General features: G+C 33.6%; 1 protein-coding gene and 2 long non-coding RNA genes across 3 annotated transcripts; 1 reads left to right on the plus strand and 2 right to left on the minus strand.

Moving 5' to 3' along the window:
• Positions 1-10,257: 10,257 nt before the first annotated feature.
• LOC123543005 (ficolin-2-like) lies at positions 10,258-14,671 on the minus strand. Its single transcript, XM_045329063.2, has 5 exons — positions 14,587-14,671; positions 13,132-13,299; positions 12,224-12,372; positions 11,679-11,775; positions 10,258-10,406 (listed from the first exon to the last, which is right to left on the minus strand). The coding sequence occupies exons 1-5, from the start codon at positions 14,669-14,671 to the stop codon at positions 10,258-10,260; spliced, it is 648 nt and encodes a 215-aa protein (XP_045184998.2).
• A 10,728-nt stretch (positions 14,672-25,399) lies between these two features.
• Positions 25,400-37,772, plus strand: LOC128552783 (uncharacterized). Its single transcript, XR_008369165.1, has 14 exons — positions 25,400-25,484; positions 26,074-26,121; positions 26,701-26,780; positions 27,075-27,130; positions 27,899-28,025; positions 28,342-28,464; positions 29,043-29,211; positions 29,410-29,580; positions 29,764-29,928; positions 30,494-30,605; positions 30,901-31,011; positions 32,390-32,500; positions 33,163-33,273; positions 37,598-37,772. It is a non-coding gene; the product is annotated as an uncharacterized LOC128552783 (long non-coding RNA).
• On the minus strand, positions 34,067-37,441 carry LOC128552784 (uncharacterized). Its single transcript, XR_008369166.1, has 3 exons — positions 36,891-37,441; positions 35,275-35,416; positions 34,067-34,344 (listed from the first exon to the last, which is right to left on the minus strand). It is a non-coding gene; the product is annotated as an uncharacterized LOC128552784 (long non-coding RNA).
• Positions 37,773-71,357: the final 33,585 nt, after the last annotated feature.

A 71,357-nucleotide genomic window follows, 5' to 3' on the forward strand; every position in this document is an offset into this window, starting at 1 on the left:
CCACATTTTTTATACTGCTGATACAGTAAAACCTGTAAGACTAACCTTAGTGTAAAGGGCAAAATTAAAATCAAGCTGTACAATCATTACGTTCATCTATAGTTATACGGACACGTGTATTGTTTAAAAAAAGAAGGCATTTTGACGGACGGACGGAGGTACAGACAGATTAAAATGATAATTGACATCATTTTATGCAAATGCATCACTTGCCCCTAGGAATAGGTTTAAATCATTTTATTTATAAATATTTATCAAAAATATGTAGTCATGGTAGTAAGTTCGCCAGTTGCGGAATTGGAAATTTATTTTGTTTTTGTATCATAATCATGTCTGTGTAATGCAGTGATACTGGGCAGGCGTTACTAACAAAAGCGAGCAACACACTTAAAACACATTAACAAAATTTATTCAAAGAAATTTAAAGCAAGCAATAGTAAATAACTAAAACAAAGTTCTAATACTTGTACAATATTAACATTGAATAGAATATTCATCGATCCTGGTTTTGTAGCTTTGCTGAAGTTCCACAAAGTTTAATCCACATAAAACACTTTATATGAGAACTTCTATTATCTTTAGATATCCATGAGCACTCTTAAAATGCCTCCCGAAATATACTCAAAAATATTCCTTACGGATAAATTCAATTCAATACAACATACTTGTAACAATAATCCTGTGACAATGTAAACTATAACTAATAATTTCAATTAAAGAGTCTCTTTGTCCGAGTGGTTAAGGATGCAAACTTGCCCCTCACCGATCTGGGTTGAGACTTGCACGAGATGTTAAATTCTTTATGTGAGGAAGCCGTCCAGCTGTCTTACGGAAGGTGGTGGTTTTACCCAGGCGCCCGCTCGTGATGAAATAATGAAGGAGGGGCACATGGGGTCTTCCCCCACCATCAAAGCTTGAAATTCGCCATATGACATATAACTGTGTCGGTGCGACGTTAAACCCAACAAAATTGATTTCAGCTACAAAGATAACCAGATCAGAAAAGTGATTCGTTATATACAAAACCAAGCTATTCTGGAACATTATACAAATGTATCAACATTTCTAAAAGTATCTCTTGTTTAGTTTACGGTGCAGTAAAACCTATGCTAAATACCACATGAGAATAGAAACCATCTACTTATAAAAGAGAGTATCTTACCTCACATATAGTGTGAAAGCACCTTTGTTGAAAGTACACCTCTCAAAAAAGGAGGTACTTTCGGTCACAAAAATAGATGAAACTTCGTTGGGAAATTGGCTTTCACCGATTAAGCTTAGCAAATCAGCAGAATTCAATTATAACAATATAAGTTTTATTGTAACTGAGAGCGAGCACCTATTTAAGAAATGATACGTTGATGGAGCCTGTATTCGTTATATTAACTTTAAGATATATGTATTAATCACATAATGTGTTTTCCAGCCTGTCATTTTTAAACCGAAGGGACGCAAACATATTGTATAGAATTGACCTCTGGCCGTAAACATGATTTTCTCTCTTTTTTCTTCTTCAATTTGATGATTACAACTTAAATTAGTAATTATACGTAATTGGTCTAACATTATTTTGTAGTTATGCATTCTTTCTATCTATTCCCAATAAGATTAATCAGAACATCAAAAGTGTGCGTTTTCTAAGTATTTCATGGAATGGTTTGGATAATTTTATCTAAAATATCTATGCATGGAATAAATTTAAAGCTAGAGCTACCACTAAAGGAGATTAATACCCCAAGAAACCGCTTTCGTACAGGGAAAGTAAAACGTTTTGACTTTGACCATCAAAAGTGACACTGGACCTTGTGACTTGGATAGTGCACTCTACATGTGGTCTTGATGAGGTTAAGAAATGGCGCTAGTTCTATGAAAATTCTTCCAGTTGTTCAGAAGATATGGAGTGGACTAAAATAATTGATTTTTAACCTCTAAATGTGATCTTGATTTTTGATCTAAATATCTTGACTGTTCACTTTGTCCGTCGTCTGGATGAAGTAAACAATTGATGATACGTTATTAGATTTATGCTTATGGTTAAGAAAATATGGAGCTTTTTGATATATGACATCTGTGGCCTTGACCTTGGACTTTGTATTTTGAGTTATATACTCTACACAACGTCCAGATAATGTGAATTTTGACACTAGTTTTATGAACAACTTTCAAGCGGTTTGGAAGCTACGACCTTTATTGACCTTTGACCTCTATTGTTACATAAACTTTGGGTCTAATGAAATGGATTGTACGCTCTGCATGTCGTTCTGATGAGATAAACAATTGATTCTTGTTTTATGAAAATCTTTCCAGTAGTTAAGAAGACACTGAGTGGACATGAAGTCAAGCTGTTTGAAAATTGACCTTGAAGTGTAATCTTGATCTTAGACCTAGTGTTGTGTGCGTCGTCTTAGTGTGGTAAATAACTGATTTTATTTTTACGAAAATCCTCCAAAAAGATTTAAACAATATAGAGCGGAGATGAAGTCAAGCTATTTGACAATTGACCTCCAAGTGTAACATCGAACTTTGACCTACTGGCTTCGGTTTTGTACTGTGCCTGTCGTCTTAGTGTGGTATATAACTGATCTTATTTTACGAAAATCTTCCAAGAGATTTAGACAATATGGAAAAGACATAAAGTTCAACTATTTAACCATTGACCTCCGCTTAAAGAAGATATAGAGCGGACACGACGGACGGACGGACCATCGGACGGACATCCGTGATTCCAATATAGCTTTGTATATGGAGGTATATGGAGGTATAATAACTACAAAAATTGTACAGTAAAACATCTAGAACGTTTTGTATTACATCTTGAAAATTAATCTGAAAACAGCATGGGGAAGACCCATTTGTTAGTTAATTAGCAACATCATCAAACCATTTACATATTAAACAAGAGCTGTCATTATTAATGACAAATGCCCCCGAAGTGTGCCCAAGAATTCTACAGTTGTCTGTGCAAAATATACCAGAAAAGTTTAGGTATGATTCATTTTGTAACCTTGACTTTGACCTGAGAGACCCGGGTCATAAGCACGACAAACCCTCTCAATATGGTTAACATGTGTCAAAATATTTTCAGATACCTGGATAAATGGCAGATTTATGGATTAGACAAGAAATAGACAATGTTAAACTTTGACTTCTAAGCGTGACCTTGACCTTTGAGCTAGGATTCTTTGTCTTGCGCACGAACGCACGCACGCATGGACGGACGGACAGTGCCAGAAATTATAATTCAAAAGCAAGTGAATATAGAATTTCCCAAAAAGTTATATAATCATATATCAATAAGAAAAGTCGCTTTACATCCAACAATGTCAACTCAAATAGTAGGCAATTTAATTTGCTTTCATCTAACGTAAGTTAGTCGTTTATTAGGAAATTAACATGATTTACCAATAACCTACGTCATTCGAATATTGGGAAATATCCTTGCTTGAATCCTAGCCAACGTTAGGGCACGCTTGTCGAACACTAGGAAAGTGCAATAATATTGCTTTTCCAAAAGCCTATCCAACAATGGTATTCACCTGACCTTATGCGGACTAGGAATAACTTACCATGTGGCTCTAAGACTTACCTATCCTACGTCAGTAGCTAATTTGAAAATTAACCTTACTTTACTCCTACCTTTCGTCAGTAATTACACTGCATTACTTCTAGCCAACGACAGTAATAACATTACATTACTCCTAGCCTACGACAGTCGCATAATAGGTAATTAATATTACTTTGCCATAACCTAGGTCAGTTGCATCAAATATCTATATGTTAAAGCATTCAGAATGTATTTTTTTCACATACACCATATAAAAGCATCAAAATACCAAATTTTATCACATACAATACAAAAAAAAAAGAATACAGAAATATCTACATTGTCAGAAAATATACAGAAGATATCTGTGCTTTGAAAAACGACATATATAAGAAGAGCATAGACAAATATCAACTGATTTTCAATGTCAGCCAGAAAATACATTTACAAATACATGATATAAAAGCATTAAGAGTGTCTTTTTACAGGGTGTCCCCTAAAATAAAGTTCAGTATATTATATATTATACCTGCTAAAGAAATGAGTAATACGAAACATTTTTTGCAATTCAATTCATTAACTTAATTTAGTAAAAACATCATTTATGAAATCATTGATGACGTAATCAGTGACATCACATTTGTCCAAAATGGAGGTTTCGGATCAGAAACGATGAAAATCTCCAATAATTGAGAAAAAGTGCTAAGAGAAAACTAATATGATATAATATTAATTTCAACATGATTTGGCATCTGATGTTTGTATTTTAATACTAAATAGTTGTCTGAATCTTTTAGACAGAAACTCATTATCCTCATCATCATCGTCATCTTACAATCCATAGTTATCGTCTAATTCTAGAACTCAGCAACTGAATAGTCTCATTCCTCGGACTTATGACGTAATTAATGACATCACATTATGGATAACTCAGCAACTGAATGGTCTCATTCCTCAGACTTATAACGTAATCAGTGACATCACATTATGAGTAACTCAGCAACTGAATGGTCTCATTCCTCATTCCTCGGACTTATGACGTAAATCAATGACATCACATTATGAGTAACTCTGCAACTGAATGGTCTCATTCCTCGGACTTATGACGTAAATCAATGACATCACATTATGGGTAACTCAGCAACTGAATGGTCTCATTCCCCGGACTTATGACGTACTCAATGACATCACATTATAAGTAACTCAGCAACTGAATGATCTCATTCCTCGGACTTATGACGTACTCAATGACTTTAATACGTTCAAAATTGTCCAGGAATGTTTCAGCTCGGACATACACTGAATGTAGTTATTCAGAAAAATGGTTCACATGATCATACAATAACATTGTACAACCCGACTGTGTAAAATTCTGATGTGAAACATAGTTAGAATTCTAACTGCATGTACTTTGCATAGTAAAAGTTATATTATTTACATCATTTTCATATTTAATAAAAACATATTTATATCTATCAATAAAAGTACGTACATGTTGTTTGGGACACCCTGTATACTCCACATAGAATATTCATAAAATGTAATATTAAGCATAGCTGATAAACTCATATGTTTTAAGCGCATACAAAACATATACATTTTTCACCACTCTTGTGCATAAATTTATGTACAGTCACACCTGTAAATCGGACCAACTCAGAACACCGCCAGTCTACTAACTACCCTTGAAAGTCAAAACTTTTGTCTCCCTGTTCACCAGCAAAGGGTAGAATATACTCGTAAACCCGTGAAGAGAAGGGTCCGGCAAACAAAGTCACAAATCTGTTATATAGACTGATTTGACTGCAGTCAAAAAATATAAAATTATGTTCCGTACAGAATATAGATCTATGTTTACAATCAAAACTCTAACCTAAACAAAATTTTAAAGTGTATCCAAAACAATAGATATACAAAGTTTCGTCCTTATTAATTTCCAGGAAATACTTTATATTTCTGCTACGCAATATTGCATCTATTTCATCCAAACTGATTGAAATTATCATTAATCAAATTATCTTAACTTTGTTATTTGTCCGGGGGTGGTCGCATTGGTCCAAGACTGATTAATAAAACCTACACGAGAACATCGTGCTTACATAGAAACATTGCAATGAAATAACAAATACATTATTATCTAATACTCTAAGATGAAAAGTATCAATAAAAAGGTAAAAAATAGAGAAAAATGCCTTAATTCAGACCTGAAAATTTAACCCTTACCCTGCTAAATTTCTATACTGGACTTTCCCATCATTCAATTTATGCAATACCATATATCATACGAAGGGGTGTTTGCTGAAAAATTACTGACTGAACAGCGAACAGTGCAGACCATGATTAGCCTGCACGGATTTGCAGGCTGATCTTGGTCTGTACTTGTCGGAAAGGCAGAAATATTCACCGCCAGCAGGCTAAAGGTTAATAATCCACCTTATGGCATTTTATATATATATATATAAAATATTAGTACATTTTAATTTCACCGCGAATAGATCTTTTGTTGTTTTTTTTTTTTTTCTCGAAGTTAACAGGACGTATCCTAAGCCTAAGAGCTATGACTATTGCGCTATATAATGCACTATTTCGCTATTACACTTGATGTAGTATTTATCTTGTGTAAAAATAATATCAATTTTACAAGCGATAGACATGATACATTTACGATACGCACCTCCCGCATGAACATTAAATTCAATAATGAAAAACATATTATATAGCAATATCTGTGAAATATGAATTAATCAATAATATATCCGAAGCAGTAATTTTGGCAGTTGAATAAAATCATTGTTTGGAGTTCAGATGCGAAGAATATATATCAAGATAGATCTATATGGGTGCAGCCCGAGTGACGTAAACAACGCATCTGAAATACAAGAAATGAATTTTTTCAGAGAAAATCACTTGCTGAGATATATTATTTTGATTCTAACATGATATCAAGGATTGCTTTCTACATCCTTGACGACATCCACCAAACGCTGTAACTTAAAACAGATCTGGTGCGTCTGCGATATATTACAGACTCCGATATATACCGGATTCAATTTGAACGAAAAGTATCTTAAATATAAATATTTTGCAACCTTGGTGATACTAACAGTATATTATACATATTATTCACTAAATGCGAGCGGACAGCGGACATGCAAACCTTTGCGTATTTTTGCCGTGCGCTCTAACTGATAATCACTTCCGGGCATGCGCAGAACGGCTGCACCAGATCCGCCAAATATTTGTCATTTCTTGTGTCGTATTCGTATTCAACTATGACGTTTAACGTTCCGTCGTAATAACTGTGACGCACTTACTACGTTTTAAAAATTTACGTTCTAATATGACTAACAACGCTTTAGTCATCATAACGATATTATGTTGACGTCACGTCGACGTGATATTTAGCTCCAGTCACTCATCGAGAAATAGCGCTTTCAAATTTGATCAAATATTTTTCTTATACACATGTTTAAAACGAAATGTCACATAACATAACTGTCTTAATTAAGTCACAAACGCACGCACGCACGCACGCACCACACACACACGCACGCACGCACGCACGCACAGAGAGAGATTGGTTATTAGCTGTGCAGAATAATTCGCTATCATTTGCGCGCTAATGGAACTATTCTGCAAGACGTATTACCATTTCCGGTCTTGGCGTGTATAAACAAAGGAGCGTGACAACCTGCCATTCGGCGCCATGCATGCGCTAATAAACAAATATTTATAAACAAGAAGGAATTTACCTGAACTTTATAACGTCCGAATAAAGTATCAACTTATTCTGGTTAATATTTTTTTCTAAACAAAGGATACTGGAAACGTGTCGCTTTTTAGCAAAACCGGTCTACAATTTATTGTAAAATGTAAATAAAATATTATAAATATTTTTATGTAATGAAGATATGTTTTGGAGAGCTTTTCTTCACATTTTACAACAACTTGAGTGTTATTTAATGAATACATAGTGTATAACATTATTAATTGTTTGCAATTACTATATAAAAAATATCTGTCTAAATTTCGAAAATCTGTAATTTAGTCTCGAAGCGTAACTCTTGAATAAGGCTAATTGTTACAACACAAAGTTTAATATCTAAAATTATCATATCATAATAGGGCTCCTATGTACGGCACTTTGCATTCCTGTTTAGCCGAGTGTCATCAATAGATCGGGCAGATTATTCTAATGTATAAGAACCGTTTAATTTTTCAACCGTAAAATTTGCGTAAACAACTTATAAAAGATTGCAAAAAGTGTAAAATGTATTTCCAAATTTCATCAAATTTTGACAAACAAAATGCTTTTTAACTATTCAAAACAAATGGATTCCTTATCATGTATTGTATTAATTTATGCACCTGTCATCTTTTTATGTACGTCTTATTAACATACGGGATTTCTTCAATGATTCGTAACCGGCTAATCCTTTATGAAATAGACCAGTCCTTTCAACCTCACATTCAGTTCCAGGCAGACAGTATTTCCCGTTAAAATTCACTGCCGTACAGTAGTCATACCACCACGCACCGTGTTTCGATTCTGCACACCAATCATCATTATCTCTGTCATAGGTTGAGAATCGTTGACCATTATTGTAGGAAAAGGTGTAATAGGGTATTACATCTGAAACATAAAAAATAATGAAATTTGCTGGTTTTTATGGTGTCTAAGAGATCAGAGATTGACCAAAGAATATATTTTGCTATAATGTATTATGAATTTAATCAAGTTACTTTTTTGGTCTGACATAATGTCTGTTTTAGGCATACGTACATGTTTTCATACGCAAAATATTTTTTGCTTGATGAATATTAGAAATAATTATTAGAAATTATTTTCATTAGAAATAACATTAGTGAATTGATGTAAATTGTGGAATGATGAAGCAAAATGACATAAAAATACTGCCATACATGTAGATGTAGTACTTTTAAATTTTCTGATAGCATTTTGCTGTAGCAACTGAGCTGTGGCCTGCTTCACGGAGCATTCTTGTACATAAACTTGAACTTGTAGAACTAAGCAGTAAAATACTTTCACAAAGTATGTTTTATCTAGGCAAACCATAAGTTTATGTGTCTTTCAATGTCGACTTAAAATGAAGTTAGACTTATGGCGGCCCATTACACTTGTGAGAGGTTTAGCTATAATCTACATAGAAGAAAAAGTTCTGTTCGCGATAATATTTTCAAAATTGCGATTTTCCCATACACTCCTATTACGCAAACTTGCATGATATCCATTTTTAGCTCACCTGGTGAGTTTTTGTGATCGCTTGATGTCCGGCGTCCGTCGTCTGTCTGTCTGTCTGTCGTCTGTCAACATTTAGCTTGTGTATGCGATAGAGGCTGTAGTTTTCAACTGACCTCCATGAAGTTTTTGTCAGAATGATAAATTGATGAAATATAGGCCAAGTTTGAAAATGGGTCATCTGAGTTAAAAAAAACTAGGTCACTAGGTCAACTCAAAGAAAAACCTTGTGTATGCGATAGAGGATGTTTCTTTTCAATTGATCCTCATGACTTTTAGTCAAAATGATTGCCTTGATGAATTCTAGGTCAGATTTGAATATGTGTCAGCTGGGATCAAAAACTAGGTCACTAGGTCAAATCAAAGAAAAACCTTGTGTATGCAACAGGGGCTGCATTTTATACCGGATCTTCATGAAATTTGATCAGAATGTTTGTCCGGATGAAATCTAGGTTGAATTTGAATATGGTCATCTAGGATCGAAAACTAGGTCACCCGGTCAAATTAAAGGAAAACCTTGTGTACGCAATAGGGGCTGTATTTTACACTGCATATTCATAAAATTTAGTCAGAATGTATGCCTTGATGAATTCCAGGTCAAGTTAGAATATGGGTTATATGTGGTCAAAAACTAGGTCACAAGGTCACATCAAAGAAAAACATCGTGTATGCAATAGGGACTGGATTTTTCAATTGATCTTCATGTAATTTTGTCAGAATAATAGCCTTCAAAGTTGATGAAATCAAGGTAAAGTTTGCATATGGGTCATCTGGGGTCAAAAACTGGGTCGCTAGGACAAATCAAATAAAAACGTTTTGTATGTGATAGAGGTTGTATTTTTCAATCGAGGTTCATGAAATTTGATGAGAATGATTGCCTTGATCAAATCTAGGTCAAATTCGAATGTAGGTCATGTCGGCTCAAAAACTAGGTCACTAGGTCAAATTGAAGAAAATACTTGTTTACACTTAAGAGACCACATTTTTGGTCCAATCTTAATGAAAATTGGTCAGAATATTTGTGTCCATGAAATCACTAGGTCAAACCTGCTTACACTGTTATGGTGTGTTTCTCAGGTGAGCGACCTAGGACCATCTTGGCCCTTTTGTTTAAAACGTCAGTCGAGCAAAAAATCAAGTTTAATCAGCTTCTGCATTGTAGAAAAAAGATCTGAACGTGATATCTACCATACTGCCGTTTTGTTTCAATAGCATTTCAGTGATAACATGTTCTCCTTAAGTAATAGAAAACGTCCAAACATGAGGAGTGTAAACTACTTCAGACTTAATATAAAGGTCAATTTCCCTGGGAGAATATTAGTCTCGCCTCGGGTTCGAACACGGTACTGCCATGTTACATTTCAATTCTAACATTTTATTCTTTTAAACTGAACCTAATAACAACGAGCTTATGTTTAATATAGTTAAATTACTCTACCTGAAAAACTGTTTACTACGCTTGTTGTATTGACAGCGTATAACTTGTGCCCTCAAGCTTGAAGTCCATGTATTTTTCATAACCTTCCCCATTGTTATTCCTCGTCATTTCAAGCCGAATCTCGGTAGTACCTTGGCTAGCCAGTTCCTGGATATATTTCAATCCTGATAACGAGCAAGTTTCAAAGATTATTACAACATATTTACGTTAGCTATATTTTTGTATGCAAAAAAAAAACGTTGATTTTCATAAAAACAATATTTGTGTAATCATATCAAGCGCGGCCTCGTCTACGAGAATATACGCAGCATGTGACGTCATTCTCGAAAAAACAAAACATTGTCCAAAAAATATTTCAAAATTGGACACTTAAATTTAAAAGAAAAAAGAACATTAAATTAAAGGTAGGATGGTAAAGATCAAAACATAATCGACAATACTAGATCTACATGATTTTTGACTAGATTCAACAATATTTTAAATAAAAACTAGGAACTGAATTTTTATCGGAAAGCAAATTAGAAATGAAAGTGGGTTTTTTATCATTTATTTTGATTTTCGGATCTTCTTGAAAAGCAAATCACTGATTTTATAGCAAGCTTCTGTAAACATGTATAGGATTGAATGTTATTTGATGTGCTTTTATACGGGTATAAACCATACTGAGACTTCTTGAAAGTCACCAAAAAAATGCTAGCGCGATAAATAAATGTATTCAATATTGGTATATTAACTGTTTACTAAAATAAATAAATCCCAAGACTTTCAGAAAATCAAAATAATGTCATGATATCTATCTTTTCAACATCCTAATGAACATTTCCAAATTAAGACGAAATCGAACACGGAGGTCGGGAGAAAGGTGATAATGAGGGGTCGTTTCAAAATCCTTTATATTTGTAAATATATAACAAATGAGGCGTATCGTTTCTGTTAAATATTTATTAGTTAATCAACACAGCACACATGAGATCATGCAATGTGAAAATAACTAACGGAAAAAGATAGGTTCGATGTTACTGTAACAGTATAAATATGTTAAAATAACATTAAGATTTATAAGAAAAAATCATATATATATATATATATATATATATATATATAGGTATTTTCTACATGTTTATCACTAAAATAGATAACCATTCCCGATCAAAGAGATTAGTTCATTGGCAATTATATCTGGTTCATTCATGGTTAAAGGCAAAAACAGTAAAAATACTCGGCAACTTCCGTATGGTTACGTATTCTCAATGGACAATTCGGCAGCCTTCGGACATAAAGTAGCTCAACCGTCACATAACTTTCCTTAGACACCGAAAAATGCCGAATTCGTAAAAGGAAAATACTTTGTTTGCCGATTGCAGTTAAGGGTTGATTACCATAAAGTTGTAAAAAAATCACCGTAATAAAACAGGAGAATACGTGACAGTACTTACCCAGCCAAAATTCCCCATTTATGTCACCAAAACCATTTTCATATTCAGTGAAATTTCGATAGAATTCTATTGAACCATCAAACCGGTTTTGAATGATCTATGTAATAAAATTTGAATAATATTGATACTATTTACTTATTTAACATTTCTAAGCTGGTATTAAATACCTTAATAAAAACAGTAACACATTATCTTTAAATAAAACAAATACCAGTTGACTTACTCAGCTGCAATCAATTATTAACACACTGTGTCAAATAGCATGGCATCAAATAACATGTTTTTGACACATTGCAGTTGCCAGACAAAATGTTCGCTCTTTATGACGTTTACGTCACACAACAATTAATAATGAAAATGTCATTAAACAACGGGCAAGATGTGCAAGTTTGAACAAGGCAGGCACACCCCAGTCGCGTATGAACTTCCTAATAATATTATGGCATTACTTCATGTGCCGCAATTGTTTTAAACATCTAAGATTATCGGCACAGTCACATTTGCTAAAATACTATAATTTATTTACTTCACATAGAAAAACTTACCGTCCAGGCGCCTCCGTCTACTTCCATGTCACAGAAGACTGTCAACATGCCACGTGATTTCAACAATTGAATTTCGTACGTTCCACTGCCTGCGGCGGGGTCTCTGTCAGCAATGTCTTTACAATCTGTTATTTGTACTGCAGGAATCTCTTTAGTAAAGAAATCCAAAAATGATTTTCAAAAGGGAGTATGAAGAAAGCCATCTCTCAAAGATTCAATTGAGACACGTTGTGGCCACTGATTTTGAGGGAATCGTTAATATTATGTATTAATATCCATAAGCAATTAAGCTATATATTTTAATTCTGAGGCATGTAAATTAAAAACAAGAGCATAGCCTCTCTTTTACACAATTAGACATAATGTTCTTAGAGCAAAAGCAAATGAAATCACACGAAAAGTGTCATTTGTTGAAGACAGTTCAAAACCAGACAAGAAAACAGCAGAATAATGCGATCATGAAAATGTCTTATTTTGAAAAAGATCAAGAACTACTATGATATCAATTAACTAATTAATTGTACAAAACATTATTAGATCTGTAAATGTATATTTGTGTTTGTTTTAGGTCTACTTAGGCATTTAGGCATAGCATTAGTCTTCAGTTTGTTTTTTCCTGATACATTTTGTCTGTTTCCAAGGGCTAAAGTGTAATATCTACATATTGTTCGTTTTAGTAGATGGAGATTTTACTGTGAATTGTATAACGTCATTTTTATGATAGAATATTAATATAAAACTACTTTAAAGTTTAATTCTGTAATAGATATTTGTTCTCTAGGTCTCTCATATTTCTTTTAAGAAAGGTTTGCATGAATATTTATGTGTAAATATAACTTATTATATTTGTATTCATTCAGAATGAGGCTATAATAAACATATCTTGTCTTGTCTCATTCTATTCATACCTCTCTGTTCGCAAGTAGCCGTCTCCCACTTTTCATTCAGCTGACATTTGACGGACTTCTGCTCTGTGACAAAACCTTCATGACAATATACAGACGCGGTGTCGTTATACTTGTCAGATGCGTCAAGCTTTGCCCATCCGTTTGGTATATTAGGAAGTCCTACACACTCTGTAAATATGACATTGCATACATTTAAAATAGATATTCTCCTCATGCTATACATTGCCTATATTAGGCACACACTATAATAATGGCATTGCTAGCATTTAAAAATAGATATTCTCCTCATGTCATACATTGCTTCCATTACGCACAGGCTATATTAATGACATTGCGTACATATAAAGTAGATATTCTCCTCGTGTCATATATTGCTTCCATTACGCACAGGCTATATTAATGACATTGCGTACATATAAAGTAGATATTCTCCTCGTGTCATACATTGCTTCCATTACGCACAGGCTATATTAATGACATTGCGTACATATAAAGTAGATATTCTCCTCATGTCATATATTGCTTCCATTACGCAGAGGCTATATTAATGACATTCCGTACATATAAAAGTAGATATTCTCCTCATGTCATATATTGCTTCCATTACGCACAGGCTATATTAATGACATTGCGTACATATAAAATAGATATTCTCCTCATGTCATATATTGCTTCCATTACGCACACGCTATAATAATGACATCGCTAATATAAAAAATATCTAAAGCATCATGCAAAAAAAAATGTATATAGATATGTATATAAATCCTCTACATACGATAAAACGATACAGCTTTCTTTTAAAATAAATCCTCCATTTGCCTCAGAATTTAAATTACTTAAACAAAAACAATATTTTTCAAACGTCACAAAACAACATTACCGAAAATCTATTTGCTTTGCTACATCTTTTAAAATCATTGCCAACGCTGTGCTAAAGACCACCTTCCTTTGAACAGAGACTATCTGTCTTTAAAGACCATGTTTTATTTCCTATTCTTACACGACCCAATTTGTTGTCCTTATAAACAAACATACAAATCTGAGAAATATTTGGTCAGGTATGTACATAATGATACTTGACAGCGTGTTAGAATCGGGATAATGAATTTGAAACAGTGATTTGCTCTTAAATAAAATCATTGTTTAAATGCTTATAACACTCGGCTGTGTCCTCTTGATATAATTCCTTCGCATCTTAACTCCAAACAATGGTTTGATGCAACGACAAATCACTGTTTGGGATATGCTATTTCTTTATTTAAGGCATGTAGTGTATTTTAACCTATGAATAAAGACCACCTTCAAATAAAGACCCTGGGCCTCCGTGGCAAAGTGGCAAAGCCGACTTCAAATAACTTGCATCTCACCGATGTGGGTTCGAGCCTCACTCGGAGCATTGAATTATTCATTTGAGCCTCTATCATTCTATTTTCTGTTAATATAATGACTTACTGATGTCTATGCACAGAAATGTATCTTTGTAGTTAACGCATCTTTGTTTTTCTGAACACGTACTTTCACCACACTTGCCTGCCATATTCTGAAATACGCAATTTACAAAGTGAACTATGTATTCTAGAACATATATCTATTGTTCGTAAGTATTGGCCTGACACTCATGAATATTCCGTATATTTCCGCAAATTAATTCCCGATGTCCAAAGCTAAATAGCGATATGACTAATGCGTATGTATTCCTTTATAATTTAAACAATGTCGCATGTGCAAGTAGCTGTGCGGACAAAGCATTTAGCTGTCAGTCTCGGTGTTGTGGGTTCGAGTCCTGCATTGGACCATCTTTTCAAATTTTAGCTGCAAACTTATTACTATTAGTTCAAAACATTGCCACACTTATTTGATGAAACTTTATGGCCAATACACATGAAGTCAAGTTATCCTTGTCGAAAATGATGAATAAAAATCTTTAAAATAATCTTAGATAAAAGGCAAAGGTACTTGTCACCAGCGTTTCCAGAAAATAAATGCAAGAGAAAACAATTAGAATTCGTGAAATAGACGTTTTATTTCATGATTCACATTTATGAGCCATTTGTGGCGTCTAAACATCGACGTTCATTTGGCACGTCTACGTCATTTCCATATTTCAAATATCATTGTGTATTTCATATATTTCAACTGAAGAAGTTTATTGAAGCGAAACATGTTTTGACAAGACTGTGCTGGTTTATGGTATAACAATGAAATATGTTACGTAAATATTGTAAGAATAAAAGCAATATCGATAATATAACATTACATTGACTTTAAAGAAAAATGATCAGATGTGATTTTGAGCTCGTGGTAACGTGCGTGGCAGTTGGACAGCTTACCACTACACCACCGTGTCATTGGTTATTTGTATAATTTATTTCAGTAATAAAGATCTTTTTAAGATACAAATAAATAGTACTGCGTATACTAATGGAAACCCCAGAAAATATTGGCAAAGATTAATGAGCGCAAGGTCAATATTTACGGACAATACTAAGTGATTTATTTGGATTTTACTATTAAGTAAAAACCTAAAGGTTTGAGTGTCTTTTCCTTCGAAAAGCTTTCATATTTTTTCATGAAAGTGTGCTTATTTGGTGACGCCAACCAACTTATTCAACATAATAGATAGATACATAGATTTTCGAGTTGTTTTTTTAAATTTACTTCATATTCTTTCTCTTTTAATTCAAAATATTTCCTTTGCATTGTGTTTACATTTGATTTTTTCTGACAGACTTAGTTTACAATCTTGTTGAAAATTTTATTCGAATAACAAATGTTTTTAAGATGACTTAAATAATATTTCCTTCATAGTAAGAGTGAACAATTTAATACCTTTATTAATCAAGCTTTTCAAAAGGCAGTTTTTCATAGATAATTTAGTACATTCAGTATGCTTACTACACTATATTGTGAATTATATTCAACTATTGACAGGTCGTGGATATGATTTTGAAGAAAAATTGATTTCTGATTAAGAAATAGCAAAAAATAATAAAATAAATAAAAAGAAAAAATATATCAAAAGAAAAAATAACATCAAAGATATGGGTCTTTGGAACTTCAAAATTTTACAAATTAAACAATGAGTTTGATTTTCCCTTTTTCTCAGAACGTATGAAATTTTCTAATTTTTTTTTTTCAAGGAAAAAATCCAATTTCACTTTTTTCTTTTAAGCATACGGTTGAATCGTATTGCATGTACCTCAAAATAATATAATTTTATCACTTATATGGCATATATTTCATAGATAAGGTATCGTCAGAGTGTCCAATAAAGAGATATGACTGTTTAGAAATTTGTTCATCTTTTGTTTACTTTTTTAAAGAACATTGAATTATTACTCTTTAAAATTGCATCAATAAATATTCAACGAAATTCACAGAAGACCTTTTCTAAAAACAAGCGAATCAAACGTAAACATGGTTAACTTGAAATGAATGCTTAGCGTATTAACTTCCTAATAATATTATGGCATTACTTCATGTGACGCAATTGTTTTAAACATCTAAGATTAGCCTTGTCGTTATTTCCCTATATAATGAAATTTATTACTTCAAATGGAATGGAATGGCTACAAACCATTGATGTAATTTATGGTGAAATAAATTCATAAATATAACATATTTTACGTACGCATGGCCACTCTGTAATATCTGAGAAAATGGCACCGGCTTTGTCTTCAAAGGTCGCTTCTGGAGAATCCCCACTCACGTTATTCAGTTTGCAAGAACGCTCCTTTCTATGAAAGTCAAATGATTTACAAAGTTTGTAGTAGAAGCAATGTCTCGCGCAGTCGTGATGGACATCCACCTGTGTTTCAAGTATTCCGTGTCCAATTAATATTATATTAAGATTTTTCTTTTTTAACTGAAAAGTCTTACACGTGTCTTTCGTGCAATAATTACAGTCATAGAAAACTGCAAAACACATTAGAACAATCAGTTTTGGAAATATTCCTGACATTTTTGACATTCTGACGGCTGTTTCATTAAACGCAAATTTTCAGTCAATATTTTAACAGCGTTTCTCTATCCCGATATGACGAGTCCTTTTCTGTTATGCGATCATATTCTCACTGGAAAAGTATTTGAATTTTAAAACTCATCCCACTTGTGTATCGCCACACATAAAAACAGTCAATTTTCTAATTAAATATCATCTCTACGATGATATGCAATTAATATTGAATCGAATTCAGTAACTTGGAACATTTTATGGAATCTCATTAGGTCAATTGGAAATATTTATGTATTTCCTTACATCGCACGAATGTTAATTTCAGAAATTTATAAGAACTCTGACATATATAACATACACGTATCTATGAGTTTCCATACACTTTACACATAAATGAAACAAAACCTGAAAGGATAGTTCAAGCTATACACCTATGAATTTCGACTGAGCTATGATCAGAATTAAAATATTAATGTCACATAGAACTACAGCTCAGTGTAATTATACCTTTACTTATCCGTCTTGTGATGTACTGTAACAACTGTTCACAAATTTTAAATTTTTACCAGCAAAAGAGCGATGTCTTCCCTATGAGGTAATGAAAACAGTTCACTTCATTGAAAATTGTTAAAAACTATCTTTAATATGTAAATACACTGTAAAAAAATCTGATGCATTTAAACCAAGGTAAATTGTATACTTATAGGTTATTAACTTTGTATGTTGATATATGTACGAGTTCTGCAGCGGTAATATTGCGCGACTTTAGGAGCGCAATATTATCCGCGAAAGAACGAGTGCATTATCCACATAAAAATTTGATAACCTTTTAATTACATATCAACTATCAAATGATTAATTTATATCTAAATTATCGTTATGTAACGAAAGACAGGGAAAATTATTGGAAAATGATTTCGCCGAAAATGCAATAAACAAATCAAACTGACTCGCATTATTATTTTCCACGATAATGACGTCAACTTGGACGTCACGCAGTTCTTTCCATTACAACGTTAATAAAAAATTCCACGTCCGATATTAAAGCGTTCCATGTTATGATATGTAAAAATATTGCACAATCGCGGTCCATTGAAACCCAGTTGTAAAAATTTTAGTTATCTTGCCTCCTACAAGTTTCTTGCATTTCTATTGGTCAATAGACGTCACGTGGAGACAGGATATATTCCATATCCTGCTAGTACATTTCAGATATGAATTTAGATTTAAAAAAAAATAGCTGCCGCTTTGTTAATTTACAAAATATTAGATTATGGCATGTAAGTAAAGGGTAGTCGGCAAGATAAAATCATTACACAGCTTGTTGGTGACAGGATACGGGATATACGCTGTCTCGAAAATCCATATCAGGCTCGAGCTCCGCTCTCGTCTGATATGGATTTCCTCGACAGCGTATATCCCGTATCCTGTCACCAACAAGCAATGTAACTAACAGTATGTAATAAATGCGAATATAACTGTCCTGATTGTTCCAATATGGAAACAAACCAAAGCTGAAACTCGGTATTTCGAATTAACACGGATCGAGCATTTTACTTCGATATAAACGAAATTCGATATTTTGTCCGAGTGTTTTCTGGACGGGACGTGACGGAGTTTTGGAATAAGTGAGTTCGAGATATTGAATATAAACTGTACTATATCATGTCTAAAGTTTTCATTTTAAAGGCAGAGCATCAGCCTCAGTGCCAATATAATCTTTATTTCTTATTTTATCTTTCAAAATTATGACATTCCTTGAAACAAAAAGCCTATCAAAATAATACCAAAAATAGTTAAAAATATTCACTAAAATGTTGGTTTTTCACATTATTTTGCAGTCATACTTAATAAGTTAAACATATATACCAAAATGTGAGTATCGTGTAGATTCAGTAAGTACATTTGACATCTCTATGGTATTAATTATAGAGCGCATTATTAATGCCTTTACGTGCTAAAAATAAAATTTTGGGCTAAAATAAGCATCACGGTTAAATGCAGGGTTTGAAAATACATACTTAATGAACTGAGTTTATGTATGTAATTAGATAGATGTATTGCTGTTAGTTAACCTTGAAATTTTAGCTTCTCAAAACGTTGTATTTAATATTTTTCATGTTATATTATATTTATTTTGGATATCTATCCAAGGCACGGGCTGACTCTCATTGTGATTGCATAGCTGCAAATTTCAAAACGTGATAGGATTATATTGATATAAACACATTCCCATAAAACACAGTTTTTTTTACCTTGGAAAATTAAAGAGAATTCGTAATGTATTATAGAACATTTCACATTTTGTTTAATTGCAAAGCACACTCTCTGTTTTAGTTCAAATGCATATATACCCGCTTCTAGTTCTTTATTAAAATGACGTGTTGATATAAGAGTGTTTTATATTACCTATGATAAATGTTAAAATTCAAATATATGATTCGTCTTTTATATTGAATGTAATATTTCATCATTTTTATGAGCTATATTGTCACATTCAACAAAATGAGTGAATGCCATAACATTATCACAGAAAGTAAACAATGAAATATTCATTGCAACGTTCTGGTTGAAACATTGTTAGTACCTGTGAAATTAATCTAATTGGATAATGTATAAAACATTAATGAAAACCGATCCCATTATACATAGCATGTGTTTATATAATTTTACCGTAAAAATACCAGTGTACACCTTTTCTTTTTGTTAACTTGTGTGAGATTCTAACATGATCTGATTCATTTTCTTATTAACCAATGAAGGCTGAAAACAGTGAATTATTATACAACAATTCACTGTTCTGACGTCACAATTATTACGTTATAGCGTCAAACGGCATAGCAGCGCGCTGAAAAAGAAACCAATTGAAAACGGACAAATATTTAATAAATGCCGTTAAGGATATACTTTAAAGTCCTTGGTAACGTGTTAGAATCGAAATAATATATCTCATTTAGTGATTTGCTCTTGAATAAAATCATTGTTTGTGGATCAGATGCGTATTATCATATCACCCTGGCTACGACCTCGTGATATAATTCCTTCGCATCTGAACTCCAAACAATGATTTATTCAGCGACAAATCACTATATGAGATATATTATTTCTAATATATATGCATGTATATATTCTTCTTTACATAAAGGTTTGATACTTCCATATTCCAGTTTGTATATTAAGCCAGAATGTTTGATATTGTCGCAAGTCCAACCTTCTCCTCATGAACCGCTTGATGGATTTTCATCAAATATGGTCTGTAGCATCATTATAAAATCATATTCCAATGGGAAATTTTGTGTCCTTTTACAGGCCGCTTTAAACGACTTCTTTTCATAAATTGCAACACGGATCTTCATCAGACTTGGTCTGTAGCATCACTATAATGTCCTCTCTTAATTTTGTTCAAATAGGGACAGTAGGCTCCTTTCAGGAAAAACTGAAGCTAAAACTAAAAATAACTAAAAACGACATCTTCTCATTAACCGTTGCATGGAACGTCGTGATACAGATCAAAAACATCATTATTAGGTTCCCTCTAAAATTTATTCAGATGGGGGCGCTTGGTCTTTTTAAGGGGCCACTAAAGCTAGAAATAAAAATACATTTAAATGACTTCCTGCATGGTGGTTCTTCATTAAACTTGGAATTTATCAAACTTATAAATTCCTCTCCCAAATTTATTCAAACAGAAACAGTCGGCCACTTTAAGGGGCTTCTAATTCTAAAAATAGAAATGCCTACTTCTAAGAAAACACTTGATAGATCTTCATCAAACGTGGTCTGTATCATCATGATAAGGTCCTTTGTCTCTTTATAGAGGGCATTTGAGCTGCATAATAGAGACACCTTTAAACAACTTCTTCTCATAAACCACTTGATAGATCTTCATCATGATAAGGTCCAAACGTGGCCGGTAGTATTATCATAATGTCCTCCCCCAAGCTTGTTCAAATGAGAGAAATTGAACCATTTAGCGACAGCCAGAGCTGGAAATAGAAATGTCTTTAAATAACTTCTTCTCATGAATCGCTTGATTGGTTTTTATCAAACTTCGTCTGCAGCATCATTGTTAGGTCCTTTACCAACTTTGTTCAATAAGGGGCGATAGGCTCCTTTAAGGGGCTGCGAAGGCTAAAATAGAAATACTAGTACCTTTAATTGACTTCTTCTCATGTATCACTTGATAGATCTTCTTCATCAAACCTCGGCTGGAACATAAGTATATAGTTCTCAACCCAAGTAAATGGGAATACTTGGCCTCTTTAAGATGCCACTTAAAGCTAAAAAAAAAAAGGATATCTTAAAACAACTTCTTCTTGTCTGCCTCTTTTACGGGCCACTGGCTCCACTTATATGCCACTGGAGCTTAAAATAAAAAGAAATACATTCAAATAACTTTTTCAAATGAATCTCTTAATTGATTTTAATCGAACGTAGTCTGTAGCATAACTGAAAGTTTCTCCACTAACTTTGTTCAAAATTTGAAACTTGACCCCTGAAAGATGCAGCTACAGCTAAAAATAGAAGAAATAACTTCTTTTCATGAACTTCAATATTTTCTATGCAAGTTACAAAAGCATATTTAAATAGTCGCATGATCACTTAGCCTTTTAATTAAAACGAAATTCTACTGCATTCTATTCTATGTTTGACATTTAGCAATTAGATGCCTTTAACATATCCTCAGCTGATTTATATCTGGTGAATAAATCATAAATATCAAATAGTCTGATAAAATAAATAAATGATAGATTTGAAGGTACTAATGAATATTAAAAGCTTTGATGCAATTTCATTGAACAATTCTGTCGACATTTACATAAAATTCATATAATGTTATGATGACTATAATCAGTATCTCTCCATGATTCATTCGAAAGTTTTTAACCCGCAAAATGTTAGGCCGGTTAATAATTCAATTATTCTTATGTATTTTTTGTTTTAGTTGTTATAGTTTTCAGTCTCATTTAAGTATACCTCCGTTTATTTCATAGTATGTATATAAACAAAGTCATAGCATAACATCGACATATATTTATAGGTTATTTGATTTGTATCGAGGAATATGCATGAGTTCTGCAGTGGAAATGTTGTGCGACTTTAGGACCGCCATATTATTTCGCGGAAGAACGAGTTCATATCTCTCGATGCAAATCTCATATTCTTTATTACATACGCATCTACATTTAAAATCATTATATAAATGATACAAATCTGTTATTAAGCCTGAGTGAAATTGAAAATATCGTCGTTAAAGAACTTTTACATGCGACGACATACATGAAACTGACATTCCATTGAAAGTAAATGCAGTTTTTAAATGAGTATGTAATAATACACAATATAGAGTCTACGAAGTACTGTAAGTTTTGGGCTGTATGGGCGAAAAAAGCAATTATGACGAAAGTGTTAAAAAAAGAAATTTAGAATAGTGAAATATGTATTTAATCATTAAAAAGATTGTTCATAAATTTTTCCATTGTTACAAATCATTTTTTTAGTTTTAAGAAATTTCCATCCGACAATGATACATTTGTTTAAAATAACTTCAGCTAGAAATCCAAAAGCTAAAGCTAACTGAAAAAATGCCAGTTTAAGAAGTTTGAAATGAAAGGGTTTTTTAATAATAATCCAGATATTGATTTTATATTTTTGTGTTGGGCGGGAGGTGATCTGTGTTCTGGAAAATGGCTTTCCCTGTTTGATATGTGTCCTTGTTTTGGTATAAAAAGTATTATTTCGATGAACAATTTGATATGGGCTAATTGAAATATAGGAAATATTGAAATGAATGTTTTATCTATCCTGAGTTTATGAGTTATTGATATCTAGGTGACTTTTTCTAAACGTAGAACACACCTTGCAAGACCAGAAAAAGAAAGGAAACGCAATCAGATTTTAAAGGGAAACAATTCTTAATTTACCTGTTCCATACTAGTTATCCTTCTTACAATGACTGTTTACCTATGATAATTGTTAAACTACGAAAACAGCTAGTTTAAGGCCAGAACAGGGCAGCTTGAAAGTAGAGTAATTACGAGTTTTACAAACGCAAAAAAATACAGTAGGGGGTTAGCGCAATAATTGGCCGATTTGACTTCTGAAAAAAAACCAAGTGATCGAGTATTGCAGTAGCAATTATACAGAAATACGGCGGGCAGTTAACCTAACCAGTGTTCCTTGATTCTGTACCGGTACAAACCTGTTCTCCGCAAGTAACGTAACTGCCAACTTCCCCACATGAATCAGTGGTGGAGGACTAATGATTTCAGACACAATGTCGTTTATCAAATAGTCACGGAGAACATACGCCCCGCCCGGGGATCGAACTCACGACCCCGCGATCCGTAGACCAACGCTCTACCTACTGAGCTAAGCGGGCGGGCTAGCTTTTATGCTGAAGTTTAAAATAGGGGCTACGGACCACTGGCGCCAGACCAGAAAGAAAATGCCTCTTTACATGTTATACCCTACCCCTAGGGATTCTGTAAGAACCATGGACTCATGAACGGGAAAATATACTAACCCGTTTCAATCGTACATTTCTAAACGTAAACGCGCAGTTAGGTGAATGGGTACCTAGTATATTGAACAAGCGATAATTTATCTTCCATCGTGCACTAGTCACATTGTCTCAATGTTCCAAATTGCTGAGATTATCAACATATTTTATGCTTTCGTCAACGTTACAGTAAAAACTTGCGAGACCTTCCCTAATGAACATCCGGTCTAGAGGTCACGGCAGTGTGCACATGTTTGGCGAAATGTAAACAAACAAAAACAGAATTTTTAAAAATCACAATTTTACACTAAAACTCGAAATGATGAATGAAATTCATCTTGTATATGATCTTTAATTTGAAATCGTACATTGGTCTGCATCTGTTCTGATTATTTTATTCATTTTGCACATTTATGCTGCATTTTTCATATTTTAGCGAACACATGTAGTAAAATGACGATTTTCATACATTTTCACAACAACCAATCAGAATGGTTTTGTAATCTAGAATTTTTAAAAAGTCAAATAAAAATTGAATTTTTTGTATAGGTAAAGTAATTGTTTAAACATGAATTAGAGAAAGAGTTTTTGTCTTGCAGTTTTCTTAGCCGTGCCTTTAAAAGTTAGGCTCTTGGTCCTCTGACTTCAGACAAGTTGTTGAGTACATTGGTGTAATTATACCTTAGATTTACCTTAATTTTATGTTTTTTCTTTATTAATCTTTTATTTTTGCGCTAATGTTAGAGCCTTTCTCAGCGGGGAATTTATTTACATTGTGTTGTCTAACTTGTTGAAAATAGGGTAAGTGCGAGGTTGGCACTGTCTGTTCCAAGGCGGTGCCCCTATTTTCATTTGGTTTTCTGTCTGTCTTGTATTGTCTGTTGCGTATGTTTTCTTGTTTGTTGTATGCATTTTTTCCTCCTCCTTACTCCCGCTATTACCCCACCACTTCTTTTCCCCTTGCATTTGCGCTACTTTTTGCATCGCCCCTCCCCCTTTACTTTGAGTTAGTTTTCGTGGCTCTCCTTATCTAGGCTGACGGAATCCTAAGACGGGACCAGTATATGTGTTTGCCATTTAGCTTATCGTCTAGAAACAGGACATCAAATCTATATCTGTAACATTATAACCTGTCTTATACCGACATCAGTTGACACCAAATGATAATGTCAGATAAGAAATGTTGCCTGTTAGAGTAAGATAATATATAAAGAATTTCATTTATAAAAAACTGTACAAAAACTGTATTGCCTGTTTTAAGCATGTGACTCTCTGTTTATTGTGCGAGTTCATCGTGTGGGTGTCGTGAGGGACTACTTTTCGTGGATTTCGTGGTTGAGTCAATACACGAAATTTAATCCCAACGAAAAAGTAAAATTCCCATTCATTTCATGTTCAAAAGTTGAAATCCACGAATTCATATCCCCACAAAATTGCGGTTTTGACCAAAACCACGAAATTTCATCCCCACGAAATTAAATGATTTTACATTATTAAGGTAAGATCACTTCCAACGGTATTACTTTTTCATTATAATGGACCTAATAACAGAAAACAATTAAGATAGGTATAATTCAATTCAATATATGAAAAAGTTGTACTCAGTTCACCATTTTATTCTATTTGCGGATCTTTATATTTGGTGATACATGTAAATGTCATCCTAATTTCAGGTTGTGAAGCGGGACATATGTTTGTACCAAAGATCTGCGCAGTTTATGTATTAAATTAACCAACAGTGTCGCAAACCAGACATTTAGGTCAATGATATGCATTTAGTTTAAAGACTAGCGAATAAGCACGCTTCAAATTTCAGTTAAAGCTTATCTTTGGAAAGGTCAATTGCCAACACTGAAGTCGCAATCCTTGCAATGTCTTGTGGTGGAGGAATGGGTAAGTTATACTCGTTTATATCACTGTAAATTATATAATTGAATATTTCCTGTGACAAACAATATAGAAACAAGCAATCTTATTTAGTACGCTACATTTCAAATTACAGGTCGATGGTTTAATCATATAACAATTGTTAGATATTAATAAGTTTGGGAGAAAGGTTCGTTTGCAATGTCAATGTTTGATGAAAGGAAAAAAAATAAACTGCTCGTAGGAATAAAAAAAAAAAAACTTTTTAACATGTGCCGTGTAAAAACGCCAGCATCATTTAATAGCGGACAAAGATAATTACGAGTTCCAATCTGGCTGGACAGAAAAAGACAGAAGAACAATAATTGGTCAAACACACATCTATAATCCAAGATAACATATTTTCAAAAGACAAAATAGAAGTTCAAAATACCGCAAAACGTATTTCTGGAAAATATAAGGCAATATAAAATATTGTTTTTACTAAAAACAAATTCACTGCTTCTCTTTCCATGGTTCATTTTTAGATCAAACTAATTTGTCCGGTGTTCAACAATATCTCTATCATTATTGGAAGGTTGTTTAATGTTAACAGAAATATTTCTTTATTTTTCAGAAGTCACACTTTTGTTGTGTTTTCTTCTGACGTTGGCGGGATCTGCTGGTTTGTATATATTATTGTAAATTAGTGTGCCTTAATGCTGAATGGTACACGTTAACTTAATACTATGTTGATAGTAACATAATCTGGCTAGAGGAGACTCTATCTTTCATATAAAGAAGCCAGGATGTGTATACGCTTTATACCGATTTTGTCTTTATCAACATTAGTATTCGTTACAAACAAAGATCATGTCTTAATATATGACATATGTGCCAACATTTTGTTAAACAACATAGTTGTATATTTGAATATGAGGTGTGATTACAAGGGTTATTAAATGACTCTTTTTATACGTTAATTGTCGGTCCATCGGTTGTGCAATATAACTATATGACCGCTCCATATTCAACACATGTTTTCTGGACTAATAAGTCAAAACTTAAAAAATTAAAAGTATGAAAATTAACTTCTAATGTCATGTAATAAAACACTTATTGAATGGTCTTTGGGACCTCTGGCAATAATTTTGGAAATTGACCGGCAAGACGTACCATAAATGTATAATATTTTCATATAAACTTTTCAGTCATGTATTTTAACTGTTACTGTGAAGCTGTATTTGTAGTATATTATTTTCAGAATGTCTTGAATGCTATAGTTGTTCAAATGTTGTCAATTTGGATAGTTGTAACACAACAAAAGCATGTGGACTGGGTCAGGTAACTACCACAAGAGATTTTCTGTATATATATCCTTATGCAGTTGGTTTGTATTATTTTCGCGGTAACTGGTATAAAAAGAGTTAAAATTATATTCTAAATGGGATTTCACTTTGTTGTTTTGTTTTGTTTTGTTTTGTTTTGTTTTTGTTTTGTTTTGTTTTGTTTTTTTCGATTTTCCCACATAAAACTCTCACTTGCCTTTCTGAAACAGTTTTGCATTGATAAGTTTATACACATATATACCTCATAAGACGAACAATATGCTATTTTTGTTTTTAAACATTTTTTCAGTCGTGTTTCCACAATGTAACTCAACAGAACACAGTCTTGGTTGTGTTGAAAATAAGGTATGTGCTTACTTTTCCGTGTATCATTCTTAAGGGTATAATTAAAGTCATTACGTTACCGAACGGATACATCCGGAAGCATCATTGCTACGATAAAGGGATAAGCAATAAAAAGCAGAGCTGTTTAGTAGAGAAACTGAAATGTCTGATGATTAAAGCATTGTAATTTTAGTATTTAAAAATCCATATCTTAGTTATAACCTGTATTTGCATATATGTTAGAATAATAACTAAATTTGTTGAAACTGTTAAACCCGAAATGTATTGTGTTCTGCAACCCAAACTGCATATACTCGAGAGAAATTCGAGGAATGTAACTTTTTGATGTATTTCGTCTTTTATTTATGTTTTCCATTTTCAATTATTCAACATTAATTTTGCCTTGTTTTTAATGTTTTCAGGCAAAGAAGTCTATTATCTTCATCAAGTTTATTCATTATGCAATTTCGTTGTTTGAATTCTTGCAACGTCTTTTAATGTGCAATAATATTGTTACAGGCATTATAGTAAGATTAATTTAAACTTTTTTCAGAATATATCCGTCGTTATAGTTAAGTAACCTCCGCCCAAAAACTACTGTTGCTGTCACACACAATGAATCTACTTTTTCTGTACTTTTTTTTTTTTGTTAATCCTGATGATTTTTTAAATTACGGTATAAGGCCAGGCACTTGCCTAAATTGTACTTTTTCAACTGTTTATTCTTTGTTGAATAATTAATTAATTAATGGTACCATATTTTAACTTATAAATTAATGATTTAAACAGCGTTGTGATTCCCATGCCTCGGTTTCTAGCACTATAGTTGGACGAGATATTGGTGCTAGACAGACAAAATGCTTCGAATGTTGTTCAACTGATCACTGCAACACGGCTGTGTGTCAACATTTAGAACGTGAGTGCATGATAAACCTGCAGTCAGGATTTTCTGATTTGTAACTTTGATATCTTATTGTAAGTTATTGGTGTTAAACTAGCTTTTCAAGTTGATTTAAATCCTCAATATAACCTATACTGTGTTGGTGCGCCGTACAACCCAAATAAATAAATAAACTAAATCCTCAATACAAATTCAAGTAGTAAAAATGGGCAAATTGCATTGCAGCACTTTCAATGTCTATATTTAGTAACATATACTACGTAATACAGTTGATTATTCAAAATGCATGTTAACCTACACATTATTTCTTAACGATCTGCTTCCATTTCAGCCAAGGTATGTGTCGATGATAAATCTATGGACTGTGCAAGGCTTAACTCTTTGTTCAGCGTTTGTAGCGATATAAACCATGCAAGGAACGTGTGTCCCAGATTCTGTGGACTTTGTAATATTGGTATGTATCATATATAGAATACTTCAGAAGCTGAATGAATATTAAGAATTAATTTCGTATCGTAAGTCAAAATGGTTTAGCATATGTATATTGAAGCCCTTAACAAAAGGGCTGAAATAATAAACATACAATACTCTATGTCAGACAAGGCCTTTTGGGATAGAACTAATCAATGGTCGGATATGTCTGTGCCTAAATAATTAGATATGTCTGTGCCTATAAAAAATTATGAAATAGAAAAAGTGGAAATTCCACTGAAGTTTGTAAATCATATCTCCATAAAATTAAGGTGAAGAAAAAGTAATAAAAAAGAATTTTGAGAGGATATTTGGTTCAGTACTGAATGAACAAATTCAAAGCAATCAAATTATCAATAAGAATATATATAGTTTGAACTATTAACTTAAGAGGAGGCTGGGATTTGTTTTAATGCAGCCTGTGTACACATTATTTTGTATCAATTAATTTGATCCAGTGTACGCGTTTCAGAAACGAAACAACTGCTGTTCTGGTCATTTACTCATGTAAGGCAATCATAGCTAAGTGTCAGATCTACTGTAAAATGAGTATAATTTCAGTTGACGGAAACTGGACAACATGGTCGTCTTGAGTAAATGTGACGTTACCTGTGAAAATGGGCAACAGTCTCGGACAAGAACGTGTACACAACCGGCACAAAGAATGGTGGTCTAGACTGTGTTGGCGGAAGTACTGATGTGAAAGCTTGCCAAAAGCAACTTTGTCCTGGTACTGATATTAGATAACTTCAAATACTATTGTTTATACCCAAAGAAGCACGAAAAGTGAAAATGAACAGAGGGTTGACGTTAACATACCATTACAGAATATTATATAGATAATATATTTCTTTCATATAATCGAAGGAAATCGTTAAATTACATGAACATACATTAATAACAGATACAATTTTTTTTTTTTACATAGTACATGGCGGATGGAGTGACTGGTCACAATGGGGTGTGTGCTCGGTTACATGTGATATGGGCTTACAACGTCGCTCTCGAAACTGTTCTAATCCTCATCCAAGTCTCGCAGGCAACCATTGCTTTGGTGACAGTGTGGATCACAAACTCTGCATGCCTGCACCATGTGCAAGTGCGTTTAAAATAATTCCTTACTTCAGTTTTTGCACAATATTTTAAACCCGCACTTATCTAAAATTCAGTTGTTTAGAGACCTTATTTGATGAAAATAGTATTGCCTGCGATACATAAATCTCTGTTTTCAAATTGACCTGCGATTGTTAATATCAGTTTACAAAATATTTTGCATTTTAAGATGGTGGCTGGAGTGACTGGAGCTCATGGAGTACATGCAGTGCGACATGTGGAGGAGGAATTCGTTCTCAATCAAGATCTTGTTCGAACCCTCATCCATCGCCGTATGGGAAATATTGCTTAGGTTCTAATGACAGAGTGGAGTCATGTGCCAATAGGAATTGTGGTATATTTGAAACTGACACAATTAAAAATGTAAAATGTCGAATATTTTATTAATCAGATATTTTGAATTTCTTTTTTCTCAAATATTTCATTATGTCTTATTTTGATTTGTGTTTAGTGATCGAAGGCAAAATAATGATAATTTCTCAGTTGTTGACATTTAGTCTTAGCAATACTGGCGCAACTGGCAGTAAAAGTTTGATTTGTAACCATTAGGCTTTTATACAATCGTTACATATCTAGAATAATCAAATCATACTAGTATTCTATCTTTAATGTTTATATCTGTATACTGTACAGCCACATAATAAAAATTGTTTCTGGTGCAGCAGGTGTTTAAATGTCTGTGACTTCACATTAACAAGGCATACAGTTGGACTTATTCATAAATACTTTGGCGACACTGATCATGTTATGCTGCACAATGTCGTATTTATTATTAATTGCGACAGTCAATATCAAATGATATTACACCAAACATTAATAACATGTCAATGGTATAATTATATCTTCAAGCCTTTTTCTTTGAAGGAAAGACACAAACATAGTTATTTTTTTATTTACAGAAACGAAACACTGCTTGTCCAGTCCATTGGTACATGGTCAATGTTATTGAAGTTCTTCACGATTATCTATGTTCTTGCAACTATGGTTACGAAGGCCGTTACTGCAATATCTGTATGTAAAATGTATTACTTATATTTTTCAAAAAGTCCATCTGTATAAACTGATTACCCCGTATATAACGTGGATTTTATAGAATCTTTTTTGATTTGCATTTTCTTTTCATTTCATATGGTAGCGCATTCATTAGCCTCTACATGAAAAATATAAATGTGCAATGCCCAGATACGTTTTTTATATTCAATATATATACTTTCATGTGTTCTGTCCAGCTGATGTTTACAACTCGAATTATAATTACGAATTCTAAACCTTAGATATAGTAAATTGAATTTTCTTTGACATGCAGCGGTCAGCCATTGCCAACCCGATCCATGCATTAATGGCACATGTGTAGACCTGTTAAATGATTATTCTTGTACCTGTCATCACGGGTTCGAGGGGCGTCATTGTAACATTTGTAAGTATTTTTTTAAGTATTGCTTGAATTAAACTTGTTCTAACTTTGTTGTAAATTACTTCAGCCTGCGGCTCAGATACACTAAGTCAAATGTTTAGAATGAGCCCGTATGAACAATCGTAGTTATTTATACAATTACCTATAGCCAATTATAAATACAGCTTGAATAATTATCAAATTGCAAGAGTTCTACAGAGGGTGTTGATTCGACCATGTATGCGTTATGGTACAGATGACCTTACGAAACAAAGTGAATTTCTTTTATGTGTTGACATTTGATAGATTACACCATGTACACTTAATTTTGCATATAAAATATATCGTATACCCGTAAATTTGCAAATGCTGTCTACCGTGTCTCATTAACCTTACACATATCGTACCATATGCTCTTAACTTTGCATATATTATACCATATACTCGAAAATTTGCATATTCGAAACGATTTTTCCTGAACGTTGCATTTGTTGTGTCAAGGACTCTAATTTTAAATTAACCGTTGCCATTTCTCAATCGTTCTTGATTGTATATATATAATTATTTCGAGCAAAGATATAACATATGCGTGTTATTTCCGATCGTTCATCTTGTGTTTTAGTTTCGACAATATTGTTCTATTTGGAAATTACAGTATATAGCTAGTTACACAGTCATTTAGTATGGTTACTACTGGCTTGTCTCTAATATTTCTTAGAAGACAAGCCTGTACTGTTATATCATACGATAATATTTACATCCCTAGTAAGTAGTACCTTAAAATTTGTATTGTTTAATATAGGTAAACAGTGGACATTGTTTAAAGTACTTCCTAGTCAAATATGGTTCTTATCATTGCTATACATGTTTTATAGAGAAATCTTAAGTTTTAATGCATGCACTTACATTAACACAAAGAGTATACCATGTTAGCATAGTTTATGATGATTGTACTTTCTTATGTTAATAATGGTATAATATGCATATTTGTGTTATTTTATTTGTAGAGTTGATGCTAAACTGAAATATAAAATGTTGTTTGTATCTAAAATGATATACAATGTATATTCACGAATAATATTTACATAATATTTAAATGTTTACATGTAAATTTGCTGATATATGTCTACCTGTATATAAGTTATGCTCTTCAAGAATGGAGGAAATAAAATAATCTATCTATCAGAAGGTCTCTGACTGATACACATACACTATATCTTTATGCACAAGAGAAAAATATAAATGTTGTCAGTGCTTGAGTTCAAAATATGGTAAACGAATAAAATTGTTTGTCTTGAATCTTCTTCAAAATAGATTGCCAACTTCCTTTTAAGCAAAAGGCAGCATACATGTACATGGAAAAATAAAAACTTTTTAACTAGAATGTCACATTTGTTTGCAGCCAGTTCACCTTGCAAGACAAGCCCGTGCAAACATGGTCAATGTTTTGAAAGTAAAACTGGTTACATTTGTGTTTGTGAAGACGGTTTTGGTGGAAAACAATGTGATATATGTAAGTGTTCACAGATATAAAGGTCCGTTTTTCGGACCCCTAACAAAGCGAAAAATTTAACCTTATGTTTTTCTAAACAACATGAATTAATTGCTTTTAAGAGGAGATCGACATGTGACCAATATTTTGGAATCTGCTGGTAGTTAGGAACACTGTAAAAATGTATTAGTTTAATGTATACATCATTTTGCAACCTTCACCGCAAGTATGTTTCTTGGACGAAACACTGCTGCATGAAATGTAGCCGTATCAAAGCAAAATAATTACACAGAAATGCATCTCTATTTCCGGACCACCTGATTTAGTCAGTTATACATTTACAGAATAAAAAATCTACCTTAATATTTAAGGTCTGGTAATCACATACCTTAAATTGAGTATGAATGGCATTTATCATGCAGCCTTTATCGAATTCAGAACAGTCGGTAGTGATGTTTTTATTTGCATACGTTAATAGAACTTAAAGTACTTCGAACATTCTCTCCTGACCCACGTATCTTTCAAAAGGAAAGCAGAACACCACACTTCCACAAGATCAGCCAACAACTAGCTTATGCAGCTACTAAACGATTTATAACAGCGGATACAAAAACTTTTAAATAATTTGTTTAAACATTACCATCTCCAGTTCATATTTCAATTTTATATCAATTTTATTTCAGCTAATTATTACTGTTAGACAAATCCATGTATGCATGGAACGTGTATCTCTGGAAACTCAGATTACACATGTACCTGTAGTACCGGTTATGTTGGAAAGAACTGTGACATCAGTAAGTTGATACTTTGTATAATTCTGTTGTACTTTCCTATATATATTTATACTGGATCATTTCGGCAAATATTTCAATAAACACAAGGATACGTTTTATAAACTATAACTACCTTAAGCCACGATTAGCCTGTAGAAAATATCTTATTAGACAAAAATGTTGTTGCCATAAGTGGTTAGATAGACTTATAGTTGAATTAGAAACTGCTTATGGTTCAAATGTCCCTTTACATGTTGATGGTAACAAAACGTTATTTGCTCTTCTTTCCCATACTCCTGATGTAAACAGATGTAAAATGTTTTATGATTTTTCAACAACTGTTGACGAGAAATTAATTTATTTCTTTGAAGTATCGCGATAGCTACCTAGCTATCTCATGGCAGAAATATGCCACCGTAGAAATGTAATAACATCTGCAGAATCTCGATGAATATTCTGTACCAAAGCTGTCAGGGTTCCAGACGCTGTGAATGTTATAACACAGAAACACATACGTTATCCCTACATTTTAAGAAAGCGTGGATTTACGATTTGTGCATAAGTCTGTCCGTGTAGGTAGGTTTGGGTTAATTTAAAGCATTTGCCACTGTTAAAAGTGTTCACGCTCTTAGACCCAGTGTTGTTATATTTTCTAGTCCTCAAGTTGGACTCATGGAGTACATTTAATTTTATGACCCGTACCTCAAAGTAGTAATCCGTATCAATCCGTACCAATCCGTACGGCTCCGGTACGGATCGATACGGACTACTACGTTTCTATCCGTGGCTAGACGTAGCTATCCGCGCCTTATGGTGTCGGCCCGGTACAATTTCTCCTTCTTTGCTGTATAGTAAAACAAGCACTTTTGGACATGGATTGTGAATTTCACAACAAAATTGCAGCATTGACAGCTCTGTATTTCTGAAGAGTAATACTATCCCAGTCAATATATCACAGAAAAACACCACCATCAACGATGAACTTTTTTGCTACACATCAAAGTATCTAATCCATGTTTAAATTTCCCACTGACATCTGTCATGGCCACCAGTCTGGTGTAGTTTTTAATCCTTCCGCACAGAAATGTAATCCTGAAAAACACACATAAAACAACTGTTAAAGACATCAGAAATGACAAAAAATGTACACAGTATCAATAAATACATTTGGAATATAACATGTCAAAGTAGGGATAGCGTTAAATTGGGAACTTCAAAATTTCAAAGAACTACTTTCTAGGATACAACGACCCGGAAGTACTTCTATACCGGGGTGACACCTAAATCTTATCAAATTTTTAATTTAGCCAAATTTTCCCATAAAATCTGTAACTTAGGGTTTTGCGAGAAAAGTTACACAAGACATTGTCATCGCAAAGAAAATTTTGTCCCGCAGAAACATTTCAAACATTAGACCTACTTTGCGGAGAAATTGGCTCGGAAACCGGAATTTTGAAGAAAAAAGGCACATTACAAAATTTGCCTTCCTTCTGAAAATTTCAATCAGATTTTCATGAAATCAACTGTGATATCACTAGTTAATGCTTATAGTATGTTTTATGTAACTTTAGGCTTATTTATTTTGAAAAATGATGTATCAGAATGAGTATTTACTTTAAAAATATGCAATTTTTAGTAAAAAAATGCATAATTTACCCACTACAATTGCAGAAAAATGAAACTTTTAATGATTGAAAGACCAAAACCCACAAGCAAAGACCAATATGGATTATATTTTATGACAATTACTGGAAGTAAAACAGATCAATACATCACAGCCTATCTTAAAATGAATTATTTCTTCGGCTAAGCTTAAAAAGGCCTGAAACGCCAAATGCAAAGCCGATCCGCGCCATCTTGGAAGCAGGCAAGTGCGGATGGTCAAGAACTCCAACTGGAGCCAGACACAGCTCAGGGTACCCCTGAAACTGTCAAGCAGTTACTGACACTTTAGGCTACAGTTCTGACTAAAGACATTAGGACCCGAGGGCAATGCACCGGTGGAACATGTAAATCGCTTACCGAAAACTAGCCGTCATTCTGCGGTGTTACACTGGGAATCACAGCTTCTGCCCGCTCGACTTAATAGGTTGGTCTGGTTTATGGGTAGCTGCTGACTGGTTGTACGATTCTAAATTTCCTTCTGACATATGGAATTCATCGCCTGCAAATCACAAAAGAAAGATTGTGAACCGGTGTCGGCCTTTCTTGAGAAACAGCTGAGTGTGTGTGTATAGTTCTAAGTGTGATCAGGAACACCTATAGAAAAAAGTGACATAATATTCACAGATTGGTACCATCTATCATTTCTTTATCATTCTGATATCAACTGGTTCAGGAACTTTACAGGAAGTCTGTCATTAAAACACTGCAACTGAATAATTTTCTACATAAATGTTTGCTGAAACAGTGAAAAGAATATTAAAATAACTATTACCAGACAACCTCTTTCAGCACAGACAACAAAGTATCTGAAATGCACATTTAAAAGAATTGAAACACATAAATGCTATTGAAAAACAACATACAGAAAAACATGAATAAAAGTCCCAACAGGAAAAGTCCTATCTAAAGAATGAAGTAGAATGAATCGAGCAAAACTGAAATACAAATACCGTCAAGTTGTGTTTCCAGTCGGTACCAGGACAAATACATATTAAGGAAACTGCACGAGGCCGACCCAGGAAATCAGCCCCGTTAAATATTTTCTTAGTAACACAGACCTGCGTTGTAAACCTGAAAAGCAAATCAGAATAGAAGCATCCCATTCAAGGCAGAATGTATCTGACGACGGCCTGATGCGGGCTGAAGCTGAAAGCTCGGAATATGTTCTAAACTGAAAAAACAAATGAATAAATAAAATAATACACAAACAACAACAACAACAACTATTTTTATCACACTGAAGCAACTTCCATGTAATTCCCTGTGTAATACAACCAATGTCCTGTCAGTGTAAAGAAAACTTGTTATACATTAATAATGCGACAAATGCACTCGGCACACCGGTAAGCAATGTCCTTCAATGCCAAATGCCGGTTAGCACATTGGATTTGACTGAAATGAGAAAAATAATTATTTTGTGTAATATTAGTTATGCGTCTCATACGCAAGGGAACGAACATTCACGCAATTTCTTTATATCATATATGAGACGCCTGCTGACTGGCTTTAACATCAGTGTAATAACACCGTGACCGGTTCGAGATCCAGGCCGGACAAGCAATCAGTCTCTCCGACTCCTGTTCGAAACCGACTATAGCCTCATTTATAAGCCCATCGGTCCAAAATGTACAGCTTCCACACATACGACACTGTTCATTCCACGGTCTACTGCGGCACTATGTAACATGTTCACATATATATACTTATAAATTCTTCGGAAAAGAGACGCTATGCGAAATAGAAATTTTTTTTTAAAATTTAAGAAATTTAAATTTATATTTTTTTCTTAAAATTAAAGTGAAAAACTATGTGTCTTCTTTTTATATAGCCTTTTTAAAGCTTCCTGCTTGTTCAGTGTCTTTGCACTATAGTAGAAGACTGACAAATCAAGAGGAGACAACTATTACTCAAATTTCAAAGAAAATTCAACTACTGAATTTTTAAAATTTGAATAAAATTAAAATTTCACAAACCTTGGAAATATCCTTTTAGCCACTGATTTGTATTGTTATCAGCTACTAGTGTGTGAAGTTTCATGATTGTAAACCCTATGGTTGCTGAGATATTCCACTTTCTGAATTTGCCATATAGGTGTCGGCCCGGTACAATTTCTCCTTCTTTGCTGTATAGTAAAACAAGCACTTTTGGACATGGATTGTGAATTTCACAACAAAATTGCAGCATTGACAGCTCTGTATTTCTGAAGAGTAATACTATCCCAGTCAATATATCACGGAAAAACACCACCATCAACGATGAACTTTTTTGCTACACATCAAAGTATCTAGTCCATGTTTAAATTTCCCACTGACATCTGTCATGGCCACCAGTCTGGTGTAGTTTTTTAATCCTTCCGCACAGAAATGTAATCCTGAAAAACACACATAAAACAACTGTTAAAGACATCAGAAATGACAAAAAATGTACACAGTATCAATAAATACATTTGGAATATAACATGTCAAAGTAGGGATAGCGTTAAATTGGGAACTTCAAAATTTCAAAGAACTACTTTCTAGGATACAACGACCCGGAAGTACTTCTATACCGGGGTGACACCTTATGTGTGACGGGTATATAATAGAATTCCGCCACCAGTGCTGGGGGCGAAAGGTTTGTTCTACAATTCATTACCTCTCATGAATAGTCTCATCAATTATTCTATCATGAATTATTCTAGCAAATGCATCAGACTGTTATGACATGCTGCACAGGGACATAAGCAGTAAGAGCGGAGTGTATAATATTACCTTGTGGAGATCTAAACAGGTGAAAGAAGTCTTTTGCGATATGGAAACCGACTTAGGAGGATGGACGGTATGTTATATTTTTTGGAACTTTTATTGCGGTATTGAAACTAAAAGCAGTTAGCTCACAGTGTCTTTTTAGTTAATAATTAACCCATTAGTATATAAACGTACCTATAGCCAACGGTTATCAAGTAACTGTGCAGAATCCATTTTTAGTCTCGAGGTCACTGTGATCCACTGAGCGATCTTTTATTGCCCACAGGCAATCATCAAAAAAAAAGAGCGACTCAGTGTAGGTCAAAGCGGACTTTAGTTTAAATAACTGTTCCATTCTGAAACGCTGTAAGTGTGATTTGACATTTGAATTGGCTGGAAATAGTTATAAGACACGTGTTGTTTGCAGGTATTCCAAACTCGTGTCTAAATCTATGTTCAAAACACTCTGAATTCTTCTTAAAACGTTTAAGATTTCTAACTGTCTAATAAATATAGATTCCACAGTATTGGACCTTTTGAAATAAAGCAATCGGAAGACGTCAAAACATGATATATGTATCTATAACGCTATGATATTGTAGTGAAATTACGCTTACATAACGTACTGCTTTTCGTGATAATTCCGTTATCTGTATGCACCTTTTATGAAAACAGACAAGTAAAATTATGCATTCTTGATTATATTACTTCAAATTGGTGCTTTATTTTAGGTTTAAAGTTTCCAGAGGAAAGGTCTGCGCAAGGATCAGCCGAGCTGAGAATAGAGTTGTCAGCGGCAGACAATTCATACGCCTATGACGTGTACCCAAATTTTCATTTAGGTACTCATCCTGGTTACGAACTCTATATAAACAGTGGCATCGGGACTGCAGGTATTTCTATATCTAAATTTACACTGTTTTATGTTATCATTTATGCGTCTTATTTTGGTAAACACTACAAATAAAACCCATCACAAATTCTTGTTTGGTCTGAAAATCACTGTATAAATGAATGACGCGAATTTGGCACATCTGATATAAGCGACATGACTAACTAGATATTTAGTATAAAGGACCTTGACTGTTGACTCCTGTGGAACATTTTTAGATCTTTTACATTAATAGAGTTGTAATACTTGAAAAATGAAATTATCAACCTGTGTGTCGATATTAATTTTTGTAACAATGGTGTCTTTTGAAAAACGAACATGTATGATACATGGATACACGGATACATATATTGAAGAGTAATAACTCAACACAAACTAATTTTCTGTAAACGAGACACTTACAAGACGATGCGATTTTACTTAAGAAATAATTAGTTCCCAATCGTGGTTTATCGTAGAATAACCCGTGTTTGGATTTCTTATGCGTAGAAGTATATCACGAAGGCCCGTAAACTCGGGCTATTCTACGATAAATCTCACTCTGGAACTTGTTACTGTGAAATCATTTAAATATGGCGGACAATGCAGTTCGATAAATTTTTGAACGGAGGGAAAATAAATATTTCATGATTTAACCTTTTAATAAAGTGCTGCTTTTGGAATATTTTGGTGTATATATACAAGCGTTAATGACATATTGTGTTTTTGAATCTAAACATGGATGCAAACATGATTTATAACGTTTCTACAAGCAACAGCTTTGAAGTTTTGCAGGACAAACATTGACAATGGAGTTCTTGTTCGATCGGATATGTGTGTAGCGGATGTTTCCAGGCAAGAATTTGCAAATAGTGCTTCAGATGATAAGCTTCTGTATATATTTGATGAACTTAGATCCATAAAATATGAGCAGATTGGTTGTAGCAGAGATATATTTGGTCTGCAAAAATCCTTTGTTTGCATGCAAAAACAGGTAGGCCAGGTGATCGAGATAACCAATGCACAAACAGAATTTTTAAAGACATTGGCCTATAGATCTATAGACATGGAAGCTCGTTCAAGACGCCAAAACCTGATATTTCGTGGTCATGTTGAATGCCAGGGTGAGGACTGTTTCGATGTTGTTGGTACTTTTTTAGAAGATATGTTAGATATCAGCCGGCGTGATGTGTATATGAACCGAGCTCATCGTCTTGGTGCAAAATCATCGAACTGGCAAGTACAGAATAGACCAATAATTGTGAACTTTCGTGATTTTGGTGATACTGAGTACATTCTTAGCCATGCAAATAAACTGAAGAATACTAACTTTTCCATCAACGTAGATTTGCCCCGGGAGATACAACTAGCGCGATCTAGATTATGGCCTCGATCTAAGGACCTTAAACGTGATAATACGAGAGCTAAAATCAAGATTGTGTATCCAGCTAAGTTAATAATGGGCAATCGACTGATAGAAGATGCATTCCCTGAATGGAATAAATACATGTCAAATAACAGGATCTCCCAAATTGATTCTATCGCTGCTAACCCTATGAGGATGCAGGGAAATCAACAAACGGTACAACAGGCGGTCACCAGAGGTTAAAATTCAGGCCAAAGTGCAATGGATACGCAACCTATCCCAAACCCGCCCTCATATGAAAATGTAATCTGGTCCATCTCAGACTGTAAGCATCCCACCGCCCCCAGGTTTTTGTGCTCCAGTATGCGTCCCATTGCTAACGCCCCCACATCATAATATTGGTATGTTCCCTGTAAGAAATCCAGTACCTAATACAATTAGTCCTCTTCACAGCTCGATGAACGTTATGTTAGATCAAAATATGAATGCAAACACACAATGCCACACTGCTTCTAAAAATATGAACAGTGTTGTTTCTTCTCAACATCCGCAAAATGTACAGAATTCAGTCCCGTCCGTGTCGGATCATCATCAGTGAGCTGTCCGTAACACATCCAAACGTAGCAATATTCCCACAATATCGAGCACAAGCTGAGCCCTCTTTCCAGCATACAGTGCAGCTATCCGTCTTTGTACCCCCACCCCCGTTACCCACCACGAATGATATGCAATGCCAGCCCAAAATACAATGCCAACCTCCTGCAGACAGTACTATCTCCCAAACAGCTTTTTGTGCCACTACACAAAATGTGTCATTGTCAACAAACACTGAAACTCTAAATAATGTACCTATTATTAGTAACACATCTAGTCAGCGAAGTGATAATACACGCTCGGATAATTGTGTATTGGGAAAACCAGTTGTATCAGATAGAGGTCGTGCACGTGTTTCACGGGCCGGATCAAAATCTCGGTCAGAGAGGCGTGAATGTTCAGCCAGCCCGTATCGTAGAAACAGCGATAACAGAATGCGGGCAAATGACGGGTTTTCCCCGTCGTCTATATATAGACCATCAGGCAAAATGACGAACGTTGGGTTTTCCCCTGCGTCTAATATAAACTCAGATGAGACTGGTGTTAAAATGGTGCAATAGGATGGGCAGGAGAAGGTTCCACTGAGATGCGCTCTACTCAATGTTCAAGGGCTGGTTACTAAAAGTACGAACAAACTAAAGTCTCCGGAATTAAATAAGATTTTTAATGAAAATGACATTATTTTATTTACCGAAACTTGGTGCGACGATTTTTCAGAATTAAGCGTAAATAATTTTGAGTACTATGTCCTGAACAGAACCGAAAATAAGAAATCTAGCAAAAGGTCTTCAGGTGGAATTATTTGTTACATGAGAAATAATTTTGTGTCAAATGAAACATTGGTTTTTAGCAGTGGTGATGATATTTTGTGTATAAAAATCAAAGGTTCCTTATTATCACTCGAAAATGACCTTTTCGTATGTTTGTGTTACGTTATACCAGAAGACAGTTCCAGACAATCTATGATTGATTCAAATGTATTTGATCGTTTGATTGATAATATTTCAAATCTTAATTCTAAATACGAAGATAATTTCAGTCTATTGTTGTGCGGTGATATGAATGCCCGCACGTCGGATAATCCTGACTTTGTTACACTTGATAATTGTAGATACATGAATATGTTGCCAGATGATTATGTTATAGATAATGAAATGAAACGATACTCGCAGGATAAGGGTCATGTGAACAGTAATGGTACGTTATTACTAGATTTATAGGTATGCACATTTTCAATGGTAGACTGGACAAAGACAATGGCAAAGGTAAATGCACTTTTTTTGGACATAGAGGTTCAAGCCTGGTAGATTATGTCATTGGAACACAACATTTACTTAAATATGTCACACATTTTGTGGTGTCAGATCCTAATATTTTGTCTGATCATTGTTTGTTATCCTTTGCATTAGAGTTTGATAAACCTGTGCAGTATGTTGAAAATAAATCGTACCAAAATGTTTACTACGAGTATGTATGGTCAAATGATTTAAAGGCAACTTTTGTTGATAGTTTAAATACAGAAGAATTAACGGTAAAAATTAATGCTTTTAATGAAAACATTAGTGCTATTATAGACTCGAATGATATTGATAATTACCTTGATACGTTCCGTAATATTATTGACGGGGTTGTAGCCCCTTTTTTTAAACGAAATATTGTGATACACCAAGAAAATGTAAATGCAAATTTTAATGATAATGCATGGTTTAATGACGAGAGTTATGAAAAAAAATATATTTTTCATAAAATGTTAAACAGGTACAGATCAAATAAGTCTGACGTTAATAGGATTAATCTTGTTGCTAGATCACAACACAAAACATGCATAAGGAAATGTAGAAATGAATTGGACAAACAGGAAACTAATAAGCTGCTTTCAGCAAAACATAAAAATGCGAAACTTTATTGAAATATGTTAAAGAAGAATGCAGGTATTAAAAAATCGAATATACAAATGAATCAATTTGAACAATACTTCAAAGCTGTTAATAATCCAGATTCCCAGTTTTATACCCCAGATGAAGATGTTATACATTTTATTGAAACTTATGAAAACAATGAGTTGCATGCATTTTTTGAGCATTTAAATGTGACAATTACTGATTTGGAAATATTAAATGCTAAGAGTCAGCTTAAATCTGAAGTGCTAGTCCCGATAATGTTATAGAATGAATTTTTATACATGGAAAACATATGTTACTGCCTACTTTATCATTACTCTTTAACAAAATATTTGAAAATGGTTATTTCCCCGAAAGTTGGTCTGAAGGTTTTGTAATTCCACTTCATAAAAAGGGTAGTATCAATGATGTGAATAATTATAGAGGGATAACCTTACTCAGTGTTTTAGGAAAATTATTTACAAGGGTTTTGAATAATAGGATAATAATAGGATAATAATAATTTGACTGGTCAGAAGATTACGGCGTATATATTGAAGCACAGGCTGGTTTCAGGAAGAATATGGGTACAGTTGATAATATTTTTGTTCTACGTGGTTTGATTACACACTTTTATTGACTTTACCAAAGCCTTTGATTACATTGTAAGAGATAATTTGTGGTTTAAAATGATAAATCTTGGTATTAAGGGCCCTATTTTGAATATTATTCGTTCTATTTATTTTGTTGTTAAAACAAGTGAAATATTGTAATCAATTAAGTGATGAATGTGTATGTACACTAGGCGTAAGACTAGGCGTAAGACAAGGCGAATGTATATCTCCTTTTTATTCTCAATGTTTCTAAATGATTTAGAAGACACGTTTTTACATGAAGAAGTACCTGGTATTGATGTTCACATGTTCAAAATGTTTTTAATTATGTAGGCTGATGATATTGTTATTTTTGCAAATACAAAAGAAGAATTACAGATGGGATTAAATATGTTGTCAGATTATTGTGACAGGTGGAAATTAACTGTAAATGCATCTAAAACCAAAATTATGATATTGCGAAAAGGTGGTAGGTTACCTAGAGATATTAATTTTATGTACAAAGATGTGCAGGTTGAAATTGTTGATAAATTTACATATTTGGGAATTGTTTTTACAACTGATGGATCTTTCAACGAAGCTCAAAATACCATTGCTGGCCAAGCTTTGAAAGCCATGTTTAAAATGAATAAATATTTACAGAAATTTGTTAATATATCGGTTTTACAGAATAGAGTTGTTGATAAACTTATTGGTCCAATACTTAATTATGGAAGTGAAGTTTGGGGTTTTATAGGACGGATTACACCAAGCCGGAAGTGACTACTCAGTGTTACGTGAAGTAGTCCAAAATGTAGTTCCATGCTATGGATGAAATCTGGTATAATGAGTGACATGAGCAGGTGACAGTTAAATTTTTGGCTTATGTTAATTGCTTATAGTATTGAGAATAGATCTAGACCATTTTCATTGTAAATTTCTTGGAATAAGTTTTATTCTTTGCGAAAAATGTCTACCTACGCGTAACTGCTAAACGGCTGTTTTCATGGGGGCATTTTTAGAGGGTGATGTTTCTCAGAACAGATTATTTTTCTTATATACAACATAACATGTCAATATTTTTCTATTTTTGATAATACGACATGTTATACTAAATGACCATATATGGTTTTCATATCACTGAAATGCTTTAAAGTGCTGAAAATGAGGTCTGAATGTTTTGTTATTAATATGAAATAAATAAGGAATAGAATTGGTAGAATGTAACCTTTATACACGGATACATATGCAGTTTTGTAAAAATATACTTAGGGTAAAGAAAACTAATCAAAACGATTTCATTTATGTGGAACTTGGAAGAATATCTTTTAAAACACAACATTGTTATAAGATACTGAAATATTGGACTACGGTTAATCATTGCGAAGCAAATAAATATGTTAATAAAGTTTATAAGATCAACCAAATAAGCATAACTGGTGTTCTCTAGTTAAATCATTGTTATGTTCTTTAGGATTCTATGATGTATGGCTATCGCAAAGTGTTGGTAATATTGATTTATTCTTGTACAATATTAAACTGAGGCTTCATGATCAATTTGTACAAAATTGGTCTAGCAGATTAGAAGAATCAAGTAGAGCTTTGTTTTATAGACATTTATCAGAATTTAGATTTCAGCCATATCTTAAATATATTACTATTAATAGGCATTGTAGGAATTTTACTAAATTGAGAGTTTCTTCTCATCGATTGCATATTGAAACAGGCAGATGGGCAAAACCTATTAGTACTCCTATCAGTGAAAGAAAATGTTTAGTATGTGGAGTATTAGAAGACGAATATCCTTTTGTATTTGAATGTCCATAATATTCAGATTTAAGAAAACAATGTATACCTATATACTATTGGAGACGACCATGTATGGCAAAATTAATTGAATTAATGAACTCATGCAATGAAAATATTGTACGTAAGCTTGGAAAATTTGTTTATAATGCCTTTCAAATCATAAGAGAACATATGTTTGGAAGCTAATGTATATTAACATTATGCAATGTCTAATTTAAAAAGTTACATGAAATCACATAATTTGCAATTGTGCTATATGTATTGTAATATCACTATGCGTAACTGGCTATTAAGTTAACCCGCTCTTGCGTTTCACTTGAACATTAACGTTTGTTATGTCTGTCAATGTTTCTGACTGCTTATTTACCATATATCGATTTCTAACTGTTTATTTGTCAAGAAACTAGTTATACAAGATTGATATAGTCTATAATCAGTGATTACAATATGATGGTTATCATGCGATGACATATTTATAATTCTATGTCGTGTCAGGAGAATAATATTTCACTTTAATCATACTGTTATTATAACATATTATATGCAATGTTACGTGGCATACTATTCTGTTAAGTTACTTGAAAAGTCGTTTTCGAAACGTATATATTTCACGGATTCCAAACGTTGTTCTTGTGTTTCTTTTCGACAAGATCAGCGTTTGTTACATGGATTCAAGATAAAATTGTCTTAATCGTTGTCGTTTCTGACACAGTTTTTTACGCACTGTGATAATTATTTAAATTAGTTGAATAAGCATTTGACAATAGTATCATGTAAACATGGTATGCTACGTGTTATTATGCCGTTTCTGTAATTCAGTAAATCTTCACTAGACAGTGTAATACGTAATTGTATGTATAGTGATTTAGTACCATACAACCTTCTCCGTTTAAATGTTTTGTATATCAATGTATTATTTGTCTCGCCATTATATTGATTGTAAATCCTCATGGACCTTTTGGCCTAATGGAATATTTGAAATAAACTTATCAAACTTATCATATTTCGTCTCTGCTTTGCATGAGCGCACATTTCAAAATACACACAATGCACTTATAAACGAGTTGAATAAAATACGAGGCTCTGTCGAGCATTTTATCATTTTCATTCAACAAGTTTAATAAATTCAGTGTGGGAAGACACAAACGTAATATACCTTTTATCACATGTAAACCTTTTTCTGCCAAAACATCAAAATGTCTTCTTTCTTTACCTATTATAGACCAATTAAAATTCGACCAACGTCTCCTATACTTAAAACGACGTCAAAGTCAAAGCTTTATTACATATAATTTAGTGTATTATCAAATTCATGTGGAGGCTTTATTTCATTTCCTTGAGAGCAAACATGTGATAAAAATATATCTGCAAATGTAAATATGTAGGTGCATGCTTATATGAATGTGCACGTGTGTATAAATTTACTCGTGCATGTCCATATATACGTGCACGTGTATATATACGTGTACCTATAAATGTATAAAAGTATATACGCTTGCATGTAAATTGTAAATTTCTAAATATACAAGCATCAAGAATCAAGCGTGCACGCATAAAATTATACGCGTGTAATGGTAAATATATAGGTGGACGCGTATATATAATATACCCAGAATTACGCATGCACGCGTGAAATTACACGTGTACGTATATATTTACATGTACACTTAATATATGTAAGTGCAGCTAGAATGTGCACGCTTAAATATATAGATCCACGTATATATTTTTAAACGAACGCTTTTAAATATGTGGATGTTTACGCGTGCATGTATAAAATATACACGCGGACTTATATATTTACACGTGTACGCATGTTTTTATACGTACACGTATAATATGAAATATGTGCATTTTAAACATCGACCCAGTTAAACTCAGTTTGAAGGACTTACAAAATAAAAAAATGTACCACTGATTCAAATTTATACCACAAAAAGTATTAATAACGGCGTAGAGATTGTAAAAAGACCGAATACATGCCGCTTTGTTCTTCATTTATATACGCTGGCAAGCACTTAAGGAGGTAGGTTACCTTCATTTTTGTATGTGCGCATGTCCAACCGGAAGCTAACGTGACGATTTACAACGACGTTTACGACAAACTAAATGTGTTTGTATATTCATTCTTCTGAAAACAAATCATGAACCTGTCTTCGATCTGATGCTTTATGGCTTAATAATGCAGAAATAATGAATAAATTGCCGCAGAAACGCTTCAAAACAATGTTGCTTTAAAATGACGTCATTGACGTCATGACGTTACGTGTCAGTTACCGCGCAAAATTAATAGCTTTTATCTTGAAAGTACGTAATTCTGTGCATTTACTTTATTTCAACTATTTTCAAATAACCATTATTTGCTGAAATATTTTTATGAGTCTGTTGCTCTGAATAATAATCAATATTTTGCTTCTTTTGTGTAGTTATATCGAAATGTTATGAGGAATGTAAGAAAATGGACGATGGTAACCAATGTTATTTGGAATATAGTTGGGTGAAAGGTTACTTGTTACGGCCATTTTCAAATAAAAAATCTAGCAGTTTGATTTGTAATACCTATTTTTTAGGGTTCCGTTGATAATTTGTTACTTATATACTTAAATTAAGATCTAAAACTGTTCAAATTTCAGCAGAAAATTGTGGTTTCTTGAATTAAATTGATGTTACCATGGAAACGAAGCCCGTGACCTATATATCTAAATGTGAAATTCAATAGCGTTGACACTGGTCTATTTAAAAAACACAGCTTCGGCTTTTTATTTTCATTTCAACAATATCCATGAGAATAATAACAGCATGCTGAACGATTTTTCCATGAAAAATGCCAGACGAGGGGTACTGCTGTAAGTATTCTAAGCAGTGAAATTTGTTTGAATAAATGCAAATAACACGAAAATATAACTTACGTTAGAAATAATATGTTTTAAAGCTACATTAACTAGAAAGATAATCTTATTCAATATATTTTTTATAAGAAATTACTACAGAAAGCAAGATATAAGCTTTTTAAACATCTCTGTTGCCATGGTTACTTTAAACTTTGAGAAAAATAGGGTACCATGTAAAGTGCTTGGTATTTTACTGATAATATTACCCAAATATTCCATGTTGGTCATTAACAGAATGGCACTGAAGCCGTCGAAAACCCGTATTTTTATACAAGGTTGTTTAAAAATGAGAGAAAATGCGTTACCATGGAAACACGAGCCCCGCGACATATACATTTTAAGCTTATATTAGAAAGCTAACGTGCATACTAGTAAAATTATCAATTATGCAGACTTTTACGGATATCAATGAAACTAAAATACACTGAAAAGTGTTAAATATCCGTATTTTCCTTCTTCTTTCAATATGAAATAACTTTGGAGGGTCATGTTCTTCAAACCTGGATAAAAACTGAACTTGAAGAGACAGAGACAAACGAAATTGAGATTGTAGCAGTTAAAACTTCATATTACACGAAATACAAAACAATGCTGCGGTTCAACTAATTTGAATTTACCCTTGTAACAAGGTAACCTACCTCCTTAAGGAAAATATAATTGGGATCATGTGTAACAGTTTGTTTATTTCACAGGAAACATACAAAACTATATTTAAATTTCCGTTTGACATGTCGTGCATGAAATGAGATAACATTTTCCTGAAATTGTCGACAAATGTAGAAATTATCCACATACACCTATAGAAAATTTGTATCTTTTAGCGTCAACGGTTTGTATCGTTTTGCGAGCCTAAAAATGTTGTATCATTTAGCGTTAGTTTTGTATCTTTTAGCGAGCCTCGATTTTGTATTATTTAGCGTTGGTTGTATCATTTAGCCTCAGTTTTGTATCATTTAACGTCAGTTGTATCATTTAGTGAAGTTGTATCATTTAGCGTTCCCACACCCCTAAATTAAATAAAAATGCCCAAACAGTTTTGATAAATACAGTACTGATAAAACAGTTAATAGAAGAATTTAAACTATTATAATCAACATTTTCTGATAGAAATATCTCCATATCTTCTCTGGCTTTGTAAGTATTAGATATTTCAAGAAAAATGCAGATTCAAAATTAGACAATGATGTTAGAATAGATACTTAAGTTTATAAATACGTCAGTCTTTTAGATATAATGTTATTGTTATGAGGAATATAAGTATTATGTTTTAATAATATAAAACGTATTATACTCACTTTTTATGCATCACATTTTTGATCACTGAATAACCTGTTCTGTCTTACAGCTTAAACCTCTATAGAATTAACTGAATAGTGTGTAAACCATTACCAGGATACAGGTGTGACTAATAGATAACATGTGTAGAGAGAGACGGACCCTTTGTTACCATGGTAACAAACATGTATTATTAATGTTCCAAATGAATTCAAGTTTAATCACTATGTCGTCGCTTTCCTGTATATTTTAAAATGTATGAATATTATTATTAAAAGTAATTGCACAATTTTGAAAATAGACAACAGCACAATTTTAATAACGATAAATATTTTCGGAAGTGCAAAAAATATCAATTATAAGTTTTAGTCCATTTTCATGAATTGTGGAACCCTAGTAAATATACTGTATTTTGGAAATATAATAAAATGCTACACACGTCCGGTCCATTATAAAGTAGGAAATTATCGAACTTTCGATTCAGCATACCGGTATATCTAATATCATAGTTTTTTCTAGCAGTTTTTGTTGTAAATGTTAATGAAGCTTAAAAAACTTGCATTTTCTCTTGGAAAAAAATGAAGATTTAATGACGGCTTTAAAACGTCTTTTGAAAGACGTCTTTATTTTGTAGGTAAAACGACATAAAAAAGACGTCCTTTTCTGGTCACAGATGTCATGACCATAAAAAACCAAATAAAGACGTCTTCAAAACGTCTTTTGTTTGTAGGGTATTGATTATCAAGTGGCGAGTATTCCGAAAGATTAAGCAATCAACTTGAGATGAGATGACGATATTTGTGGATATTTTTTTTTTTTGTTCTAATGAATAGACATTTGCTAGGAAGAGCAAATTGTATTGACGGTTTTGTCTTGGTCTTGTTCACTGTAATTATTTTACGGAGCAAGTCTCTGAATGCCAGAATATTCAATGCAATTATCTGACGAATGATTTTGGCTTATTATGCTGTACTTTTTTCAATGTCATTCTCTTAAAAATCACAGGGCGGACGTACATACACCTACAATTTTCACACTGATCCACGTCTATACAAACAAAAACGGCAAACATATTACGGCAAAATGAACACAGTGGGAACCAATTTGGAATAACTACTGGCGAAATCAAACAGTCAGTGCTACGCTCTAAAATTGCAGCCTCCCCAAAATAAAACTCGTAGCACGCAGATGTGCACACTACCAACAAACACCCACATACAAATAAACACACTAGGAAAAAACGAACAAAAAAGTAACACAGTGGGGCACCGCCTTTGAACAGTCGGTGTTAAAAACATCACTGGGTAGCCTAAACAAGTTTATGGTGCGCATCAAACCTCACTCTTATCCATTCCCCCCTCCCCCTTCCCGCCCCCCCCCCCCCCCGCCCCCATATTCAAAAGTTACGGGAGCGTGTAAATTAAAATAATCCCCCACCTGGCGAATCTCTAACATACACAATGGAAACAAAACGCATGACAAGTAAAACACATAATTATATGTTCCTGTATAATTATATAAAAAGCAAAAAAAAAACGTATGAGTATGTACTCAGTGCCTAATTCAGAACAGTTACTTCAAATATCATTTCTGAAAATGTAGATTTCAACAAATGTCTTGGATTACCTACGTCAACGGTAAAGTTATGAGTGTCTTACTTTATTTCTGTCAGAGCATAAATATTCATTTTTACGTAGTCTTGTGTAGAACATAGGATATTTCAGCAACTAACTCGCCGATTCAAAAAAAAAAAAATCGTAACGTCATTGGTTTGCATTACCGCATCGGATGAAAACAATTCAAAGTTGATACATGCATGTATATCAATTTTTTGATGCCCATTCATCTTTAATGAATCAATTTTTATGCATGTTTGAGTTGTTCTGCCTGATTATAATAGTTAACAGGCGAGGTTAATACAACTTTTGTATAATACTCTGCAAGCAGGCGCTTCTCGTTTTCCTGCCTTTTATGCTTTTTTCTTACTAAAATTCGTACTGAAAAGACATAAGCAAAATGATTCCTAAATTGAATTATTTTTCTTTTGTACTATAGCGAAAAGTCACATGGTTCGGCAGCCCTGATTTTAGAAATGCAGTGTGTTGTAGGCACGAGCTACTCTGCTCGATAATAAATCAACTCAAAAGCACTGTAAACATGTTATTTTTAAGGCCCCCACGTTTTCAGATAATACTGAAATTAAACGAAATAGAATATTTGCAGTAATTTTGTGATTTTGTTAATAAAAATATGTGCATTTTTGTGTTGGAGACTGCTCCAAGGCAACTGTTCCGGACAACGGAAAGATATTGGGTAAAACAAGATAGGTAGTGGATACAATACAAATGCAATGCCGGTTACATCACACAGAATAGAAATTAAAGAGCAATATGCAATACAGATGGTCGGTGAAATGCAATAAATTGCGTTCATGGTAAGTACATTTGTTGACAAGATATTTTACTACACTTGCAAACCAATGTTGTGTCAGTGGTGGCAGTCAATTACATTATGACAGTAGCCTCGTTATTACAATCGGCAATTTCCGTGTGATTACGCATTCGTGTTACGCAATTCGGCCTTCTTTGGACATGCTGTACCACAACACGCATGTAAAAACCGGCCGACATCGGATATGCATAATACGTAATTCACCATTTGAGCCGCGCCACGAGAAAACCAACATAGCGTGTTAGCGACCAGCATGGGTCCAGACCAGCCTACGCATCCGCGCAGTCTGGTCAGGATTCATGCTGTTCGCTTTAAAAGCCTATTGCAATTAGAGAAACCGTTAGCGAATAGCATGGATGCTGACCAGACTGCGCAGGCCGGTCAGGATCCATGCTGGTCGCAAACCCACTATGTTGGTTTTCTCATGGCGCGACTCGTTTCTCTTTTCGGATCATCTACCTTTAAGTTATAGAGTCATATGTTTTACATTTCTTTCATTATAATCAATATCCGCTCCTGTGTGGATGATGTGGAAGGTAATATAGACTGTACTACAGCTCAATAGGGACATTGAAAATATAGGGACCAAGATTCAAGAAGTTGCGAGATCTGTCTCCCGGCGAGGCTTATGTTAGATTTAACAATTTAATAGAAGACATTGTTTCTGAAATCATTCCTCGTTTACCTACAGTGATTTTAGACTTAAGCTACGTGCACTTGTTTATATTTTTTTTCAAAATATAAAATAGGCAATAATATGCATATATTTTCCGAAATATTCTCGAGAAATATTTATATCGTTCAGTGCAATGTAACAACATATATTGGAGTAGCAGACGTGCTATCATCCAGTCAAAATGCTTGCTTCAACCACACCCAACCAATCACTGTTTTCGTTTCTGAGATACAAACTAAAACATTGTGTACGGACGAACTGTTTATTTATCTTCATCTTATGCGATCGTTTAGAGGTGAAAGCAATTCTTTAAAATGTTTATGTCTACCTTCATTCATTTTAGTAAGAAATATATAGCACTTTATATTTTGGTATGGAATATACGGACGCGTTTAAAATGTAGAGGCCGAATATGTTCACGCTCACTTCGAACACAACAATATATTACACGCCCAATTGCAAATTGTTAAACTGCGATGTATACTTTATATCTACAGATTATATTCTCTTTCATTGCTCAGAAATTAAAACATATGTATTAAAGACACTAATGCTTGATTACCCTGCGCGATTACAGGTAATTGGCCCTCAAAGTGAATTATGACCCTTTGGGCCTAAAGTCTCCGGTGAAATCCCAACAATATTGTTTTGCAGATAGATGTAGCTCTAAATTTTTGTTTCTGTACAATTTCATCCTCCTCTCTACACCCAATTATTTGAAATTCTACAACAGATAAAGATCTGAATTTTTGATAAGCCATCCCATTCCTTGCTTTGTTCTTGAATTGCCGTTGGATTTACCGCGCCTCATTATTCTTCTTAAACAGGCACTCTTCCGCTTTAGCAATACAAGGATGGATTAATTATAAATAAATAATTGCGTATAACGTTTATACGGATGCAGCCTTTGGTCCATATCGTAATACGGAAATACGCAACAATTTAAATGTTTTTTTGTTTGTTTTGGGTTTTCAACAGTATTTCAGTCATGTATCGGCGGGCAATTAACCTAACCAGTGTTCCTGGATTCTGTACCAGTACAAACCTGTTCTCCGCAAGTAACTGCCAACTTCCCCACATGAATCAGAGGTGGAGGACTAATGATTTCAGACACAATGTCGTTTATCAAATAGTCATGGAGAACAAACGCCCAGCCCGAGGATCGAACTCGCGACCCCGCGATCCGTAGACCGACGCTCTACCTACTGAGCTAAGCGGGCGGGTACAATTTAAATGTGGAATAAATGAGGCATGTCTCCGGTATAAATGTCAAACTTTAATATGCGCTAAAATTATATTTCTTGTACACTGAACTGAAAATTCCAGTGATTTCACGGGTGCTTGAAACCTTCTTGCACAAAGGACTGGTGTTTCTGGTGATTTTACCCATGCCGGCAAAACCATCTAACACCCCGCAAGCCAGTTTACTCTCGTGCTCGTAATCACAACTAACGATTCGTTCATTGAAAATATACTGTTTATGTAAAACACCTTGGTGGTTGCTCCTTGTTCCTTAAAGCATATTTCTCGTAGCAAAATAACTTATTTTATAACAACAAAAAAGCAAGAGGGCCATGAAGGCCCTTTATCGCTCTCCTGACCTTTTGACCTAAAGATTATCAAGATTAACATTCTGACCAAGTTTCATTAAGATATGGTAATAAATGTGGCCTCTAGAGTGTTAACTAGTTTTTCCATTAATTTGACCTAGTGTACTAGTTTTTGAACCAACATGACCCAGATTCGAACATAACCTAAAGATCATCAAGATTAACATTCTGACCAAGCTTCTTGAAGGTATAGTCATAAATGCGACTTCTAGATTGTTAACAAGCTTTACTTTTGATTTGACCTGGTGGCCTTGTTTTTGATTCCACTTGACCCAGATTGGAACTTAACCTTAAGATCATTAAGATTAACATTCTGACTAAGTTTCATAAAGATATGTCATAAATGTGGCCTCTAGAGTGTTCACTAGCTTTTCTTTGATTTGAGCTGGTGACCTAGTTTTGACCCCACATGACCCAGATTCCAACATGGCCTAAAATCATCAAGATTAACATACTGACCAAGTTTTATGAAGATACAGTCACAAATTTGACCTCTAGATTGTTAACAACCTTTACCATTTATTTGACCTGGTGACCTAGTTTTTGACCCTACATAAAACAGATTCGAACCTGACCTAGAGGTCATCAAGACAAATATTCTGATCAATTCCCATGAGTTTCAAACTTAAAAGTAGGTCTCTAGAGAGTTAACAAGCTTTACCTTTGATTTGACCTGGTGACGTAGTTTTTGATCCCACCTGACCTAGATTAAATCTTTACCAAAGGATCTTTAAGATAAACATTCTGGCAAAGTTTCATTAAGATATGGTCATAAATGTGGCTTAAAGAGTGTTAACTAGCTTTTCCTTTGATTTGACCAGACCTAGTTTTTGACCACACATGAAACAGATTCAAACTTGACCTAAAGATTATCAAGGTTAACATTCTGACTCAGTTTCATGAAGATACAGTCATAAATGTGGCTTAATGAGTGTTAACTAGCTTTTCCTTTGATTTGAACTGGTGACATAGTTTTTGAACCCACTTGACCAGGCTACGAACTTGACCTAAAGATTTTCAAGGTCACTATTCGGACCTAGTTTCATGAAGATACAGTCATAAATATGGCCTCTAGAGTGTTAAGAAGCTTTTCCTTTGATTTGACCTGGGGATATAGTTTTTGATCCCACCTTACCCAGATTTGAACTTGACATAAAGATCATCAAGATTAATATTCTGACCAAGCTTCATTAAGATACGGTCTTAAATGTGGCTTATTGTGTGTAAACAAGCTTTTCCTTTGATTTGACCTGGTGACCTAGTTTTTGATCCCACATAAAACAGATTCAAACTGGATCTAAAGATCATCATGGTAAATATTCTGACCAAGTTTCATGAAAATACAGTCAAAAATGTGGCCTTTACAGTGTTAACAAGCTTTTCCTTTGATTTGACCTAGTGACCTAGTTTTTGATCAGAGGTAAGCCAATATCAAACTGGTTCCAAGATTCTATTGAGGGTAAAATTCTGACCAAGTTTCATTAAGATTTGGCCAAAATTGTGACCTCTAGAGTGTTAACAAGCTTTCCTTTGATTTGACATGGTGACTTAGTTTTTGAACCCAGATGACCCAATATCAAACTCGTCCAAGATTTCATTTATGGTAACATTAAACCCAAGTTTCATTAAGATTGGGCCAAAATTGTGACCTCTAGAGTGTTAACAGTCAAATTGTTGACGACTGACGGACGACGACGGACGACGGACACAGGGCGATCACAAAAGCTCACCTTGAGCACTTCGTACTTAAGTGAGCTAAAAACTTATGTTACGTTACAAATGATAAATCTTAAGTAGAACTTCCTTGTTTTGCCATGACGTCATTTCCATTTAAGGACGTGACTTTAAATACGCTATGCTACAAAGAAAGTAATTTGTTTTGTTTTATTAATTCTGTAATTTGTAAAATACGGTATGCAAGAAAAATAATCTAGCACTAGTTGTAGGTGCAGATGGGAATATCCAACTCGAGGATAACTGTTTTGGCGGTAACAAGGCTCGGTTGTAAGATGACACTCGGGCTTCTACTGACGTAAAACGACCTACCTATATGTAGCAGTTTCGTGCATCACTGGTTGCAGATGGGAATATCCGACCAGAGAGTAAATGTTTAGGCGATAAAGAGGCCGTCCGTATTACCATATATGCATGTAACCAGCTTCATGAAATATATTCTGTACCCTTTAAGATATCACAGGATCCCATTCTTCTATCGTTCGGACTGTGAGATGCCATGGAAACCATCGTTTTGCCTGCATAGCAATTAAAAAAACATGCGGATTTTTTTTTATTTTAACATCTATCCCTTAACAAAGTTCAAGACATAATATGTCGCAATTTATAAGTGATTGGGGTATTCAGCTACGTGCAGCTGACGCATTGGCGAACTGACATACGGGAGTATGTGGGGATGGCAAACCATTCCCTGTAGGGGACTAATACTCTCGTTACCAGTGGCATACTGGTATTTTTATGGAATATTCAAACAAAACTCGATTTGTTTTCTGTATTTAAACAGTGAGGCCTGCAAATTATTAGTCATTGTGCAACAATTCACTGTTTGTACGTCATAATGATTTCATCATCACTTCAATCACCAAAGCGGCATGATGGAAAAGAAACCCACACAAAATCGGCAAATATTTGGTTGATTTCGTAGAAGTTGTACATAATATGCTGTTTTCGCATATTCTCAGGGGGCTAAGGGGTTGTTTTATTCCCATTAACAGATTAATCATTTCATAAACAGTATTTTTGTGTCATTTTGTAGAAAATTTCCTTGTTTTTCAGATTTAACCATGCGATGTTACAGAAATTTCCCATTTAATTATTTGTTTCAGTATTTGATACCGCCCCGAACCTCAGATATGGACCAAAAGTTTCTCGTATTCTCGTAGATTTAGATTAGACTCTTCAGCACAAACAACTTGTCGCATTTAAAACAATTAAATTACCGCGTTGCAATAGAAAGATAATATTCTGTTGTTAATGCAGCAGAAGATATGATAATTAATTGCATAGTGAATAATTTATGGCAATTTCGTTTACACCACCAGAAAAAGATAAGGATTTTTTTAGAAAATTCAATTTGCGTTCAAATACCTTGAAAATTTAGTATATCAGTTTTGCACCATACCTTTCTAGAAAATAACAAACATTATATCATTTGACAATTTTGAGGCAAACAAAACACGAGAATATGAGAAACCCTGAGAATACCAGAAAAGGGGATAATTCTAGATAACGTTTTAAATTCGAAATTATATATCAGAAGCAGTAACTTGTTCTTGAATCATTGCAGTCGTTGAAATGCGTATTATTATATCGCTTTGGCGATACATTCCTTTTCATCTGAACAACTCCGAACAATTATCTTATTTACGACAAATCACTGTTTGGGATATATTATTTCTTGATTTGATGCCAGGTTAACTGTATTGTATTCTATAGAAAACTGTTTTCTTTTGTTGTCATTTTAGTCAAAGTGACCACAGCCGTTGGATGTGTAACAATATATAATTACATAGGCACACTGTCCACGACAAGAAACGGGACAATATGTCAGAGATGGGACACTCAATGGCCACATTCACACAATTACAACATACCGGATTTATTTCCTGATACTTCACCAAGTGCTGCTGCCAATTACTGCAAGGCTCTTGGCTTTCATGGACTGTGGTGTTATACAATAGACCCCGATACTAGGTGGGATGTCTGCGACAACCCTGCTGAAGTCTGCGAAGACCCATGAGATGTATAGATGTTAAAGGTGGTGGACCCGTAATGACAATCGACACGTTTAGGTTCTTTAGGCCATAGCGGAAAATTATTTTTCAACCACAGAAAGCCGAAATATCATACAGAAAATACGTAGACGAACGGAAACTGCCGAAGTATCATACGGAGAATACGCAGACGAACGGAAACTGCCGAAGTATCATACGGAAAACACGTAGACGAACGGAAACAGGCAAAATATCATACGGAGAATACGTAGACGAACGGAAAGTGACGGAAATAGCCGATTCTCAATATTGATCCACTACCTTAATTAAATAACTGGAGTGTACATTATTATAGTTGGGGTTTTTTGTTCGGGTTTTTTTTTTTTTTCTTGTTTTTTTTTTTTTTTTTTTTTTTTTTTTCTTTTTTGTTCCAGTCTTTCTTATTGTTTTTTTTTTAATAAAATCAACTTGCATTATTTGTATCGTGCGTTATAGGCCATTATAGATATAAAAAAAAATTCTTGTGTAGAAATTCTGACAGTTTTGAAACGCGATCCTAAAGACTATCATTGAACAATATCATTTGAAAAATAGAGGGCTTTTCAGTGACTTTTAATGTTTTACATCAAATGTTGGTAAATCAAATAAAGCATACTTTACTGCGAACATTTCTGTACTAAAATCGTATAAAGTTATGTCATAATGATATCGTTTTTGCGTCTATTATTAAAAGCTAGGAAGTCGCCATGTTAAAGAAAGTAATTATCAGAAATAGGATTTAACAAGAAATTAATGAATTTCATGTTCATAACGGAAACTGTGGCAGCCACATTTTAAAAGAAACTAAGGCATTATGACCCTTTAATGTTTGTTTCGTAATGCTTACATGCACGACTGAATGTTTGATTTTAAGTGCGAGTTGACAAATACTAACAGATTCGGTATCCTTAGAAATCTTTACGCATATAGATTCTTATCAATTATTTTTTAAGAATCTCACTTAAGCATTGTGACTTAAGGTAATGTAGCTGTAATGACATTCGGCAATATCCGTGCGGTAACGTGTTCTCCGTATGCGATTCCGGCATTTTCCGGCTGGTTGTATGTATGAACTTATATAAGCAGCCGGAGAATGCCGAAATAGCATTTGGAGAATACGTAATTTTACGGAAATTGCCGAACGTACTTACTGCTGGTTGTATGTATGAACTTTATAAGCAACCGGAGAATGCCGAAATAGCATTTGGAGAATACGTATTCTTACGGAAATTGCCGAACGTACTTACTGCTGGTTGTATGTATGAACTTTATAAGCAGCCGGAGAATGCCGAAATAGCATTTGAAGAATACGTAATCTTACGGAAATTGCCGAACGTACTTACTGCTGGTTGTATGTATGAACTTTATAAGCAACCGGAGAATGCCGATATAGCATTTGGAGAATACGTATTCTTACGGAAATTGCCGAACGTACTTACTGCCGGTTGTATGTATGAACTTTATAAGCAGCCGGAGAATGCCGATATAGCATTTGAAGAATACGTAATCTTACGGAAATTGCCGAACGTACTCACGATTCCGGCATTTTCCGGCTGGTTGTATGTATGAACTTATATAAGCAGCCGGAGAATGCCGAAATAGCATTTGGAGAATACGTAATCTTACGGAAATTGCCGAACGTACTTACTGCTGGTTGTATGTATAAACTTTATAAGCAGCCGGAGAATGCCGAAATAGCATTTGGAGAATACGTATTCTTACGGAAATTGCCGAACGTACTTACTGCTTGCTCAAACCTTTTCCGTAACAAGGACTTTCCTTGTATTGCCAATTCTATTAGCGAGCGTAGCTCGCGCAATTGCGAGTGCGTAGCTCGCCTTACGGCAATGTGTAGGCGAATATAACAAAAGTGTGCCGAATGAGGCAAAGTGATGTAGCTGAAAAGGCTGTGACTAAATACAGAGTTGGTGCGCCCGTGATATATTACAGACTCCGGTATATACCGGATTAACTAAATTTGAACAAAAATACCTTAAATGTATATATTTTGTAACCATGGTGATTCTAACCCTAACCTTTAGTCAGTATATTATGCACATTATACACTAAATGCGTGCGGACATGCAAAAAAATGAGTATTTTTGCCGTGCGTTCCATTTGATAATAATTCTGCGCTTGCGCAGAACGGCTGCACCAACTCTGCAATGAGAAACATTCAGCTGAAAAACCTTCGTCGACGCCGGGTGGCCGCCATTTTTTCTACTTCCGTCAAAGTCGGGAAAAAATTGTTTTGTTCTTTTTAATTTCATATTTGAGTTACAATCTCTATATTCATTTAGGTGTCTTTATTTTTAAAAAGTTATGTTATGGAAATAATTTCAATTTTGCTTTTATTTTACGAAAAGCGCACCCTAGCGGACAGGTGCTCACAGGAAAGGCTTTGTTCGCAGTGAATACAGAACTTCATTTGATTGCTGAATATTATCCATCACTCAAAAATAATGCAAGAAAGATTTCCAGTTGGTAGACAAAAGTATTATTTTCTTTTAAAAGATCAAGCATATTTGGCCAGAAAATGGGAAAAATGTCATAATTAAGCATAAAGCCACATGAACGCGGCAAATAGGTAATGACGTCACCGTGACACCGGCTTTCCATAAATTTTGAGACGTATGATATTCGCTGTTACAGGTATGATGACACTATTTTTTTTCTTTACAAGTGAATAGGTTCTCGCGAATTATTTTGAGCAGTGAATAGTTTCTTTGTTTCTTTGTCGTTTAAGATATGCTTGCTCAGAGGCTTTGCCTTTTTCATATTAGTTTTATTCATTAGTATTGTATAGTATAGTAAAAGTTTATATCAGTCGAAAGGTTGACAGTTGTCAACCATCTTGGAATTTTTGTACTTATGCATCGGAAGACTAATCATGTTTTAGGCGGACCAAAATCGCTTCGTACTCTGTAGGTTATAACACACTAAATAGTTGTTGTTCTTTATTCTATATAAAATTGACCTATTTCCAATGACCGCAGCACACATCAGGACCCATTTTAAATTTCTGTAACTTAATTTTCTTGAAGAATATTGTCAGTGCTAACTAAAAATCAAAAGAAAAGAGGGGGTCATGTTTGATGCAAGAAAAATAATTTCAGTCAAACACACAAACTGCAAAATCAGCTAGAAAATGAGATGCCAAATACTGGTGGTGTATGATCTAAGTTTCCATGAAAACTTTTGTCATGTTGTTATTTCATTATGAAAATGCTACCTACATGTCAAGCATAGATCTGTCATGTGATTTTAGCAAAAAAATTGCAAAGAAAATAAGGAAAACAGCGCTACAGAGCAAAAAAAAACTGAGGACTATTTGTGTCCGCCATTATGCGACTACCATTTTTTTTTCGCGCCATTTTTCTATTTAGTGTCTGTATGCCTGCAGAAATAGTTATTACTTGGCATGTAGTGATGATTTGCAGCGTTCTATATCATTTTATTTTACATTTTGTCCGACTTTGACTGTTATCACTAGTTTAGAGGATAAGCTCCGCCTTATTCACATAAAAAGTAATGTTTGGGTTCCGAATGGCGTCATGATCGGCCGAAGTAAGTTAGTTACGGACCTGTCTTGGTATAACATTATAAAAATTTGCAATATATATGTCAAATGTAAAGTTACTTTTTGAACAATTAGCTGCAAAGCTAAATTTTGCTATGCATCAGTAACGGTTAGTAACGGGATAATAGTTGTTAGACAGGTTCAGGATAGCGATAGTCTCCCTTTTATTTTTGTTTGCCATTTGTCGTTATTATTATGTTGTAAAATGAAATTTACATTTTAATATACAAACCGGTCCTGGATACCGGTGACTCCAACCTAAAGTTTTAAAGACCCACAACAAAATAACTATATTCTTTTGTGAAGAGAATTACAAGTGTCTAATTACAAATTGACAGTGGCATATATTAGGCAAAAACAATGTGTTTAATGTCTACACATTTCATTGAATTAATATAACATTAGCACAGTACTTAATGTGTTTAGTTAAATTTAGACCACACTTCGTATCTACAGTGAATGAGAGTTATTTCTGTAAAAGTCATACATAATTGCAGTAGAACATATTTGTAGAACTAATCAACCCTTGTCTTGCTAAATTTCTATAACGAACCTGTCCATTTTTCAATTTCGACATCACCACTAAGTGTTAAAAGGGGTGATACCAAAGATATACTGACTGAATAGCGGACATTGCAGATCATGATCAGACTGTACGGATGTGCAGGCTAATTTCATCATTTTTCAGAGCAGAGGTATTGTTGTTGTGTTTTTCAGTTCCTCTTTACAAAGTTATATTATTCTCTTAAATATCAAAAATGTGAATCAATTGAGTAAAATTACAAATCAAGACAATTTAAAATGTATAAAAAGCAGTCAGAGATATAGGACTTGTCATCCCATCTTTCTCGTGGACCAACAGATTAATGTAAAAATCTCATAAAATAGATTTACATTCATTGGTTCCAAAAATTTTTAAGAAAAACAAAAAGCTTGCCAATAACCACATTGAAAATCCGAAAGCGGAGAATTTTGTCAATATAAAACACAGAGTTCATTTAAATTTCATATTAAGTGTCCTTAATATGCAGGCTCCATAACCACAGATCCCCTCTCTCAATTCCAGTTAGTTTATTTCTACCCACTGATTACCTCGTTTATGGCAAAGCCATTATTTTATCTGGGGACCATACGCCGCATTTCATGGAATTGCACTCTATGAATCATTGAAGGTCTTACGTGCACCGTCGTATGAATACATCTGCGGATGTCTCTAAATTATATCCTGTTATTTATAACATGTGTTCTGCTCAACCTGTGACTAGAGGGCGTGGACTGTAGCTTGCATTTCCATCCATAAACTGCATGGCTCTAAAATCTGTAAAAAGATCCTTTGGAAGCAAAGAATGCAACCAAGAAGAATAATAGCAGTTTTGACTGAGTCTGTTCATGTACAAACCGAGCCTGCACTATGTTCGTTTATATCGAGTTGGGTGTGTATATTGTATTTTTCAACTTGATATCTGTGCTAGTTCCCTAGGAGGAAACGGGACGAGACATAGCATTCCTAAATAGCTCCCACCCCTTCTTACAAAAGACACATTAGAATGATCCCAAAATTCAATGTAGATTGGATAGGATGCATTCTAGGGAATTACTTGCCAACGATTTTAATTGACGTCTACCACTAAATAAATTTAAGACGTGAATATTAACTCCACATTGTATGGAAGGAATCAGTCAGTCTTTACAGTTAGAGAAAGTCAACGTCTTCCTTAAATGTTGAAAAAAGTGCTAAAATGGGAACCAATGGATGTATACGAAGACCTTTTGGAAGCCTAGAAGCAAGCAAGACAGTATCTGATTCGGTTTGATTTAGTCTGTTCTTGAGAGGAAATAAAATGAGGGCGCTACTTATGAACCTATTATTAGTAAGCAAAATTCAAATGCAGTAACATTAAAAACTCGTGGATCAACAAAAAATAACAAATCAACGTTATAACGGCTTTATCACACTTTTTTCAAATGCTACCTAACAAAAATATATTGATATCACAGTACAATGTATACAGAAGAGATGAATTAAATTAAAGCGAAAAACAGAAAAATACAATGATAATATATAAATCTAATTCAAAGCACTACATAAAATCCAATTAAATATTTGTGTAATGTGTCAATTGAAAAATACTGATGTTTATGTGTTTAACATTGAAAATATACATACATGTCCAGTTATAATCAGTTTTTCGTTGTTGTTTTTTAATGTACTTCATTGCACTTTTCAGCAGTGCTCAATTATTTCGTTCGTAGTTATATTGTATCTTTTTTACTGTCTGTGAACAACCTATCCTCTATATCGAAATAGACTCAATGCACATTTTTATACATGATTTTAATATACCAGAAACAATATAAAAGAGATACTACGTTCAATATAGGTGGCCTGCATTTACACAAATGAGGTGGTAAAATTGTTAAAGGTAAAACATGCAACTAGACTTACATAGGAAGGATTTCTATGAACAGTTTTGCAAGACGGTAGCCTGAAAAACATTCATGCGAAAGTAATGGCTGAATTGGAAGAAGAGACGTCTTTCGAAGGAAATATTAACACATGGCGTCGGACGAAGGACAGTTAGAGGACTCAGTACATAATCTTGAGCACCAGTGAGAAAGAGAGTTGAATATGAGGGGAACTGAGAAAATTCCAAGACTAGCGCGTTTCCATAGAAACTATTACAGATACAGGTAAGATTTTTATGGATTTCTAGGGATTTTTAACAGCCATGTATATCAAATTTCAAGATAATTGATATTGTAATAGCTGAGTTACAGTCGTTTAAATACATAACACTGATTTCATTCTATTGTAGGCAATGAGGCTTGATGCAGGAAGGAACTCGACCCAGCATAAAGATGCATTGTGTTCTCTAAAACTTTCCAATCCAATGTCACTGTTTATACAGCTGGATCTACGATGAATTTGCCACAGCTGATGTAGCCGAAAATTGCTTTAAAGTGGTATATACGTCTGCTCACGAAAACAAAATCACCGGTCAGTTACCACCAGAGTTGTGTTTTGGAAATGTATATTTGTCGTTTTACCAGAGGATGTTATTATTAGCGTCAGACATCGAGATGAATCCTGGTCCATCAGAAACGCAGCAAATTTTAGACGCGATAGCAGATTCAAATAAAAATATGAGTAATCAAATTGAACAAGTAAGGAGTGAAGTTATGTCCCTCCACGGGTCAATGGCCGCAGTAAAGACAGAAGTATGTGAAATTAAAATGAAGTTCACACATTTTGAAAAAAAGCAAGTGTTGTTGGAGGATCAGGTGCGAAACTTGGAAGGTAAAACTGAAAATTTGGTCTATACGAACGATATGAATACTTCTGATATAGCGTCATTAAGCCTTGAATATGAACAGTCACGTGATAGAATTGATAAACTAGAAAGACAGATTGATCGCTTGGAAAAATTAAACTGTAAAAATAACATGCGAATATTTGGATTAGCAGAAAGTAATGACGAATCAAATGAAATGTTAAAAACAAAAATGAAAAATGAAATATTTGCCGTTATCGAACATGAGGAGCCAGAAAAAATCGAATTATCGTTTGCAAAACGTATTGGGTCACCGAATGATGATGCGGATCAGTCCAGAATGGTTGTAGTACAGTTCCAAAACTTAAATGATAAACTGCGTTTATTTGGTATTCGTGATACCTTGAGGGCTAAAGGTATACGTATTGCTAATGACCTGACGACATTGCAACGAGAACAGTTAAGGGAACTGAAGATCCACGGTAAACGAGGATATTTCAAAAATGGTGTCTTGTGTACTTTACCTAACACAGATTCTGAAAATAGTGTTATTAAATCCCGATCATTTAGGAGAGGTGTAAGACGGCATAATCCCTTTACCGAGGAGACAGAGATAATAGAAGACACCCAGATAAACCAAGAAACTAGTACATGTAGTAAATAGGATGCCGGCCAAGGCCCCTCACATGATGTTAACTTTATATCTTGGAATATACATGGCCTATGCGACAAATTACATGATACTGACTTTTTGAATTTTATAGGGAAATTTGACATTGTTTGCTTACAGGAAACTTGGCTAAGTGACACTGAGTGTTTAACAAACGTTTTACCTGAATATATGTGTTACAGTTGTTTAGCAAAGAAATCTATATTAGGTGGTAGAAATATGGGTGGAATTTTAGTTTATATTAAGCATAATATTGCAAAATTTGTTGTACGAGTTATAAATAATTGCAATTTTGGGATATTTTTAAAGCTAGACAAATCCTTATTTCATATGAATAAAGATGTCATATTTGCATGTTTATACTTTCCGCCACAAAATTCAAACTTCTATGAGAGTTCCGAATCTGGTATTAATTTACTGGAGGGTACTATCATTGAAAATATGCATTTGTTTGTTAACAGAGAAATTTTGATTTGCGGAGATCTAAATGCAAGAACAGGGAATGAGAATGACTATTTAAGTACTAATGACAATATTCCTGTATTACAACAATTTCTTGACATTACTGATGATAACATACCTACATTTAGAGCTAACAGAGACAGGAAACTAAATTCATATGGCAGAGACTTACTAGCTTTTTGCAAAAGTTATAGGTTGTTGATAGTAAATGGTAGACTTGGGACAGATAAGGATATTGGAGATTATACATATTTAGGATCAAATGGATGTAGTACAGTAGATTATTTCATAGGCACAAGCGGCATATTTGATGCTATATTAAATTTTAACATTGAAACTAGGACTGACAGTGATCATTTACCAATATGCCTTAGTATACAAAGTTTAGCTTCTAAAATGTGTCTAAATAAAGTCAAAACAGACGCAATCAAAACAAACAAATTCAATATTAATAGTGAAAATGCTGCTGATTATAAATCAGTGTTAACAGAGGGTGTATTAAATGGTATATTTGATATTATTGATTCAAACATTGATGATATAGCAGTTAGTATAGATGATATAATTTCAAGTTTTGAAAATGTAATAATCAATTGTACAGAGAAGTTTAGAGAGCAGAAAAATGTTTACATCAATAAGGACAGACAGAAATGGTTTGATTCAAAATGTTCAAAGTTAAAAACCAGATGTAACAAGTTACTACGAAGCTTCAGAGTAAGTAAGAATGTACGTGAATTAAATGCTTACATTTCATGTAGAAATGAGTATAGAGCTGTCTGTAGAGAGAAAAAGAAAGCATATTTCAAACGTAATTTACAAAGTCTGGACTCATCAGTGAATAATCCGAAATTATTTTGGAAAAAATTAAAACGTCTGACAAATAAAAATGTGGCGGAACCTAATATTTCCATAAATGAATGGTTCAATCGTTTTAAAAATGTATTTAGTTCTGAAGATGGCGTTTATGTACAAGAAGTTGAGTATGATACCAATATATACGATAGTGTCGAAGATATTCTATTTAACAGCGATATAACTGATGAAGAAATTAAAGATGACATACATGATATAAATCCTAGGAAAGCCTTCTCTGGTAATTTGATAGCTGAACATTTTATATATGGAATTGATGTCATTTTGCCATATCTGAGAAAATTGTTCAATAGAATATTTAAATCAGGAGAATTCCCTAGTGCTTGGACACACTGTATTTTAATACCTGTACATAAAAAGGGTAGTTTAAATGAACCTGACAATTATAGGGGCATATCACTGGTCGATTTATTTAGTAAAATATATGTAAGTATTTTGAATAAACGTATAACTTTCTATGTAAATGCATAAGATAAAATTACGGAGAGCCAGGCCGGTTTCCGTTCTGGTTATTCCACAGTTGATAATGGTTTTATTCTATATTCTATGATAAGCAAATACTTGTGTAAAAAAGGTAAAAGTCTTTATGTAGCCTTTATCGACTTTAAAAAGGCATTTGATTCTGTACACAGAACTAAACTTTACCAAGCCTTAAATCAAAGTGGTATAAAAGGTCATTTATTCAAATCTAGACAAGCAGTATACAATAAAGTTAAGGCTTGTGTAAGAAACGGATCTGTCTGTTCAAATATATTTGACTGCCCTATTGGACTAAGACAAGGATGTAAGCTGAGTCCAATCTTATTTTGTTTATTTATCAATGAATTAGCATCAGTAGTAGAAAATTGTGGGTCACATGGTGTTCAGTTGAGTCCAGATTTGGTTGAAGTATTTACATTAATGTTTGCAGATGATGTTGCATTTGTTTCCGACACAGTGGTATGATTACAGAAACAATTAAATGCTGTGCATCAATATTGTATAGATTGGCATCTGTCTGTTAATATTAGCAAGACAAAAGTAGTTGTATTTAAAAATGGTGGTCAGTTGTCAAAAAATGAAAAATGGTTTTATGACGGTACTCGTATTGAAACACAAAATTCTTTTATGTATGTAGGTTTACAATTCACATGCCGTATGTCATTGTTTAAAATGGCTGATTGTATGGCTTCAAAAGCTAAAAGGGTTATTGTTTCCCTCTTGCAGAGTTTGAATAATGTATTACCTATGTAACACAAAACATATTTTAAGATATTTGATACTGAAGTTGGGTCTGAGTAATGGGGAATCCATATGATGGAAAATACTGAAAGAGTACATATATATGCATGTAAACGGTTCTTAAATGCTTCCCTTAAAGCATGTAATGAAGCTATTATGGGAGACTGTGGTCGATATCCTATGTATATTGTAGCACAAAAAAGATGTATTAAGTACTGGATCAAGATTTTAGAAATGCCTGACTGTCGATATGTGAAAAAATACTATAACATGTTATTAAAATTAGATTCCCTTGGATACAGTAACTGGGCCAGTGTTATTAAACGTAATTTGTACAGTAATGGATTTGGATATATTTGGGAAAGTCAAAAAGTAAACAATCAAAATGTTTTCATATATACTTATTTGCAACGTCTAGAAGACCAGTATCTGCAAATGTGGAACATAAAATGTGCTGAGAATAGAAAATTAACATATTACCATGTATTTAAGACAAATTTTGATGTCGAAGCATATGTAGATGCTATAGATATAGTTAAGTTTAGATCAAGTCTCGTCTCTCTAAGATCATCATCTCACCAACTGTTAATAGAAAAAGGAAGACATTTGGGTATACCTAAAAATGATAGATTATGTTTTTATTGTAAAAACTGTGTCGAAGACGAGTACCATTTTATACTTATTTGTCCAATATATAGAAATATACGACAAAAATATCTGCAAGAAAAATATTTTAGATACCCAAATGTTAATAAATTTTGTATTTTGATGTCAAGTACCAATGTTAATATTATAAGAAACTTGGCAATGTACATATATTATGCATTTAAGTTAAGAGCGGAATATAGTGACAATAGGTAATATGAAATTTGTATAATATGAGACGAACTGAATAATTACTGTATTATTTGTGTATTATATTTAATAAAATGTCAGCTGGGTATCACACAAGTACAAACTGTATGCATGTATCGTATTAGCTTAGCTATGTAAATATTGTGTATATGGACCGGAGGCCTTCATGCTTGTTGAAATAAACTAAAACTAAAACTAAATACAGATGGAAAAGTTCTGCCATTTGTAGGGCGCCCTAGAACCTTGGCATCTTCTCATTACATTGCTACTCTAGTAACAATTATTCAAAGACTCGCCAGTGGGCTTGTTATAGTGGTGTTCTTAAGATTCTGACTAAACACTCAAAATTAGCGAAAGTATGTGGACGTTGGGTACCTAATTCTTTACCAAAGAGCAAAATAATCCAAAGGGTACAATGCTGCAAAAATCTTCTTAAAATCTTTAAAAATGCAGATACTTCTTTTTCTTCAAATAATTGAAGAATCAAGAAATTTCTTACAACTGACAACAAAACGTTTATTATTTCGAACCTCAATGGCGGATGGACAGTGGCTTAGGAAGGTCAAGTCGGGAACGACTTTCTCTTGTTATTTCTTGAAGAACTTGAATTTCATGAAATACTGTTACAGTTATTATTTATCATCTAAGACATGAAAACGTCGACTGTGCCCTAGCGTATTACCATGGTTATTAAATAACATTTAATTAAGAGGAACAAAAAGTTCTACATCTGAATTTTATCTTAATATCTATGTTAAGTTTAATATAATTCAACAGAAAATAAAATAATTTATTACGACTAGATCTGCTATAAATTCAAAAATAAACTAATCGCCAGAAGTCTCGTTCATGGTTCAGACCGTAGGTTACTGTATCGCTGAAACGTCAGAAAGTATGAAATAATTTCTTTGTTTCAATGATGATTTTTACTTCTGCGTTTTACTACCAATCACAATCGGTACTTTACATATAACTTGACAATATTTGGATGAACAATGATAGTGCAGTTCTGAAAACGAACTGTGCTTTTTTGATTTCTTCAATGTTGATCTTATTAATTCTACTAAATGTACAGAAGAATGTTTGCGACTTCCACTTATATCAGAAAAAACGGGGCTTTTTACATCAAATCACGGTTTCATGGACTGGACTAAGAACAAGTTATAAACATATTGTTAAAAATTAACAATGTCGCATCATTTGGTCAATAATCCTGAATACCATATTTAAGGCATCACCACAGTGGCGGCCATTTCACTCAAAACTTTGCATGCAAATTTTCATAAAAATAAAAAATGAATAAGCGGTAAGAATAAATTCAATAATTTTATTATAATTATGTTCTAAATATGTAAATGAACTTATGCAAGTAAAAGGATGTGCGTTTAACCCTGTATTATGCCTTTATTTGATATTTTTCTCTGGCTAAAATGAAAAAAATTTGCAATTTAACTGAAGTCAAACTCAATATATAATCAATACATGTAAAAATAATTACAGTCAATTATAATGCAGACTGAGAAGAACAAAGTCTCAGGGAATTATTTTGAAATGTTACCTGATGACTAAAATCCACTTTTTGATATAGTTTGCCTTTTTTAACAGAGATACATCATTTGTTAAAATTTCTATGTAAAATTCTGAAAATTAAAGTTGTCAAAAGACCCGTGTCAGGAAGACACTTTCAGCCTGCGAAACATGGTTGTAACTCAACATACGTCTATACTGAACAGACTGGGTATGTAATTTCACATTGAAGTTTTTGTGCAACATGGATGTAACTAGTGTAAAAAATAAAACATATAACAAAAGATTAATAGGACGACCCTTGATGTATTCAGCTATGAAAATGGTATATTACTACTATAGGATTGTTTCAAAACATATATACCTGCTAAAATTACAATGTTAACCTCTACTCGTTTTCTTCTCTTGTAGAATTAAAACTTTTTATATCATTAATCTCATTTTCATATGGCAAATTGTCTTAAAATTCATGACAAATTGCAACTTGACAACTAAAAAAACAGCCGTGCTGTCACTTTAGCGTGTGATTGGGGAAGATGAAAAGCAACAGCTCGACAGAGATAATAATATATAAATACAACAAATGAAGACAATATTAAAGTAGCTAGCGCGACAGGTATTTTTGTATATTTAATTTCTGGTGGTTATGAAAGTCCCGCTCAGTTAAGTAATTATATTAGAGAGTTTGAGATTTCAATCTTCGCCTTCCCCTTCAACGTCTCTTGCGGAGTTAACGTATGAAGTTGAAGTTCGATTAAAATTCCTTGAGATTTCAAACATTAGAATGAACCTTACTTTTTTTAATCCGCCCATTCAATTTAAAATATTCAATATGATCGTGTTTTTCGTGCATTTTAATACCAATTGTCCGAAATGGCAGGAATTTTACAAGTGGTTTTAAAAATGAAAACATTAAAAACATTTCAATTAATATAATCATCGCATGGATATTATATTACAGCGATTACAAAAAAAAAAAAAAAAAAAAAAAACAGACAAACAAACAAACAAAAATAAATAAATAAATAAAACGATAAAACAATGTGAACAATGTAAAAACTCGTTAGTGTTGCTCCAAACATTTAGGTTTTATATAAAATTATGTCAGTATAGTCAGTATACAATGCACGATTGTAAATCATATATGAGAGGAAATAATCAAAGGCCTGAATGGCCTGAGTCGGCTAATGATTGATGTACTGACAGTATAGTCTACCAGTTTCAGTTTTTTTTTAGTTTTTTTCTTAAAATTTCATAACACAGCTCGATATTTACCCAAAATATTATATCCGGATACGATTACACTTTTCTCCAGTTTGAACAATATATTTTACAAATTGCGATGATACGAAGACATTTAGCAGCAATTGGCAGTATCTGACATTGAAGTTTACGGTTAAATTACCTCTTATTTAAATCTTTTCATAAAAAAGTTATTTCGTTTCATGAAAGCAGCCAAACATAGACGATC

This window comes from Mercenaria mercenaria, unplaced genomic scaffold (assembly GCF_021730395.1).
Source record: "Mercenaria mercenaria strain notata unplaced genomic scaffold, MADL_Memer_1 contig_3152, whole genome shotgun sequence".
Taxonomy (NCBI): Eukaryota; Metazoa; Mollusca; class Bivalvia; order Venerida; family Veneridae; genus Mercenaria; species Mercenaria mercenaria.

What these genes read in the sequence shown, in the direction of transcription:
- LOC123543005 (XM_045329063.2), bottom strand. Translation starts at nt 14,671, where the DNA reads ATGGCAGGCAAGTGTGGTGAAAGTACGTGTTCAGAAAAACAAAGATGC. An exon ending in TAGACGGAGGCGCCTGGACG is followed by an intron (nt 11,776 to 12,223) that starts GTAAGTTTTTCT and finishes TTTATTACATAG; the next exon opens with ATCATTCAAAACCGGTTTGA. An exon ending in AAATGGGGAATTTTGGCTGG is followed by an intron (nt 10,407 to 11,678) that starts GTAAGTACTGTC and finishes GCTCGTTATCAG; the next exon opens with GATTGAAATATATCCAGGAA.